The 72,089-nt window shown below is 35.4% G+C and overlaps 4 protein-coding genes and 1 pseudogene across 10 annotated transcripts; 3 read left to right on the plus strand and 2 right to left on the minus strand.

The window, feature by feature from the left end:
* Positions 1–222: 222 nt before the first annotated feature.
* LOC125673347 (alpha-N-acetylgalactosaminidase-like) lies at positions 223–6,211 on the minus strand. 3 transcript variants are annotated; one of them, XM_048909893.2, is made up of 8 exons: positions 6,071–6,211; positions 5,486–5,652; positions 3,431–3,605; positions 2,994–3,168; positions 2,786–2,880; positions 1,528–1,689; positions 791–988; positions 223–560 (listed from the first exon to the last, which is right to left on the minus strand). In XM_048909893.2, exons 2-8 carry the CDS (start codon positions 5,650–5,652, stop codon positions 306–308), a joined length of 1,227 nt encoding a protein of 408 aa, XP_048765850.1. In that variant the 5' UTR covers positions 6,071–6,211; the 3' UTR covers positions 223–305. The 3 variants fall into 3 exon arrangements, with proteins under 3 accessions (XP_048765850.1, XP_048765851.1, XP_048765852.1); XM_048909894.2 differs by having other exon boundaries at positions 5,986–6,115; XM_048909895.2 differs by lacking the exon at positions 6,071–6,211 and adding an exon at positions 5,838–5,908.
* Positions 6,212–12,359: 6,148 nt separating this feature from the next.
* Positions 12,360–16,297, plus strand: LOC125673349 (hemagglutinin/amebocyte aggregation factor-like). Of its 5 annotated transcripts, none has more exons than XM_048909898.2 (6): positions 12,360–12,420; positions 13,684–13,917; positions 14,112–14,246; positions 14,393–14,516; positions 14,828–14,955; positions 16,194–16,297. In XM_048909898.2, the coding sequence occupies exons 2-5, from the start codon at positions 13,695–13,697 to the stop codon at positions 14,949–14,951; spliced, it is 606 nt and encodes a 201-aa protein (XP_048765855.2). In that variant the 5' UTR covers positions 12,360–12,420; positions 13,684–13,694; the 3' UTR covers positions 14,952–14,955; positions 16,194–16,297. The 5 variants fall into 5 exon arrangements, with proteins under 5 accessions (XP_048765855.2, XP_056015801.1, XP_056015799.1 ...); XM_056159824.1 differs by lacking the exon at positions 12,360–12,420 and adding an exon at positions 12,898–13,017 and having other exon boundaries at positions 14,843–14,955; XM_056159823.1 differs by lacking the exon at positions 12,360–12,420 and adding an exon at positions 12,903–13,017.
* A 7,686-nt stretch (positions 16,298–23,983) lies between these two features.
* Positions 23,984–27,360, plus strand: LOC130046274 (hemagglutinin/amebocyte aggregation factor-like). Its single transcript, XM_048909900.2, has 5 exons — positions 23,984–24,124; positions 24,505–24,737; positions 24,932–25,066; positions 25,221–25,344; positions 27,233–27,360. Exons 2-5 carry the CDS (start codon positions 24,515–24,517, stop codon positions 27,276–27,278), a joined length of 528 nt encoding a protein of 175 aa, XP_048765857.1. The 5' UTR covers positions 23,984–24,124; positions 24,505–24,514; the 3' UTR covers positions 27,279–27,360.
* Positions 27,361–35,376: 8,016 nt separating this feature from the next.
* Positions 35,377–58,888, minus strand: LOC125673348 (uncharacterized). The gene is made up of 6 exons (XM_056158995.1): positions 58,848–58,888; positions 51,481–51,520; positions 40,880–41,264; positions 38,747–38,913; positions 35,706–36,020; positions 35,377–35,534 (listed from the first exon to the last, which is right to left on the minus strand). The coding sequence occupies exons 2-6, from the start codon at positions 51,503–51,505 to the stop codon at positions 35,377–35,379; spliced, it is 1,050 nt and encodes a 349-aa protein (XP_056014970.1). The 5' UTR covers positions 51,506–51,520; positions 58,848–58,888.
* Positions 47,008–49,510, plus strand: LOC125673346 (uncharacterized; annotated as a pseudogene).
* Positions 58,889–72,089: the final 13,201 nt, after the last annotated feature.

Here is a 72,089-nt window from a genome sequence, read left to right on the forward strand (position 1 = left end):
ATTAAATTGCGTGCAAAATTACGTCAAGCTGGTTGAATCATTGTACAATCCTCAAAAGAGAATTTCAACATTGCATCTTCGTTATCCAAAGGTGACGCTCCACAGCTGATGAGAATCAGTGTGGAGCGCCAACCTTGGCAAACGAAAATATCTATATGGAATTGATTATTTCAATAACATAACAAAAAGCATAAACATCTGATAGATTTGATATAAAAGAAATGCGTATCTATAATAATCTTTAATAATATAACAAAAGTTAAAACATCTACGTTGTTTGATGCACATTGATAAACCTTTTGAATCTACAGCTGTTTTACAACATACAGTTGGACACCGTGTGGATTAACAGAAACTTTGAACTGTTTGTTCTTTGTGATAACAAAAGTTGTTTTCATTTCGAAAGCTTCTGTAAAATTGTAAGTCATCGTTGGTGATAATTTTAAATCAGCTAATGAAATATCTAACCATCTTGGCATTCCATCGGAATTTTCGTTGAGAAAAGCTAACGCCATTCTGTTGTTTGAAAGCCTACGATTCCAAATTTGAATTCCATTTAACTGAAATAGATAGAAATACGAAATATTCAAGTAGTCGTCCTTGGACTAAGTGCAAGTGTTGGAAGAATAAGTTGCTGCTATTGCTTCTTTCGTTATTTCTGAATATGTGCAGATTGTTAAGCCAACATCAGAAATCAGTGATGAAATGGTATATCATAATACGAATATCGTGTTTTTTTCATAAATCAATGTTAATGACTGTAAATAAGTACAGTGGATGACACTATTACCTTCCGTAATAAAAATCCTTGGACTCCTAATATATCTTGGTTAATTGAAATGATATTCCTGTTTTGAAGGAGTGCTTTCGAACTACTGCGCATATGTCTCAAATCATTTGACATGATGAGAGGCGATGCCATCAAGGCCCACATAGCTATCTGCACACGCTCCTCTTCGTGACTTAATCCGAAATTTCCCAGAATAACCTACAGGTGAAACACTTAACAAGCTGAATACATTATATAATTTCATGCATTGCTTGTCCAAGTATCACTTGTATATGTAGTTTAAACGCCTACAATGTAATAGAGTAGCCCTGCGAATGGTATGATATGATTAAGTTGCTTTGTTAAGAACATATTCTGTTGTTTAAATTGTACATGTAAGACAGTTAAATTGTTGATGTGAGTTTTAGTATCACACATGTACAAATGTATGCTATAAAATAAATTGCAAAAGCAAATATGTAGCATCTATATGCAGATACCCACCGACATAAATGTTTGTTCGGCCAAATTCATGGACTTTGTTTCAAACACTTACAACTGACACATCAGTAAAGGGGTTCTGATGGCATCTATATCTTATTTACAGATACTGTTCAGGACAGACCAAGGGTTACAACATAAATAATTACTGCTGTCTATACGGAGTATATCAAAATCAAATTCAATTTTGAAAAGGGGGATGGTTTAGATATATTGTAGAAAATATTCTTCTAGGCTTTAGCCAAATAACATAATACCATATCTGGATCATTCCATCCTCCAGGTCCAGCGTACTTAGTGAAATTCAAGGAATTGTTTCCCCAAAAGTTAATGATGTCAGTTACACTGGACCATGAATCCTGAACATCGTAATAATTCCTCCATAAGTTACAGGTCTTCCGAACTGCAGCAAGGTCAACCTTATAAATGGATGTAATAAGAATGAATATCGCACTATGGAACAATCAAAGGCGTTTAATCTCGACATTTAGGATTCTCATGCATGTGGAAGTATACTACATGTATATCGATTGTCTGGTAATTATTTACGTCTAGTACTGCACTATTTTAACTATATTTCTTATTGTACTTCTTAAAGTTGCGGTAACTCAGTGGTAGAACGTTTGCTTCATAATCGGGAGGTTGTGAGTTCGAGCCCCCTTCGTACCATGACCGTGTCAAACCTAAGACGTAAAAGTAGGTAGTGATTGCTCCTTCGTCAAACATTCCGCATGTAGAAGTAAGAAACACGGAATTTCGGATTTGACCTTAAAAACACATGGTAGGCGTTGGTACGATAAAGAACCCTCACTGCTACGGCCCAGAGCGCTAGGTATAAATATACATTTGTGGTACTTCATCTACAGCTGGTGTCGTCTCAATATGAGTGAAAAGGTATCGACGTGAAGTGAAACAATCATTCAAACAATGCTCATAACCATTTTACGTGTACCTAGTCTAGTAACTACATGCACTTACAAAAAGTCCATTCACTATTTCACACTGTGCTTACTGCGTGCAAGAGCACCAGTATTACTTTGTCTTATACTTTCAAAGAGTTTGGTAAATATTTTCAATCTCATTTTTTTTCATCTTACCCTTTTTCGTTAGCACAATAAAACATGGAGGGCTAGTCTGGTTTGAAAACCACCATGACTGCACGAAGTTACCTAGTTCGTAGCTGTATAGATACGCGATCGGTTGTGTATTTCTGAGTCGTAATAAAATATAGATTAAGTTAGTTTTTTCGTAGATGATGCAAGATAACCTCCTCAGTTTAGAAATATCGTTTGAAATGTATAAGCCTCTGTATACATCTCAGCGTTTATGTTTCAAAACACTAATTCTCGACCTCGGATGCTATTTTGCAACATTCACGAAAACTCGAACTTTATTTCTTAATCATACTCATGCCGATAGTTCAGTTTTTAAACTGCAATATCTGGACGTTTGGTGACTATTCAATACTATACTTGTAAATCGCTCAGCAACAATTAAGTCATGTGCTATACTTGCCGAAAGTCCGGTAACTATTTTGTAAAAAGGCCACTCGCAGGAATAAACCATTTGTCTCCCCGTATTGTTCAGGAAAAATCCCATCGCCTCATAACCTTAAAAATACTACTTCATCATCATCATCATCATCATCATAGTCATGTATATCGGCACACACCCCCCCCCCCCCCAAGTCTACACGTGTTGAATGTAATGTTTCAACTCATACCAGCAGGGAAATCATTGAGATTCGAGTAGCAGCCGTCAAATTTCACGTAGTCTACTCCCCAATCAGCGAACGTCTTAGCATCTGTCTGCATGTAGAATTCACTTCCTGGATAACCGCCACACGTTTTCTTACCAAAGTCCTCGTATATACCAAATTTCAATCCTTTACTGTGTACCTTTACCATGATTAAGCCTTTGTTACAATAATGTTAGACAACTACTACAGAATATAATTCATTAAGTGCAAATATAAATATTGAATTATTCTTCTTGCGGTTTGGAGGATTGCAAAGTTGTGGACAAAAACTACAATAATGATGAGATATTCATTGAGTCTATGGTTTCCATTCAATTAAGAATTTCTAGGTGATTATCTTTTTAGTGCATATTTTAAAACGACATATATACAAACTTGTGTTTGATCTCATTTATACTTACATAATCAGCTAGGTGTTTTATTCCTGATGGGAATCTTTTTGGATCAGGAAGTAGTCGTCCATCTTGATCTCGCTCTGAGGCCAACCAGCAGTCATCGATTATCACATACTCGTAACCGACGGATCTATAGCCATCTGACACCAAGGTGTCCGCCATGACTTTTATCAAGCGCTCACTGCAATAGTGGGGTTTTGACTGCTTGAAACTCATCTTAAGGAATTTTGTGTTAGTTATCGAAGTTGGCATAGACATGTACCTGTATATATATTTAATTATATATAGATATAAAGCACAAAAATTTTCACTTAATTTGGATACCCACTTCCGCCCCTACCCGGGGTTGAACTCACGCCTAGATTCTAGAAGTGACTTGCCTAGATGGTCTAGCGGTCTAGTGCGCTGGTTACATGCTGCTAGGAGATTTGAATCCGCGGGTCGTGAGTTCAACCCCGGGTAGGCGCGGAAGTGGGTATCCAAATAAAGTAAAAATTTCTGTGCTTTATATTAAATATTTCTTCACTTGGGGCAGTTATGTTCATTTAAGAGTTCATTGCTATTTTTGTGCTATTCTCTCTCTCTCTCTCTCTCTCTCTCTCTCTCTCTCTCTCTCATCTGTGTGCATCTATGTGTATGTATATCATAGTAATCACATTACACAGTGTAGATGGGATAGGGAAGTGACGAAAGGAGGGTTGAAATGAAGTAAAGAACAGAACGAGAGACGTAAACAAAGAGGAAGGAGTTTGAGAAAGAATGGTATGAAAGTCATACATGTACAAGATCGAGTGTAATGTCGATATCGACGACATCGACAATGTTGTGTCGATATCGTTTCGATATCAACCATATGGAGTTTTTGTAATTGACTGAGATTTGTGAAATAATTAATATTGAAAATTTACCAGATTAACTATCATGTCGATATCGGCAATATCAATTCGATATCTTATCGATATCGATAGCTGTATGGATTTTGTTGTTGAAGTCAATCATGATAAATGACGCTGGGTGCTTTGTCGATATCGTCGACAAACTTCGTCGATATCGACAAACTGTTCCAATATTGTATCGATATCCATCGTGTTTCGTGAATTTATTAAGAATTCCGCCCGAGGTTCATGCAGATTTTCAGATTAAACTCCAAACAATGTATTCATTGTCCGATATCGATATCGAGGATATCGACAGTAATAGAAACTTAATCAATTTAGAATGCTTAAAAACATGCACATCTATATAAAAAACAGTGGCAAGGATGGTCACAAAAAACTTATAAATATCATGGTTCGATATCGACATGATATCGTCGATATCGACGATATCCACAGCAAGGGATACTTTGTTAATGCAAAATACCTAAACATCTGCACAATTACCAGAATGATGCAGGCAAGGACATGCGCAATCATTTGTTTTACAATCATGATTCAGTATCGACACGATATCGTCGACATCGTCGATATCGACAACAAGGGGATCTCAGTCAGTGTTAAATTTATAAACAGACAAATAACAATAAAGAAATATTGTTGGTAGAATGTCACAACAAAATCTTGAAACGGTAGCGATTCGATATCGATACGATATCGTCGATATCGACAGTAAGGGAAACTCATTTAGTGCAACATAACGAAATTCATACACAAGTGCAAGGTGAAGATAACGAACAGTGTAAAGAAATATAGTAGCTAGGACAGTCATAACGAATTGTTTAACAATATTGATTCGATATCGATATGATATCATGTATGTCGTCGATATCGACAGCAAGGTAAAATAAGTACACAAATGATAATTTAATCGACCATATGCGCGACCCTATGATAAACTGAGATGTCATCAAAGGTCATATAGGCTTGAATTACGGGAAAATGTTTGCAACGGATACTTTGTTAACAATCATGATTCGACATCGATTTGATATCATCGATATCGACGATATCAACATAACACCATGTCTTGGACATAACTCATGAAAGTGGGGAACATATATGTACATATTCCGGTTCCTACAATGCTGTCGGGATTTGATATTTTTAAATGAAGCTTTAATACCTGATGCAATTATTTGGATCATTTTCACAATCTGTGTTGCAACGGAATCGTTCCCATGTTAGCCAGCCCATGGGCGGAGTTAGGGCTAATCCGTTATCCAATGCTTTCACCTCATCCGGTGGTCCATGCAGTACCATAAATAAGCCAATTGTCCAGAACGTCTCCATCTAGTCATAAAACATGGGTATGATCATATCTTATTATATATCAGTATCTTATTATAACTACTATCACTGTGATATTTATTTCTACTATTTTCAACATTTACAAAAATAAATTCAGGAACATGTATACTGTGTATATGCATTTGTAGAAATATTCCCGACAATCAATTGGATGTTATATGCGATACCTTTCATAACGACACGGAAATATTCTTAAGAAGAGAAAAAATATCAAAGTCAATATCGAACAATCCTACTCTACATCACATGTGGATGGTCAGCCTGGAAATGTATTTACCTAGTGGTCTTACCTGTGTATTTACATAGTGGTCTTACCTGTGCACGAAATATATTGTTAAAATCGCATCTACTGAGTGAATATGATTCCTGTTATAAAAGTATGACGATTATTGCATTTTACCTGACTGGCTCCCCTTTTCAGGTGAGGATGAATTAAAACGAAATCAATAGAGAGATAGAACGCCAGCTGATTCAAAGCAAACAAATAATGGGTCGTCTTAGGATAAACTGCGCGGTGTATTGATTAATTTATATCAGGTCTAACAGACGACAACACATACTCAGAAAAACGTATGTGAGGATTTTATAAAAATGCTAATATATTTTTTTTCATTTATTTATTAGCAGCATCTTCTGTTAAAAGTGGATTTTTACATTTTATCGAAAACAAGGAAAACAAAACAATAGCAGTTGTATTCATGTTTCATGACGTTTTGGAACTATGGATTGAATGCAGAAATCCACGAATATATACCCATCTTAAGTAGCACTAAAATCTTTTAGGTATGCTGATATTTTGTCATAAATATGATCGCTCTTCTGTTATCAATTTCGTTCTTTCAAAGCAGAACGTTTGCAAAAATTAGAAAATGACCCGTTTTGCTTCATATATATTTGTTTGATGAAGGACAATGTGGCATGCTTTTATTGGTGGTGTCCTAAATTGTGCAATACGGTTTCATGATTTTCACCTTGGGGCCAATTGTGGGTTGATGAACGTCGCTTTTCTTTAACAAAACCTGATTACCAGAATCCCTCTTATATTTTATGAGGTAGCCAAATTGTCTTTTCGGAGTTGATTAGAGTTTTCCTTTAGATGCACAAAATGTTTTGAAATTTTTAATTTCACCTGGGGGCCAAAATGGGGGTCGACAAACAGCGTCCCCCCAATTTGCAGAACCTCTACAATTTATGGAGCAGTTACATGGTGTTTTGGAAGAGGGTTGGTGGGGTTCTGAAGCTTTACAAAACGCTTTCAGAATTTTCATTGTCATCCTAGCGGCATAGGGGAGCTGAAAAACGATGTTAAACGAAATAAACGAAAACTCTGATTACCCTCGTCATGTAGATGTGCAAGAAGTTCCAATTTCACCCTGGTGCCAAAATGAGTGCCAAAAATTGTTGTTGTTTTTTCTTCTGAAAACGAAAACCCCATAATTTCCGGAACTCTTCCTACAATAGATGCAGTACCAACTTATCTTTTGTAGAATGATTGCTAGTCTCCTGTCGATGTGCAGTGCGTTTTGAGAATTTTCATTTTCATACTGGTGGCTGTATGAGGTGTGGTCAAAAACGATGGTTTAAAAAACCCAAACAAAACAACAAAAATCCCTGGTTCCAGAACTCCTCATGCATATTACGCTATAGCCAGATCATTTTTTGGAAAGTTAATAACCGGTTTCATAATTTTTATAATTACTTAGGAGCCAATTGGGGGTTAAAACGATGTTATTCTATAGGAAAACCTGGTTCCAAGAACTCCTCTTACATTTTATACAGTAGCAAAATCATCTTTTGGGGATAATTTATGGTTTCCTTTATATGTGAAATAAGTTTTCGGTATTTTTCATTTTCACCGTGAGGGGCAAATCGGTGTAAAAAAAAAAAAAAAAAAACCAACAAAAGCGATGAACAAAACACTGGTGCTCCGTGCACTGTGTCATATGTAACAAGAACATATTTTCTTTGAAGATTGGAATCTTAGCTGTTTCAAACATATCTGAACAACCAAAAATGATAGGGGTTGAGATGACCTTGGGACATTTGCCCTTCAGAATACTCCATGTATCTTGATAACTGATTCAATATACAAGGGCTTCGTCTGCGTATAATAAGTTTTTAAATCAAGGCAGGCTACTGACAAACAAGATGATGTTACAGGGATAATTCAGCAGTCTCGTTTAAAGTAAGTATTTCCCAAATCATATGATATCTTTAATGTTCTAGTTTGTCCATACAACTTATCGTTAGGTCAAATGCTGTCTGACGTGTTTCTTGCTGATTGTGGGGCCATTCTTGGCATATTGATTTTGACTATGGAATATTCCGTTTACCTGATCGAGATATATGGCCCATGACGAGCGTGTCCGGTCGATATGGTATGCTTACTCCTCCTAAGCACCTGATCCAATCTTTGATATAGCAGTTCGTGTTTGCCCAACGCTCGAGCTCTATTTTGCATTCTTTATTTGATATTGATCATTGTTCTTTTTTGTCGCTTTCCATACAAATATTCATAAGTAGTGTTCAAATCATGCTTCCTGATGGTAGGATGGGGCCACAAAAGGGGATTGAAGTTTTTTAAGGGAATGTGTAAATAACCATGTTTAGCAAATTTCTTCTTTAAACAATAAGACCATGGTTACTCATATTACAATGTAGCATGCAGGCAATGCAAATTAAAGTTTGTTTAATTTAGGACCCCCAGATGTAATAATAATAATAATTGGTTTTATATAGCGCCTATTCCAGCGTATGCTGCTCAAAGTGCTTTACAATAATCAATGTACATTATTACCCCGACAGACCTTATATCAATCTAGAACTTTCTCAGCCTCCTAGGAAGCATACAGTGCAAGCTGCCATTACAAGCGCTAAAGCACTACCGTAACATTCTAACAATATCTTTCACTGTCATAGCCAGGTACCCCTTTTACACTTGGGTGGAGTGAGGAAATTCATGTAAAGTGCCTTTCCCAATGACACAACGTCAGCCCTGCCGCGGCCAGGACTCGAAACCACGGCCTTTCGGTCGAGAGTCTAACGGCCTAACCACTAGGCCACTGACGACTAGGGCGGGGCCAGAATTGGAGATGAAAGTCTGATATGGAAATATACAGGAAATGAACTAAATTAAGAAACAAACATTACCATACTTCTCATTACCAGTTCGTTAGAGTTATCGCGCATTGATGACTCTTGTGCGTCATAGGTAAGAAAATACACAAGTATCCCGAACAAGTGCGAGAATACTGGGACATAATGAAACGTTCATAGCACCCCCTCCCCTTTATTTAAGAGTTAAAATACATGGTGTATTCTTAAATAAGATAACCATTGATCAAACTGCATTTTTCAAATATCCTACCACTATTTTATTAAAGATGTTACATGTTTTTTTACTCCACCACACCTAATTTTAAACATTCCAAATAACGATGTTCTCTCTCCTAAATCCATCAATATTTTGTAATTTTCAAAATAGCTTAGATGCAGTTTGGAAACGCATTAGTTGTGTTAATCAGTGTTATAAACATCTAAAAATGCAGTTTGTCATATATATGCCTGATACCCTCCGCCGTTGCCAAAATTTGAACACTTTTAAAAAACATGTAAAAACACATCTTTTTAGACTCGCATATTATTAGAATTATAGGTGGTTAAATCTTTATGGATTTTTTTACCATCATTTTAACATGACCTTTTCAAGTGTATAATTGTGTATATTTATTTCAACAATTGTTTTTATATCATTTGATTGTACGGCGTGGAACCATTTTCATGCACATCATGTTTTAGATTTTAGTAATTTTACTTCACATTATTGATGTTTTTCTAGCATTGTTTTGATATTATCTGTCTTAATGTTATTATAATTTCCTTTTACTACTTTTATAACATGCTGTATCATTTTTATTGTGTACAGCTCTTTGGAGTGGTTATTTCTAGTCCTATAGGACGTTATGTAAATAAATATTATAATTATTATTATTATTATATAACTTGTTCTGAAATATGGAAATTGAGGGTGGGGGTTTACGATTACGATTACAAAGGCCATGCCATATGAAGCTGTCCTAATTGTATGATAAAATAAAATGTCTTCATAGTCTGACAGAATAACTTTTAAAACATATTAATCCCATTAATTGCAAGAACAGTTCTTGTGTTGGATGTTCATATAGGTTTTTCCCTTTACAGTTCTTCTTGCGATTGATGCTTTATATCGGTCAGATCTGGCAAATTTAGTACTTTCGCTCCCTCACATAGTTTAATAATTTCATCTGTTTTCTTGTAAGAATAATCAAACTTTAATTATTCCTAAATCGGATAAAGTAAAGCATCTTATTTTACCCTGTCTGTTTGCCTGCTAGCCTGAATCATGGACCATGCTCAAAACTTTTGAATGACGAGTAATAGGACTCTTATATTTCACATTTGTATTCCTTGTGACAAAACCAAGGGTTTTAACCTTGTGAACTTGATGTATGTCATACTTGTAAGAAATCATAAAGCATTAAATGTCTCCTGAACTATTTACATTAGTGAATTTATATAATTTCATATTTGTATTATGTATACAGATTCTTTATGGCACGACCTTTCATTTGATACTATATGGTTTGAACTTGTGTCCTTGACCTTGGCGTTCGACCTGTGGTTAAGAAAACTTAACCTATCAAACACTCTCGAACTATTTGGGATAGGCTTTTCACATAGTGTATATAAATGTCTTTTAGATTTGTTATAGCAAGACCTTTTATTTCATTTCATCATCTATGAACTTGTGCCTTGACCTTGACATCAAGATCACTTTAGTTATATCGATGTTACGGCTTCTCCATTTTGTGTAAGTTCAAATTTATTCATGCTATGGTCCTTTGAAGCAAGGTTGGCGTCACAATATTGGGTAAAACTTTTCATGGGAATAAAGATGACAAAACACTTTTTTTGAATATCACATTACCTGATTAACAGCAGAGTAAAGGTGATTCAGGTAAGCGATGTCGCCCATGGTTCTGTTGTTTATGTCAAGGTAGTTAGAAATTAAACAGGATGAACATATTGCATATTAGAATCAGAGTGAGAGGTGACTTTCACCGTAAGTCAGTAATTGGAACGTTTAATCTGTGGTCATTAGGCCGTGAGTTCAAACCATGTCGGGACTGCGCCAAACCTACGTTGAAGCAGAAAGGTAGTGACTGCTCTTTCGCCAAGTTCTTAGAATTAAAACTCTTTAGATTTGATTTAAAAAACGGAGGTCATTATCATGTTAGCGAATACACTGCACTACGGTGTTGGGTGTCAAACACGCATGTACATGCGAGTCTTGATTTGTGGCACTTCATCTGTAGTCAGGTAATGCTTCAATACATGTAAATATTCTTGAAGGAATGTAAAACAGAAAAAGAAACAACGTTTCGATTCCTAAAATGCACGAGGGGGAATGTCTTCATTTGATGTCATTCTGTCTAAGCATCGCTATTTACTATTTACACTTACAAATGTTGTGCTTGTGGATCACTGGTTGAAAAACATTAGATGAATGCTGAAAATCATCTTCACTTAATAACCTAAATATTTTCTGAAGTGTTGTGTTTTACAAAAATGGCTATTTAGATATCATTATTCTTTGAATGCATACATCACAAATCTCAAATGTTTTCATTGAACATTGCATGAATAAAAAAATGGATACCGTCAATAGAGTCTTGAAACATCTAAATTTCGGCGGAGCGTTTAATTCACATCGTTCAAGCTTTACAAAAGGTGTCCGATGTATGCTAGAGCTCGACCCAGTCTCTGTCATTTATCGGCAAACTTCATATAAAAGCGTTTTCTCGGTATAGCTTATGAAACAATTCGTCATGATCAGATGTAGATGTTTGAAATAGCATTTGTATACTAAGTCAGAATCTACTCGTGTTCCTATAAAGCATGTGGTACATGTGTAACATTGTATGGTGTGTTACTTGTCCCTTCCCACAATACAAACATGACGTGTGAATTAACGAGTGAAAAAATACGATCATTAATTGTGAAACACATTGATAATAGGTAAATAACATCTTGTTAATGACATACCGATCCGTGGTTTTACTAAAGTTGAATTTTTAAAACTCACACCAGCGTACCTAACCCAAGAACACACATCAACTTTTATTATTACAAGATTACCATGACCAAGTATTTAGAACAAGTTATTTTCATTGCAGTTAATTTCATATCGCATTGTAGATCTCCTATTTCATTTGCATTTTCAAATCATAAAAGCCGAAAGAGCACAACATGATAAAAATAATGATATTATATTGAATTTGAATAAATATTAGCTAGTAATTTTAGTTCATCCTCCCTCAAATGAATTACAAGACATTGTATGTTTTGTTATCCTTCATACTGAAGAATTGGACAAATTTCATGATACGAAGTACCTAGCTTTTCTATCGATACCAAAGTAAACAACGGCTTGACGTAGGTGAAAGTAAACATTGACCGGATTCTAATACGTTTTCCCAAATGATTTTTTGAAACTGTTTTATGCAACATCCTACTTTGTGGGTGAATTTGTGACGTTTATACTTTTAAAAAAAGTTTCAAAGACTGCTTTTACAAGCGTTATTATGTTAATTACACACACCCCTGTTTTTCTTAATGTATTTAAGCCGATGTTTAAAGAGTTTATATTTAACGTTCGTTACTTGAGAGAAAAACGAACTCGAGCATTTGTTTGCAGAAAAGATTGAAAAAGTAAGTAATGTAATTGAAATTATATGAACAAAAACAGTGTTAATTGTCTGATGTTAAACAGCACAGAGTGTGTTTCTTAATTAATTACTGTCATTCAACTAAAGTTTGAAATGGCTGTATCCAAACTAAGTATGATCTAAAGAAAGAAATATAGTTTACATTATATCTTTAGCAATACGCAATATCATATTTTAAAATATATATATTTCTAAACATTATCAACTCTACATTTGATAAAATAAATTGTATGAAAGGTGAAGATATCGAACAGTGATCAACGTAAAAGTCGTACAGTACCAATTGTGATGCACCAGATGCGAATTTCGACAAATAATGTCTCTTCAGTGATGCTCAAGCCGAAATTTTGTAAATTTGAAATGACAAAAAACTTGTAAAAGCTAAAAGGAAAACTAGAGTGACAGAAAACAAATGTAACCAAATTCGTCCAAAAATCTCATGAATCCCATAGGCAATACAAATTAGATAGTTGGGCAAACACGGACCCCTGGACACATCAGAGGTGGGATCAAGTGCCTAGGAGGAGTAAGCACCACTGTCGACATGTCACACCCGCCGTGAACCTCATATCATGATCAGGTAAACGGATTTATCCGTAGTCAAAATCAGTGTGTCAAGAACGGTCTAAGAATCAGTATAAAACACGGCAGACAACAGTAAGCCCAATGATAGGTTCTATTGGCACACTAGATAATTATAACGACAATAGAATTTGTGAAATGCTGGTATTAAACTGTTGAAACTCCTGTACCATCAACTTGTTTGTCAGTAGCTTTCTTCGATTTAAAACTGACCATAAGCAGAACAAGTTCTTGCGTATCGAATCAGTTGGGAGATATAACACCATAATTATGCAGGATATAATATATACATATGAATATTCCCGTTTTCAATTTTTGTTGAAGAAGCAACCTATTTACACAATCTCTGGAATATGTAGTCGCACAGTAAGTTTCTTCTTCGTAATTATTAATAGTTTTGTGAGGAGCAACGATAGGGACTTGGTAGAGCACTTACAGGATAAAGCGATTTATCTTTGTTTGTAAGGTTTGTTATGTAGTTTAGGAATCAAGTATAGGTACGATAACTCCTATTCATTCGACCAACCGACTGGGATACCAAATGTGCTTAAAACTGAAGCATGGCGTTGAAGAATTATGTGTATCATGTCATTTTAAATGGATGAAAAAATAACTGTTTTCTTTCAAATTAACAATTGTGGACAGTATTATATTTTTTTTTCAGATTTTAAAACAATGAGGGCCTTGACACTTGCACTTTTTACACTGATGTGTGTGTACGTATCAGCTCAGTGGAAAAACAATTGGGACAGGCCGCTAAACTTTCAGTGCCCGTCCACAAATAGTGCTATCTCTCACGTCGTATCCATGCATAATAACAAAAAGGAGGACAGGCGATTTAATTTCAACTGTAGACCTGTTCAGGCAGTCTCTGGACCCATTTCTTGCAAATTATCAGGTATTTTACTTCAAATTTGCAACACGGTTACATTGATACATTATATATTACTTTCCATAAAACACTGAAGTAAGTAAGTGACAATAACGCCTTTTTATTCATGAATAAATGTACACTTTGTATGAAAAAAGAACTATTCATTTCAAAATATCTTCCTTGATGTATAGAATGAATTGTTTTAATCACATCTACAGGTTATGTGAATAGCTACGATCAGCCAGTCCTTTATACGTGTCCAAATGGGGGTTATCTGAATGGTGTCTCTAGTGTACACAACAACAAGAAGGAAGACAGAATGTTTAGATTTAGATGCTGTACTCCAAAACCAGGTAACCGTTAACGCACAAATCCAATACTACATAAATCATAATTGTGTAAAAAGAGATAAAGAGGGAATCTACATAGAAAACTGTAGAAATACATGCAGATGATAATAATAATGATGATGATGATAATAATGAACAACTATTTCAAGGCTATCACCACAAGAACTGCAAATGGACTGGTTGGGTTAACAACTGGGATGAAACTTTTTCATACTTTGTTCCTCGTAATTACGTCATCAGAGGAATCAACAGTATTCACAACAATAAGAAAGAGTGAGTATATACTGTTCACATTCTGTGATTGATATTTCATCTAACACATACATGTATTATCATCAGTGGGCATTGAGTGCCATTCAACTGATTCAATGCGCGACATTTTCTGCATATGATTTTTTTTTTAATCGAGACAGGCTACTGTCAACTAATTTGATCTCAAATACTTTCCGGAGTTTTAACAATATCGTATCTCTAAAGTTAGCATATCACGAGTCATAAGGTTATAATAACATAATGATTGATTATATTATAACGATCGAACGGTGAAAATAATGAATGGTAATCAATCGCATAACTTCTACAAGGATTTCAAAATTAAGAGTTGGGGAAATACGGACCTCTGAATATACCAGAGATGGGATTTGGTGCCCAGGAGAAGTTAGCATACCTTGTGGACCGCTCATAATTGTCATGAACCCTATATCTTGATCAGGTATGCGGGGTAATCCGTAGAACTGCATGACAATTGGTATGAAATACGTCAGACATTGTTTAACTTCAAAAAGTCAGAATATAAAACATCATGAAACCAAGCACACCTGGTGGACTCGTGGAAAAAACGACACGAGGAATATTTTTTTAAAAGTCAAAAGTTTTGACTACTAGTAATTCCTACTGAAGATACTGATGTGCAAAATCTGTTTTTGGTGACGGCATGACAAAACCCGCCAACATTACCTAAAAGGGGCGTTAGCTGTCTTTTTGTTACCAAACATTCAATTCATTGAAAATTGATCTACATTATATATTTCAGTAATAAAACCAGTGTTTAAATATTTCAAACACTTTATAACATCAAAGCAGGCACTTGAATGTGTAATTTTGGTGATTAAATGATTATTGTCTTATATTGATATATTTCATGACATTAAACGCGGTTATCTAACCTAGGTTTATTAAGTTTATCTTGTTTTGTTCAAATTAAATCTTTTTATTAGTCATTAAAATATATTCCTATATCATTGAGATATTTTGAGGAAAAAAGTAGTTGTCATGACTTACAAAGCTAATAACCCTTTAAGGTATTCAATGTATAATGACCATATTTCATATCTAATAAATGGATGGTGGAATATTTGTAATCATGGTATCATTTTGAAGGGTTCATTAAATAAAAATAATCCACCACAGGAATTTTAAAAAATGTGTTTACTGCTTGATTTTTTTCACCTAGAATTTAACATTGAAGTATGTGGGAAAAGCATGTTTTATTACAATATTTTAAAAACAAATTATATTTTCATACTAATTTAGTGGTAGAAAGTTACATACACTTTCTTTTTATGAAAATTTGAAACAAAATTAATCATTGACAAAACACATTTTTAGAAAATTAGATCGTTCTTATTTTTACAAAGAGCACACAACTCTTCCAAAAAGTCTTAAGTGCAAAAAGGTCAGCTTCTAACCATTTACCAGTCATGTGAATTTCATCTGCTTCACTTTCATCATTATTTAACAATAAACTTTTATGTTGATATAAATCCTTCAAACTTGTTCATTATCCTTTCATTATACATGGAATACCTGAAGATATATTATTGATATAGCAACGTTGATAAAATACCATTCTAAATCGCAACATTTACAAATTATCATTGATATCGCAATAGTATTAGTATAATTACCCTAACCTGTGTTTAGTGTACATGTTTGATTTTATTTTTTCAGGGACCGAAGATTTAAATTTGAAATCTGCCAGATCACCAACCATTGAATTGGATGCCAGTTACTCAAATAATGTAGATTAATGCAATAAATGCTTTAAAAACATATATCCTTGGTATTTTTTTTCAATTTTTGTATATTTCGTGTTTATCGTATGAAATACGGTAAATGATGTGCTGGTCTTGTTAAACAAAATGTATACGTACTTCAAACCTAAATTATTGACTGAAATCAGTAAAATAGAGTTCTGTAGCAATTTGTCTGCACGTTATCGATGCTAGTTGCGAGCTTCTAAAAATATATTGTACAATTGTAGGTTCTTTGTAACGACTTTACCAACATAGACCAGAGAATATGTGAATATGTTTTGTTGAATCTATACAGTATTTCGTAATAGAGTTCACTACATGTATATTCACTATGAAATTACAATGCATTATGTACTATTTACATAGTTAACACAATCTCCATCCTCGATAATGAATTTGCGGTGATAAACAACCGAATGGACATAAATGTAGGCAGGCAATATCAAAATACATGTGTTATATGTTCTAGAGGTGTTGGAGCGTAACCTTTGGGATCTCTTCTGTTTACTTTCATTTCCACGATTACTTGGATGTGATGACAAATTAATGCAGTTCTGACAGGTCATAATTTCTTATTTCAATACGTTGTAAAACATCTTAATCTCTGAAATAATTTCTGGTTTCATTTATGATTTTCTGAAACACAGATGGGTGTGACCGGTCAACAGGGGATGCTTGCTCCTCCTGGGCGCCTGGTTCCACCTCTGGTGTGTCCGGGGGTCCGTGTTTGCTCAGCTATCTATTTTGTATTGCTTGTGGGGGTTGTGGGATTGGTCGCTGTTCGTTGTCTTCGCCTTGCATGTATGCATATCAAACTAAGATGACAAGTTTGTTAAAAGCAATACAGTGAAATGACGATTGCATATCAATTTCTTGAATCGTCTAATTCATTAGGTTGAACTGTGCGTACCTGAATTCATCATACTGATTAAAGTGTCGTTCATGAGTATTTACGTAAACCTGTAAAAGTAACAAAACTTAGCAGCTGTTTAAAAGAATGGTGTTATATTGAAACAATGCTGAAAGCGAACTTGTGGTTTAAATGGGAAAATATGGAATCTGTTAATAGAAATAGATAATTCTAGGACCGTTCTTTATCAATATAAAATCACGTACATGTAGTTATTTACTTTATTTTACTTTAATATGAATTATATGATTTTACGTTTATTTGATAATATGGACAGGCATCCTTCTTTCAAAATGAAATTAATTTTACAAACATTCATAATTAAAGCATTTGAAACGTACTGTCCAGTCCGTAAAATCTAAAATATTTTAAAATATTTCTAAATTTTATCAGAGTGTAAAACTTATACGGTACCAATGTTGATGCACCAGATGCATATTTCGACAAATAATATGTCTCTTCAGTGATGCACAACCGAAATGTTTGAAATCCGAAATAACTATGCAGTTTTAGAGCTAAATGTAGCCAAAAACAGCGTGCCAAAAAAGTGGAGCCAAATTCGTCCAAGGATAAGAGCTATGCACGAGGGAGATAATCCTTAATTTTGAAATGAATTTCTAAATTTTATAACACCAATTAAATATACATCCGTATTTTCATGCTAGTAACGAAGTACTAAGCTACTGGGCTGTAGAGACCCTCGGGGACTAACAGTCCACCAGCAGAGGCCTCGACCCAGGGGTCATAATGTAAAACTTATACGGTACCAATTTTGATGCACCAGATGCGCATTTCGACAAATAATGTCTCTTCAGTGATGCTCAACTGAAATCTTTGAAATCCGAAATAACTATGAAGTTTTAGAGCTAAATGTAGCCAAAAACAGCGTGCCAAAAAAAGTGGAGCCAAATTCGTCCAAGGATAAGAGCTATGCACGAGGGAGATATTCCTTAATTTTGAACAATTAAACATACATCCGTATATAAACATGTAATACCACAATCGAACCGCATTTTCTATAAATGTTGCTTTTATTATTACACTTATTAATGACACATTCACGTTGAAAAGCAATATGTTTGATGTGTCCTCGAAAACTATTTTCATGTACCGGAACTCTAACAAGTAATGCTAACGTTTCTGATGTCATGTCCAAAAGAACAATGCATTTCTCTTCTAATGCCAGACGCATTAGCAAAAGAATGAAGAGGTGTCAGGTAAGCATTCGAAGCCGATTTCTGACTGAAGAAGCGATTCAACTATTGCTATATAGTACTAATAGTGGTACATTGCAGTAAGTGTGAAGAGGAAAAAGGGGCGTTGTAAACGTACAGTGAGTCAATTGTAAGTCAGAAATCCGAACAATGGAAACACAATTGCTATTTCCTTCATTGCCAACCATGGTAAATATATGATGTGAATCCGAATATTGGACTCGTTGAAATGCAATTATATAACCTATCATTCATTACATTTCTCCTTGATAGAGAATAGCTAAATTTCTTTCATTCTAAAAGTCATATATTTTATTTTAATTAATATTTCGTATAGCTTTTTCAACGAAAACAATTGAGAGAATTTCTGTATTTTTGGTATCCATGAATCCGTGATTAAAAATCTATCCATGACCCTTCCGTGGTTTACATACAATTTCTGTGTTCCGGTGATTGTCCGTATTTTGTCAGTCTCCAGCGCATATGCCATGCATCAAACTGTCATGGATATATTCAATGAAAAAGAAACTACATTCTTTTGTAATCAAACGTTCGTTTCTAAATATAGTGTATATCATGGAAGTTCTTATCTACGATTTAAGACATTCCCCAGAAATATATATCCCAAAACCCGATGATAATGCCTACTTACAAGCAATAAAAATGTATCATTATGTTTAAAAACCTTTCGACCATTCAGTAATACGATACGAAAATATTACTAAATCCGTATCAATCACCAACAACCGAAAAACATTGATTTTGAGCACATTTATTGTAAATGAAGTATGATTTGTTTTCACTATTGTAACCACCCTATTGCATTTTCACTTTTGTAGCTCTTCAAAACAGATAATAATGCGTAATCCAGCTCAATCTAAGATGTTTTGACCTTCACATATGGGCCCACGCACTCATCTTTCATATTGATAACTTAGTTTCGGTTTACCTTATTCATAATCATCACCATCTCATCAGGTAATGTCCCTCATTAGGCCATTTACGCTTGTAACGTTAACAAACAATTTACAATTTAAGGCACAGCACATTCCGGATAAACATAATTCTATACACGATGCAATAGCTCGTCAACAGCGGTGCAGAGGTAGGGATTTAATCCCTACAGCCAACCAACACCCCAGACAATCCAGGCATCCTTCCACAATGCTTTACTGTAGATAGACTAAACAGCCTCTTTAGGTCCCCACTAGCATTTAACACAACCCGAGCATATTCAGTAGGTCTACAAGCCTTCGATCAGTTCAGAGTACGGCAACTATTTAGTCTCCAATGACCACCACCATTTGAGCTCACACCCATTTAAATCTAGCTCAATTGTCCATCCTGGGTACATACAATCCACGGCGAGAACATCTACTTCTGCTATTGCATTTCAGTGCAAAGTGTTGGGATGTAGTGACATGAAACATTTCCTGATAGATTTAACATTTAGAGGTTGTGTAAAGAGCAATCATGACGGAGTCCTGGGCCTTCCTATTACTGTAGTAATGTTAAATCAAATGGTTCCTTAGTTGCATTCGGTATGTCCAACTCATACGAGACAATTTGTTCAGAACTGCTTCATCCTGGCTTATCACGCCTTATTGTGGCATATTGGCCCATTTGAACTTAACATTGATTGATTGGTGGAATATTGACACATTTATCAATTATATTGCGTTGATGTGGCATTTTTGATGGAATATTGGCCCATTGTATGTGTACATTTCTCTGATTATGGGATGTTGGATCATTGTACAGTGTACATTTCTGCTGTGCATGGTGTTTTGCATTTGAGAAATTGTTTTACCCAGTGCACAATTATCCCACTTATAGTGTACATTGTTGGGGGCGACCTGGCGGCCGTCCCCAGATTTATTTATTGTCCATTATTATGTACCACGACCAAATACACCAAACACAAAAAAAGTTCTCAAGTAGTTATGTTGTGTTCTCTCTTATCTCATCTGAGATAATACATCTGCAGGGAAGTTGTAACATTATTCTAAAGTTTGAAAACAATTTATTTATGATTATCCGTATATATACATATTATATGGGGTAACTATACCTCGGTCTCCACTCAACCAACCTTCCCTTTTGAAAATTGTGTGACCAATTTAGCATACATATACATATGCCATGGCTAGGAGGGATCTATCGAGTTTATTGTGACCAGAGAGAGAAACTAACACCCAAGGCAGGGGCAGACCCGGGGGATAGTTTATCTCGGGTGACAATAAACACACTATCGCCTTCCTAACCATTAGATACACGTAGGTATATTACTATACCAAATCAGAATAAAAACTCAAACGACAACGAATCGAATCGCTCCATCATATATTGCGAACTTATGTTATAGTTGTTACGGTAAATATGCCTCTGAACTTTGTATTTGACGTCATAATGCCGAATTGCACGGGAAATATATGCTGCCGTTGAATAGGATGAAGACTATCATCCCTAGGCCAGATATCAGAGAACCAATCATGCGGAAGAGTTTCATGTATTTTGGCGAAAATGTTCGGCTTATTGTCATCTTTTGATATAGAGAAAAATACCATGAGGTATAACAATGTCGTTTTTTTCTTGAAGTCTGAGATTGCAATTGCCCATACACATGTACCACGCATACCCTACACATATTTTAACATTCACTTTCAATATAAGTACGAGGAATGTCGGAACTCCTATATTAGAATAAATTTAACTTATAGAAATGTTTAAGGAATAAGATTACATTTAATTTCCAACATTTTTCATTAGAAAATGTTTTAAATAAAAAATGACAAAGTAGAGGTTAAATTCTATCTTGAAACCGTCCAATGAGTACATGCACAGTGTACTTGGTCTTTTATCAATACAGAATTGGCATGCTTTTATTCAGGTTTTTTGGATTTTTAATTTATTTCGAAAGGTTAAAAAAGATGAAAAATGAAACAAAATGTGCATATTACCGACTGCTCCGTCGTCGCAAGCCACATTACTTAACTCTATGTTGGGATCATTAAATTTGTAATACTTCCTATATTTCACATTTTGCCATCAGCCCTATAACATTATACAAAGACTCAATGTATATATATAAATCTATATATGCAAGGCGAAGATAACGAACAGTTATCAATCTCATAACTCCTACAAGCAATACAAAATAGATAGTTGGACAAACACGGACACCTGGACACACCAGAGGTGGGATCAGGTGCCTAGAGGAGTAATCATCCCCTGTTGACCGGTCACACCCGCCGTGAGCCCTATATCCTGATCAGGTAAACGGAGATATCCGCAGTCAAAATCAGTGTGCCAAGAACGGCTTAACAGTCGGTATGAAACACGTCAGATAGCATTTGACCCAATGATAGGTTGTATTGATTGCAGAAACTTTTCCTGATCCATATATTTAATTTGTATGAAGGAAAACTATGAAACCATTATTAGAAATATCAACCATTTCTTCTTTAATGGCATTTTCCTTGACAACTGGCCAAAAATCGTCCTTTGACAATATGAAGTCAAAAGTCTTATTGGATTTAAGAATGCAAAACTTGCTTAAACAGCACGTTAGCTGAATAATAGCATGCCCTATGCGATTCAGGTGAGCGATGTCGCCCGTGGGCCTGTTGTTTATGTCAAGGTAGTAAAGGAATAACCAGAATGAAGACACATATTTCATGTTAGTGGGAAATGACCTTGACCGTACTTCAGTGGTTAGAACGTTTAATTTTTGGACATTACGTCATGAATTCAAGCCATGAAGTCGTGACTACACCAAACCTATGTTGAAGCTTAAAGTTAATCTTTTTTCATTTGATTTGAAAATCGGAGCTCACGACTCACGACCAGCGTCCTTATGTTATGTTAACGAATCCCCAGTCCTATGACCTTGGGTGTCAACATCCATGTCCATGTAGATCTAAATATGTATCACTTCATCGACAGTTGAGTGATGCATCAAAATTGGTACCGTATAAGTTTTACATTATGACCCCTGGGTCGAGGCCTCTGCTGGTGGACTGTTAGTCCCCGATGGTCTCTACAGCCCAGTAGCTAAGTACTTCGTTACTAGCTTGAAAATACGGATGTATATTTAATTGCTGTTATAAAATTTAGAAATTCATTTCAAAATTAAGGATTATCTCCCTCATGCGTAGCTCTTATCCTTGGACGAATTTGGCTCCACTTGTTTGGCACGCTGATTTTGGCTATATTTAGATCTAAAACTTCATAGTTATTTCGGATTTCAAACATTTCGGTTGAGCATCACTGAAGAGACATTATTTGTCGAAATGCGCATCTGGTGCATCAAAATTGGTACCGTATAAGTTTTACATGTAAACATCTTGGAAGAAGGTAAACGGGGTAGAAATCCGTTTTTTTAAAATTCATGTGGAAGAATGATGTATTTATTTGCGTTCATCATACTTCGAAGAGGGAGTGATGTTTTAGCATCCGTAATGACTATTTACACTTACATATGTTGTGCTTGTGGACAGCTGGTTAAACATTAGACGAATGCTGCAAGTAATCTTAACTGATTAACCTAATTCTATTCTAAAGAATGGTACAAACATGGGTCTATAGATATGAGATTGATCACCGTTCGTTATCTTTCATAGCATTGTTCTTTGAATGCATAGATCTCAAATCGTATTACTAAACATTGCATTTATTTCAAAAATGGGGATAATCAATAAAAAAAAAATGTTCTGAAAATTCCAAATGTCGGCGTAACCTTTAATTTAGACAATTCATTTTTACAGAACATTACCATTCTATACAAGAACTTGATCCAGTCTATGTTTGGGTTCACCGTAGTGCATTTCAAGCTATTTTATCGGGATTTATTTTATGTGACCATTTACCAGAACAGAAGTTTAAAATATCTTTGGTATATTATGTCAGTATCTACTCGTTCCCCTATAAAGCATAGAAAAACATCGCATGGTGTGTTTACCTGTCCCTTCCCACAATACAAACATGACAGGTGAATTAACAGGTGAAAAAATACGGTGATTAATTGTGACACACATTAATAATAGGCAAATAACATCTTGTTGATAGCATACCGATTCGTGGTTTTACTGAAGTTGAATTATGAAAACTAACGCCAGAGTACCTAAGGCCACGCATCAACTTTTATTATTACAAGATTACCATGACCAATTATTTAGAGAAAGTTTTATTTTATTGCTGTTATATTCATATCATATTGTATATCTCCTATTTCAATTAGATCAAATTATAAAAAAAAACCGAAATATCACAAAATTATGAAAATAATGATATCATACATGTATTGAATTTGAATAAATATAAGCACGTAATTCTAACCCCCTCCCAAATCAATCACAAGACATTGTCTGTTTTGTTATCTTTCAAAGTTAATTATATGAAGTACTTAGCTTTTCTATCGATACCTAAGTAAACCACGGCTTAGTGCAGGTGAAAGTAAACACTGACCGGATTCTAATATTGTTTTCCAGATCATTTTTTGAAACTGTTTTATGCATCATCCTACTTTGTGGGTGAATACGTGACCTTTATACTTAAAAACAAATATTCAAAAGACTGATTTTACACGGGTTATTATGTTAATTACACACACCCATGTTTTCCTTAATGTATTTAAGCCGATGTTTAAAGAATAGATATTAATCGTTCGTTACTTGAAGGAAAAGGAACACAAGCATTTCTCTTGTGGAAAATATTGAAAAAGTAAGTAACAACTAAAAATATTTGAACAAAAAAGTTTTATTCCTCTCTCATATAGTGCAAATTGTCTGATGTTAAACAGCATTTAGTGTCTTTCTGGATTAAAATAACTGTCATTCAATGAAAGTTTTAAATTTAGAAATTTCTATATACAAAATTACTATGTTCTTAAGAAAGAAAATTCTATAGAATGATAACAATGATATCGATAACAACATGCAATTCTAAATTTTAAAATACACAAATATTTCTGAATGATATCATTTTGTTTTGAAATTTGACGAATGAATATCTATCTATTATGGTTGTTATACCATTTTGAATAGAATAATTATTTTCTATCAAATTAACAATTGTGCACGTAATTATATATTTCTGCTCAGAATTAAAACAATGAGGGCCTTGACGCTTGCACTTTTTACACTGATGTATGTGTACGTATCAGGTCAGTGGAAAAACAATTGGGACGGGCCGCTAAACTTCCAGTGCCCGTCCACTAATAGTGCTATCTCTCACGTCGTATCCATGCATAATAACAAAAAGGAGGACAGACGATTTAATTTCAACTGTAGACCTGTTCAGGCAGTCTCTGGGCCCATTTCTTGCAAATTATCAGGTATTTTACTTCAAATTTGCAACACAGCTACATTGATACATTATATATCATTTCCCATAAAACATTGAAGTAAGTAAGTGACAATAACACCTTTTTATTCATGAGTGAATGTACACTTTATATGAAAAAAGAACTATTCATTTCAAAATATCTTCATTGGTGTATAGAATGAATTGTTTTATTCACATCTACAGGTTACGTGAATAGCTACGATCAGCCAGCCCTTTATACTTGTCCAAATGGGGGTTATCTGAATGGTGTCTCTAGTGTACACAACAATAAGAAGGAAGACAGGGTGTTTAGATTTAGATGCTGTACTCCAAAACCAGGTAACCGTTAACGCACAAATCCAGGACTACATAAGTCATAATTGTATAAAAAGAGATAAAGAGGGAATCTACATTGAAAACTGTGTAAAAGAAATACATGCAGATGATAATAATAACAATGATGATGATAATAATAATGAACAACTATTTCAAGGCTATCACCACAAGAACTGCAAATGGACTGGTTGGGTTAACAACTGGGATGAAACTTTTTCATACTTCGTCCCTCGCAATTACGTCATCAGAGGAATCAACAGTATTCACAACAATAAGAAAGAGTGAGTATATACTGTTCACATTCTGTGATTGGTATTTCATCCAACACATACATGTATTATCATCAGTGGGTATTCATTTTGCTATCACCCATGCAAGGTACACACAATATACGATACACTGGTATGATATATGATATGAAAAGGTGAAGATAATGAACAGTCATTACTTTCATATGGAGCTACTCTTTCGTCAACTTTCCATATTCACGTAGCAATATGCAATTATCACCTGCAGTCATTCCGTTTTTTCGATACGAGGGAATATTTTCTGCGTATGACATTTTTTTAAACGGAGGCAGGTTACTGTCAAATGATATTGTAGGAGTTTCAGGAGTTTCAACAACCTCGTTTATTTCAAGTCAATATTTCATGAATTCTATAATTATCATAATGATGAAAATGTATTCTGAATTTTGCATTCTTTATGTTTTATGAGATTGGTAACTCTTCTAACTAATTTTGTTTGATTTTATACATGTACAGTGATCCCCCGTTACAACGCCAAAATTTGTACCTCGGCAATATTGGCATTGTAAAGGGGTGGCATTATATCGGGGGAGGGAGTATGTGTACAGCTGTCATAAGAAATCAAACAAATTTTATCTACTACATCATGCTTTGAATGCGTGGATAACCCCGACGTCCAGTGGTAGTAAATTACTCGTAATGGTAGGGGTATTTAATGGTTTCTAGTTTTTGTTTTGTCGAACACTCTTAGACGTAGGTGTGTCCGCCATACTTACATTTCAAAAACAATACTGCATTTTTGAACTCAGTTGATCATAATTTACGTAACTTATTATCTGCTCCAAACTTTGATACTCACTGAAATTTTCCTACCGCTGATTGGTGATAATTAGCTGGGGTGATTTTAACGGAAACTGACCTAATCGTACCTGTAAATAGGTTGGTGGATGGCGGTATGCGGGGGATGGCGTTATAACGGGGTTTTACATAGTGAGGAAAACGGGACTTTGAACTTTTTTGGCGATATGTGGGGGTGGCATTATAACGGGGGGGGGGTATAGCGGGGGATCACTGTATATGATTAAAATATGTTAAAAGTGAAATGTTTCTGAAGTCATAGGGCTCACGGCGGGTGTTACCTGTCGACAAGGGATCCCTATTCCTCCTAGGCACTCGATCCCACCTCTTGTGTGTCCAGGTGTCGGTGTTTGCCCAACTATCTATTTTGTATTTTGCCTATCGGAGATATTTTCACCTTTCATATTGTAAAATCGTTCGATATGCAACCATTTTCTTGTTGAATTTGAGATAAAAGAGTGTTATTTTGTGTTTTGAATGAACACTTCTTTACCAAATAGTATGATGTGATAGATGAAAAAGTCTACTACCATTTTACTCGATGATTTGGCCTTGAGTGGTTTTATTTACAGTGTACCACTAGAGCCCCCTTTGGTACAAAAATCCAAATAATGTAAAACAACACGAACATTAGCCCATGTGATCTCGTGAAAAATGACACGGGCAATATATTTCAAAAAGTCACATAAAATTTTAGTCTACAGTACATTGTAAATCAGCATTCATTTTTGGCTATTTTATTTCGCTATTCATATGTGATTAACTGGAAAGCCGCGAGTAATTTTCGCGATCGGGTCTTTTTCGAACCGATGGCAGGTAAAATCCCACATACCTTACATCAAGACATACTGATATCGCAACATTTGCAAAATACTATTGATATCGCAACAATTAAAAATCACCATTGATATCGCAACATTTACAAAATACATTTACCATCGATATCGCAATATTTAGAAAATACTATTAAAATAGCAATATTTACAATATACAATTGCAACAATATTAGTGTGATTACCCTAGCCTGTCTTTAGTGTAAATGTTTGATTTATTATTTTTTCAGGGACCGAAGATTTAAATTTGAAATCTGTCAGATCGCCAAACATTGAGTTGGATTCCCATTACCCAAATAATGTAGATTAATACAATAAATATATAGAAAAAAATATAGACCCTTGTTGTTTCTCAATTTTCGTATATTTTGCGTTTTTGTAACGACCACCTTAATACGGTGAATCTTGTGCTGGTCTTGTTAAGCAAGCTTTGATTTCTCTTTGAATGTATATGTACCTTAATCCTATTTTTTTATTGAAATCAGTAGAATGGATTTATGAAGCATTTTGTCATCACGTTATCGATGCTAGTTGCGAGTTTCTTTAAAATAATGTACATTGTATATTCATTCTACATGTAACTATGCGACGACTTTACCAATATAGAACAACTAATATGAACATATGTTCTGTTGAATCCATACACGAATTTCGTAATGGATAGGGTTCGCTATATTCACGATGAAATTACAATGCATTATGTGTTATTCACACAGTTTACATAATTTTCATACTCGATAATGAATTGCAATAATTAAAACCGCATGGACATAGATGTAAGCAGGCGATATCAAAATACATGTGTTATATATTCTAGAGGTGTTGAAGCGTAAAATTTGGGATCTCTTCTGTTTACTTTCATTTCCACGATTACTTGGATGTGATGACAAATTAATGTAGTTCTGACAGGTCATAATTTCTGATTTCAATACGTTGTAAAACATCTTAATCTCTGAAACAGACCAAACAAGTGTATTAAACTAAGATTATATAGATGTTAAAAGCCACAAAGTGAAATGTCAAGAGGTATTAATTTCTTAAATCATGAAATTCATTACACTGAAATGTGCGTACTTGAATTCATCATACTCCTTACACGTTCGTGCTGTTGTTTGTGACGTTAATGACCATTTACACCTGCGAAAGCTAACGCTTCTGAACAGCTATATGAATACATGATGTTATATTGAAACAATGTTGAAAGTGAGCTCGAAGTTTCGATTGGGGTAGTATAGTCACATGTCAACGCCGGATATCCTACGTACTGATACAATATTGAAAATGAGATAGTAAGTAAAACAGTTTTGAAATAAATCAGCACTCCGTATCTCCCCCTCTGTGTTTTAGTTCCAAGACTTTTATCTCATGTACTTGTCACCGTCTTGTTTATCACAGTTAAAACCTTAATCACATATATACCGTGGCCTACAATGAAGCCTTTAAAGCATTATTACGAATACATGTAACCCAAAACACGTAAGACCACAATTTTCCTATCAAGTTTGATTGAACAATTACCCGTGATCTTGACCACGTACATATGTGTTGATTGTATATGTTTGTGGAATACATTGCAAATATCGAGAATGGAGGAGTCACACAATATATTGTCTACACTTAACTCATTTACAATGCAAAATATGCAGTGTTTGGTTTTAAATGTAATCATGACTACATGTATAATTTATACATCATAAAGATTCAGATAATGTTGCTGTTCTTAAATTTCTGTTAGATTGATTGTAATATAAAAGTAATCTAAACGTTGTCGTGCTGTATGTAAAAATTTTAATAATCAAGATATGGGGCTCATAGAGAGTGTGACCGATCGACAAGAGGTGCTTACTCCTCCTAGACACCCGATCCCACTTCTGTTGTGTCCAGGAGTTCGTGTTTGCCCAACTATCCGGTTTGTATTGTTTATAGGAGTTATGAGATTAACCACTGTCCGTTAACATCACCTCTCATAATTAAGTAACCAGCATCATACAAATGCTATGTGATAAAACATGAAAATACTTGATTTCATTTCTATTTACCAAAAAAGTAAATTTGTTTCCCAATTGCAAATGCTTACAATGATCAAAGAATTAATAACATGAGATGCATTTTAAGGGAAAGGAAGAATGGATAATCAATGTTACTAGATGAAACCCCACGCAAGCGTCGAGAATTACTTTGAATAATGTTTATGTAGAAATGTTCCTTTATCACCTGCATATGATGTTATATTAAATAATATTTATGTAGCACTATTTCATCATCACCTGTATATGGTGTTTATATCTCAGCTGATTCGATGCACAAGCTCTTGTTCTGTGTATGGTCAATTTTTTAAATCGAGGCTTCAACAGTCTTGTTTAAAGTCAGCACTTCAAAAAAATTATGGTCGTTATAGCTATCTAGTTTGCCAATACAGCCTTTCATCGGGTCAAATGCTGTCTGACGTGTTTCATACCGATTGCCGTTCTTGGTACACTGATTTTGACAACAGATAACTCCATTTACTTATCAGTATATAGGGTTCACGGTGGATGTGACCGATTGACAGAGATGTTTATTCCTCCTATGCACCTGATCTCACCTCTGATATATCCAGGGGTCCGTGTTTGCCCAATTACCTATTTTGTATTGTTTGTAGGGATTGTGAGATTGATCGCTGTTCATTATCTACACCTTTAATTATTCTATATGAATAAAATAAAAGCCGGTATAAGACCCAAAGCATAACCCAGAAACCATCAATATATTTGAACATCTGAGTTACCTACAGAATATCTTTTAACAATAATGGTTAAAAAATAACTGATAAGATAATGCAAGAAAAGAAGAACAAAAATTATAAACAGAAACAAAACTATAAAATCAGAATTATGAATGGTAAAAATATCTATGATTGAAATTTTGAAAATATGAAATTGTTAAATAAACATTTATCATAAAAATCGAAAACAGAAACAAAAGTATTAAAATAAAATTCTTAAAACAAAAAGGTATTATTGTGGCACTTTCCATAAATATATCTTTATTGTTAGCATTTTGTTTCCGCAGGGTACCAGAACGGCAGTCAGTGTGAGCATTAGGTTATGGTTATCGAGGGTGTCAACAATGATACAATCCCTCTTAGCACCTCTAGTGTTTACAAGAAGACAAGTTTATTGAAAATTTGGAAATTTATTACAAAGTAATTATTACTTATTATACTCGTATAAATCAGATTTCACACAATATTAGGAATTTAGAATTATTTTCATCAAGAATACAGAAGGTAAACATAATCTAATATTTCGTACTTTGAAAAAAGACAAGTGTGTCAATTTAAATTTAGATGTTAGGATGCACATAAATGCTTCACACCCCATGGTAAAAATGACACTTGTCTCCCTTTTCGGCACTCATTAGACATAAGACTGTGTGGTCAGTGTTTCTAACTATTTCAATTCTCCCAAGAGCAACTGATTGAATTACTGTGAGTCTCAAAATCTATTATCCTGTTTTTCATCGATAGCATATAAAAACCCTGGGGATTTATTGAAAGTCAATATAAATTTCAAATGTTCTTCAAAGGACTAATATTTGTCTATCAATTTAGAATCCTATATAGCCCGATTTTCATTGATAATGAGAAATGGATTTTATTTTCTGAAACCACTGACCACCATTCTTGTCATTCTTTAACAAATTGTAATAGTCAGTTACCAACACAAAATAGTCCATGGTCAATTGACAAATAAAGATCACTGGTTGACAATACAGATCTTGCGTATGAAAAGCACTCTCACAAAGCTACATGTAGTTAAACAAACGCATTTTCTTGAATATCAAAACATTATCATATTGATTATGAATATGTGATTCGACATTGATGCAATTACAATGAATGGGGAGACATGTACATCAGTATTACAATATTAGAAAACAGAATCAATTGTTTTATATCAACACAGTGGAAGTTATGTAATGCAAAACCATCAGCAACAAGATGTGTTTGTGAAACACAAATGCCCCCGATAATGGCCAATTCCGAAGATGGCCAGGGTCACCAGGGCAAATATCTTGGTACCAGTAGAAAGATCTTGTCAAAAGAAATGCTCATGTACAATATGAAAGCTCTAATATTTACCATTTAGAAGTTATGAGCAATGTAAAAAAAAAAAAAAAGTAGGTCAAATGTCAAGGTCAAAAGGTTCAATACCAACGGAAAGGTCTTGTAACAAGGAATACTCATGTGAAATACCAAAGCTCTATTTTTTACTGTTCAAAAGTTATTAGCAAGGTTAAAGTTTTCAAAAAGTAGGTCAAATTCCAAGGTCAAGGAATACTCATGTGAAATATCAAAGCTCTATCTCTTACTGTTCAAAATTTATTAGCAAGGTTAAAGTTTTCAAAAAGAAGGTTAAATTCCAAGATCAATGTCACAGGGTCAAAAATGTTGGTATCCACGGAAAGGTCTTGTCACAAGAAATACTCATGTAAAATATCAAAGCTCTATCAATTATTGTTCCAAAGATATTAGCAAGGTTAAAGTTTTCAAAAACTAGGTCAAACTCCAGGGTCAACGTCACAGGGTCAAAAATGTTGGTACCCACGAAAAGGTTTTGTCACAAGGAATACTCATGTGAAATATGAAAGCTCTGTCACTTACTGTTCCAAAGTTATTGGCAAGGTTAAAGTTTCAGACAGAATTACAGAATTACAGAATGACAGACAGGACAAAAACAATATGCCCCCCCCCCCCCCCCGATCTTCAATCTCGGGGCATAAACATATGGTATTTTAAGTCGAATTTCCATATGCCTGGGGAAGGTATGTGTTATCAGGCATTAATTGTTGAAGCTATGATTAAACTGATAATGTCACTAAATATCATCGAGTGAACCAAACTCTAACATTACTTTATACTACTATGCTGAGGTACCGTTATTCTGAAATATTTTGGGCCGAATTGGGTCAAATTGCTAGAGATTTTGTTTTGCGTATTAAATTTTGTGAATTAGTTTTTAGGAATAAAGAACGACACAGGAGATTTTATTTTTGCGAATTTCATAGAGCTACAAAATAATCAGATCTACAGTATGTTGTTAAAAAGTTGAATGAATAGTTTGCGATGAAATAATTTCTTATGTTGAATTTATCGGTAACATCTCCATTTATTGTATAGACGCCGATAATACATGCAAATAGTACTGAAATCTAATTGATGTTCTTCTAATGTTCTTCTACAAAAACCATTATTTTAAAAGTTTGAAATCCAGGCAATATCTTGGATTTTTGGCATTCTGATGAGGAAAAACAAAGAAAGGAATATTTTGAAAAGAGACATTTCAAACAGGAAATAATTTCTATTTGAGCGTCGATTATTTCTTATGTTGGTAACTTCTCACAGTAAAGTATTGTATCACTGCTCGCTTAACATACCACATGTAGTGTTTTAATGTGCATATGATCGTAATATGTTTGGTCATTTTTCATTCCCCTCACTTCCGAATTATTGATATACACCGAACATGTAACAATCTATGTATAGTTCTTGGGGCAAAAATACTAGTTCATTCAGAGAGGAAAGAATAGATGACACAAACATTCAGCAAAAGTACTTAATCCAGTTACGACTTCTGAATATGATACAAGTGTGGCTCTGAAAATCGGCATAGTCATTGTGGACAGCTCTCGTATAAAGCGACACTGGAACCGTTCTTGTGATAATTATCTTTAATTGTATTTGGGTCATTATCCCTATTTAGACTATGTCTAGATGAATAAGTTTGTGAAATGACATGACGTGCTTAAGGAAAAAACATACACAAGTATCTTTAGAATAGTCCAAAGATTTTACTCAATAAATGTCTTACAAAATGCTTACGATGTTGAGATGTGTAGAGAAGCTGTCTTAGGACTATTCTAAGTTAGGAGATTCTTGAATTGAAACTTTACATACTGTAATCATACAACAAGCAATTGATTATAATTAGTGTTTTGAGTGTTTACTGCATTTCAAATAGATATGCATATTTTTGTTTAATGATGCAAAAACATTTCATTTCAAATAATTCAATGATAATATCATGCATACTGGAAAAGATAAGCGTGCTTGATATTACATCTCCATATTAGATAAATACATATCCAGCCATGCATAGCTCTTATCCTTAGACGAATTTGAATCGAGTTTTTTGACACTGTGTTTCCCTAAAATAGCTCTTACAAGTTTATGATTTCGTATTTCAAACATTTCGGTTGAGCATCACTGAAGAGACATTATTTGTCGAAATGTGCATCAGGTGCGTCAAAATTGGTACCGGATAAGTTTTACATGTAGATGATTAAATTTTAGATACACAATTAATATTTAGCAAACGCTTACTTCTTGTACCTAGAGAGTATAACGCTAAAAACCCCGTGCTGTTTAGCTCACTTATTGTAGTTGAATATGGATGTTTATAAAACATAAACGTCAACTTTGATATGAGCTGAAGAAGAACTTCTTCGAAATGTTTCTTAGTCGTAAGACGGTTTCGACAACAAGCTTGCTGGTGCCTAAGAAGAAAATGAATGTAAACAAAAATGTATTTTTTTGTTAATCATCTCATGTGCTCAGCAACCTAGACAGTGATGCATTATATTTTTATTTGATATAAAATCGACATAGAAATTGAAATACACCGACATTTAAAATGTTGAGTGTTTTTTTTGTTGAAAAAATTATTGAAACATTTTTCAAAAACGTTTGTGTTTGAGTTGAAACCACTGTTTTCGGACTCTGTAACATTTTTCAGCATTGGGACACCGACGCGGAAAATTAAGAATTAATAAAATTCAATCATGCACTTCTAGTATTCATTTTATAAATTGAAATGTCAGTTTTGCTGTCCTTGACGCTTGTCCTGACGTCATGGGGCATCAAACAGGGATACCGACACGTTTGTGAGTAGTGGACATGCATTGATTTCCCGAAGGGGATCCGGTATACAATATCATCTGGCCAACTTTGTAAGTACCAGGGAGAATAATATATTTCATTTTATTTTCAGTCATGGTTGAAAACATTGTGGTGTCGAAAATGTCAAGGTCTTTGAAATTAATTTTCAGTTGATGAGTCGCCATTGAATATATGCGGTATAATAGTTTTTCATAACTTGAAGATCACCTGACATCAAGCTCATGAATAAAATGACAAGAAGTACGTATGCTGACGTGAAGAAATTATTTCCATACTCTAATGTACTTTTTAACTTTTTATGTACTTTTCTAAAGGGAAGTTCATATTTACATTTACTTTCATTTATGTCGGAATTCTCGGTCATTGCAATAGTCGTACATGTTAATCAAGATTCATACCCACATTGCTAACATTCATGAGGAAATTGCTATCATATCAATTTGTAAAAAATATTGAAAGAAAAACCTTGGAAATGTAAATGGTTTAAATGGTCATCAGAATGCACCATAATATTCCGTAAGAAAAACGATAATTGTAAAAAATACAGACACAAGTGATGCATGTTTTTTTCAATGTACAAGAATCTATTGAGACATTCCCAACTTTCGAAAAGAAAGAGACAATTTCATGAAAATTAACTAAAATTTAATCAAGATCATACATCAAACAAATTTGCTAAATTTCTAGTTATGCTGCAAATGCAAACTAATATATATGTCAACTGACCCAGAGCAGGTAACATACAATTTTTCGACGTCATTCTTACGTGGTTTTGACATAATTCGTTTATTTTTACATTTCCAAATCGTTTTCCATGTGACAATTCTTTGAAAATCCAATGTATTAGTTTCCCCACAACTTACAACTAAAAGCAAAATTTCTCGGTCAGTGGGCGGGAACTGTTGGAATGAACATGGATTTCAATTTCTAATAGGCAATGTCGATTCTATACTTTTATAAATATAATAAGAAATAAGGAATCACTGTGTAGTTTGTTGAGTGAGTTTGGGGTGATTAACTACAATGGAAAACGTGATAATTTGTGCAAACCGGCTGGGCGGTATGTAAATCCTCACACGTTCACCTCGTATACCCAACAAACTAGACAGTGATTTCTTGAATCGTTTTACCATGAATACTCAGTTTTAACAGTCGGATTTCTCGTGCTACCAACTTTACGTGTACTTTGATGCATCAGTTGCTATCCAGGGATCAAACAGCATTTGTAGTGGCTTGTTTTGAAATCCCTGAGTCACATAATTTAATGATACGTATATGCAAGTCCGATTAGATCCTCGGAACGACAGTCAGTCGAGCACCCTCCATAAATGACTTTAATATTGTGGACGTTAGTGGACGTTAGTTCTGTGATAATTGATGATGACCTAGATGGTTTGCTTTTTACACTGGTTTAATAGATTTTCAATAAAGCATTTATGACGAAGGTAAAGGCTTTAACTCTTCCCCATATCCAAGTTGGTTAGAAGAATCATGTTGGTCGCATTTTGTCTGGAATAAATCTATGAGATGTACAGCGAACCCCACAATACCCACCGAAATGGTTCCTCCAAAATACCAAACTTTTCGTTCATCTGTAAGTATTACGTAAATCACAAGCAAAACTGCATTTTCTATATAAAATAATACGAATACGGCTCTATTCAATTTAGTAATTTGCAACTCTTTTTTGTTATTTTTGGTAGGTAAGCTGTACTCACAAATGTAAAACATATTTGCAAAGCTAAGCAGGTATAATTTTGTACTTCTGAATGCTATTTTGAAGCTATCCTTTTCGTTTTCTGATTTCTTATGTTTGTAGCCTACATAAAAAGCAATGCCAAGAGTTACAACGGTATGCACAATAAAAACAATAGCACAATATGTTCCAACTGCATAAACAAAGACTGCAAGGATCATAACTCTAGGTATAATTACAGCAAGACTTGAAATATATGAAAGGCTCTCTCCTGGAAACTTTATTTCGGAGTCCTTCAACTGTTTCTCTTCATTCTTTACGTTATATAATGACGTGAGAACTCCCAACACTGATGTAGCTATTGTGAAATACCGGAAGAACTCTACAAAGAGGGAAATGAATGAGTGCACAGGATTCAATGAGAATTTAATTTTGCAGAAAAATATACATTTATATTACAATTGATAGTATCACAATAATATTCATTATACATAATTATACATATATACATAATTATACATATATAAATAATTATAATCAGACCTGAGGACTATAAAACTTTTATCGTACTCATACTCAAACTCGTACCCTATGCTCCAAGTATGCATCCCGTTGAATACTGTTCTAAGACCGATTTTATTAAACTCTTTGAGTATGCTCTCCACTAGCTGAGTCGGAAATTGATTCTGTACTCAACCACCAGTATTGGAAATATTCAGACTTGTAAGATAAGAAATTACAATTATTTTCTGCAGTAATCTATTGATATTGTTTTTTGCTTGATTGGTTGTTTTTGCTGTTTTCTGCCACACTCAACAATTGGTGGAAGAGAGAATCCAGATACAATTTACCTGGGAAGAGACCAACAACCTTCCGAAAGTAAACTGGGAATCTATCTCACTTACCACACTTTTCGAACCCGCGATGGCCAGAGTTTAGAGACTGTGTGATTTTCAACGCGATGCTCCAACCACTCGGCCACGGAGGCCTAAATCTATCTCATAAATATACATGTTGTCTATAGAAATAATGAAAATGTTAAGCCTGGTCTCTATTGTAACATACAGAAAATTCCTAGAATGTTGAAAATAATGACAGGATATTTTGTTTTGTTTGATAAGTCTCCTTTCCTCTGTAAAGCACTTTTGATGAGGGTTGTTGCCTTGTTTTTCATCCATTTTTGCTTTTTAACAACTTGTTCTCTCCCATGTTTAACGATCATGAATTATGACAAGCAGACAAACACATTATGGCATAATGCTAATTACGATATACAGATTAACATGCATGTGCTTTACATTTAAGAGACCCCGATATAGTACATGTACTCGATGTTTACATGCAAAACAATTCAAAATCACGAGGAAATAATGACTGAGTATTTCTTTCCACAGTAAGATTAATTTTAAATATATCTCCACAGAAAGAATGCTTAAGAGTTTTAAAGGGTTAGACGTAAATCGCAATCATAAGTGGCATGACTACAACAGGTTTCGTTAAACACTCGTATACGTGCACGTCAATGTGGTCGCCAACATAATCGTACGAACTGTTAGTGAAACGATCGTTTGACTTCTTAAGCGATGAATGGATTTACACGCATGGAAGTATGATTACGTGACCGACTTCATGTCAAAAATTGAACGTCAATTTGTTATCATTGGCATATGAGCGAACACATAGGCAAATGAACATGTAAATATGATGAGCATTTAACTGATGCTGGCCGTTTTGAACTTTTTAAAGCCAATAAGCTAGCTTTAGATGACGATAGAATTCTTGCCATATGCTGCAGTATCATTAGGAATGGAAATGATATACAGTCATTTGGCATATATTTGAAATATAAATGTGTTATATAAAGCATAGAGATTGTCATGGATTAAACATATCTGCCTCCAAATGAAGAAATATTTATTCACAACAGCAACGCATTCATTAGGGAATAACTATCAGTACAATTTGTAGGGATATCAAAACATAGATGTTAAGGGTAAACTGAAAACACAACTTTATGACAAAAGGGAAAACTCCAGCTTCTCCATTGTCAACTCCCAAAATTCATCAAACAATATTCCATTTTCATTTGCATGCGTTATTTAAATCTGTCAATTGATTGGATACGAGAAAACATGTTCTCCGTAGGATCAATTGTAAATATGCTACTGACAAATAAGTTTCTGTTAGAAAGGTTTCAACAGAGTCTTTTGAATTCAGTATTTGTCAAATTCATGGTCGTCATGGTGATCTCCATTACATCGAATGGTGTCTGACGTGTTTCATATTATAGTTAGACCGTTCTTCGCATTCTGATTTTTGCTGCGGATTATGGCAGTTGTCTGATCAAGTTATAGGGCTCACGTGGAGTGTGACCGGTGAACAGGGAATTCTTACTCCTCTTTGGCACCTGATCCCACGTTTGGTGTTTCCAGAGGTTCCAATTTGCCCTACTATTAATTTTGTAATATTTATAGGTATTATTAAATATGCTGTCTGACGTGTTTCATACCGATTGTTAAGCCGTTCTTGGCACACTGATTTTGACTGCGGATAACTCCGTTTACCTGATCAGGATATGGGGCTCACGGCGGGTGTTACCGGTCAACAGGGGATGCTTACTCCTCCTAGGCACCTGATCCCACCTCTGGTGTGTCCAGGGGTCCGTGTTTGCCCAACTATCTATTTTGTATTTCTTGTAGGAGTTATGAGATTGATCACTGTTAGTTATCTTCACCTAACATTGATCACTGTTCGTTAGCTTTACTGTTGCGTGATATTAGTAACTGTTCGTTATCTTCACTTCTTATCAAACACAAACGGACTGGAATAGAAAATGCACAACCAACAATTAGTTTACATATACTCTTGATGAAAACGTATGTCTTAGATGTTAAGAAATATCACATTAAAAATCATAAATTTGAATTTGTCTTACACGATTGTGCATTAGGTACCAGTGCAAATCAGACGTCATGAGTGTTTAGTTATTATTTTTCTGCATTTACCTTGATTTATTTCCTTTAACCGACCTCATCACCAGACTATGATTGTTCAATACTGCTACATCAAGTGTCAACAGCATTACATTTCACCTTATTTCGCACTTACTTGTGCTTACTTCCTCATCAATCGTACTTTTTAAGTCGATATAGATCTGAACAATAATTTGTGGCACGGATTCAAACGTTGTTTCAATAATATTTAACACCAATGCCAACAACTTCCAATCTTCAAGAGTGACATGCTTTGGTCGGAAGGCTAATGTCCTCGTTAATCTGTGAATAAAAGAAAAAAATCATAATGCAATGCCTTAACTCCTGCTAAGCGGACTCCTGATTAACTTTTGCTACCCTCTCTCTCTCTCTCTCTCTCTCTCTCTCTCTCTCTCTCTCTCTCTCTCTCTCATAACAAATTACATCATGACATCTTGTAAGTTTCGACGACATTCAAAGGTTGATGCATTGCGTAACACGACCATTCCAACCCATTGGATTGACATTTGACTTCAATTTCGAAATTACATTTAACACTTCTCCATTAACATCAAACATTTCTACATTTGCCTTTAGCATTCTACATTTACGATGAATTGTGAATTGCGTAGTGAAAGGTGAAGATAGCGAACAGTGATGACTCTCATAACTCCTATAAGCAATACAAAAAACAGTTGGGCAAACACGGGCCCCTGGATATACCAGAGGTGGGACCAGGTGCCTAGGAGGAGTAAGCATCCATTGTCGACCGGTCACATCCATCATCAGGCCTATATCTTGATCAGGTTAACAGAATTATCCGTGATCAAAATCAGTAAGCCCAGAACAACCTAACAATCGGTATGAAACACGTCAGAGAACATTTCACCCATTGTGACAAATACAAAGTCACATGCCAGGGATGGAATTTTGACCCTGCTGGGTTTCCCTAAATTGTATGCTATACCGTAATAATTTTGATTCATTCATTTACAATACAAATTTTATATATAGATAAACATAATAAGATAAATGAATCACCTATCATATTGAAACATGTACTCTATGGAAATAAATAATTCAGACACCACATAGCCATCCATGTCTGCTTCATACTTTTGATATTTTATTGAAAGTAGATACTAACGGCAAACTAGCAACTAAAAATTATGACAAACGGGATGATTTCAGCTTTTCTTTCGCCAACTTCCCATTTTTGTGTAGCAATATTCCATTATCACATGCATATGGTGTTAATATCTCTCTTAAGGGATGTTCTGCGTATGGTCAGTTGTTAAATCAAGGCAGGCTACTGACAAACAAGTTGATGGTGCATCGGTTTCAACAGTCTCGTTTAAAGTCGGCATTTCGTAAATTCTATGTCGTTCTAATGATGCAAGGTGAAGATAACAAACAGTGATCAATCTCATAACTCCTACAGGCAATACGAAATAGATAGTTGGGCAAACACGGACCCCTGGACACACCAGAGGTTTATCAATATAACCTATCATTGGGTTAAATACTGTCTGACGTGTTTCATTCTGATTGTTAGACCGTTCGTGGCACACTGATGACTATGGATTACTCCGTTTGCTTGATCAAGATATAGGGCTCACGGCGGGTGTGACCGGTCAACAGGGGATGCTTACTCCTCCTAGGCACCTGATCCCACATCTGGTATATCCAGGGGTCCGTGTTTGCCCAACCCTTTGTTTTGTATTGCTTATAGGAGTTATGAGATTGTTCACTGTTCGTTATCGTCACCTTTCAATTTAGTGTTGAAAACATGACCAAAAAAAAAATAAAAAATCAGAGAGTCGAAATTGTAATACAGCAAGTAATCTGATTACCAGAAGGATATTATTTATTACAAGCAATTCATATCTCTGCCGATAATCATATAAAAATGTATCAGTAATTCCAAATTAGGTCGCACAATTGTTTTGATACTGATTCGAATTTTATGAATGAATGGCGAAGATAACGAACAGCAATCAATCTCATAACTCCTATAAGCAATACAAAATAGATAATTGGGCAAAAACGGATCCCTGGACACACCAGAGGTGGGATCAGGTGCCTTGGTGGAGTAAGCACCCCCTGTCGACCGGTCACACCCATTCCTGAATATGTATAACTTGGCAAAAATGGCGTTACAAAGACCTAAGTACATAGAGGGGGATAATCTGATTGGCTAAAGGTCCTTAACAAAAATTCTCTTAAATGCTTATATGTGTAAGATTTTATGTTACACCTATATACTCACACGAAGAACTGAACTAACGGCGAGCATACCACAGAAGCAATGATGGGTATGTACTTGTTGATTCCATAATCCTTATTTAAGACAAGAAATATCATTGTAACGATATTTGCTAGAGTAGGAACAACTATGCATAAAAGGGAGAGCCTAAAGTTCACAATATTGTCATCCATCCAATAGATCCACGTCATGACAGCATCAGTTGTAATATTCAGTATGAATATCAATATTAATAGCACTGTGTTTAGAGTGGTATCTGGAATCCTCTTTTCGCCTTCCTCAACATTTTTGCTTAATTCATTTGCTACACCACAGGAGATGAACCAAGCAATCATGAGGAAAAGCGTTACACCAACGTCGACAGTAAGACGATTGTCTGTTGATAAAACTGCAGAAGAAAATGTGGAAATTATTGGAATTATTTTAAAATAAAAGCAACGAGCTAGGTACGTTAGGATGCAAAATCGGTCCTGTCTACAGATTTGATCAAATTAAACACATAAGATGTCCACAATATGCCATTGTCAGAACACATTAATTTTTCCCTATGTCTCTTGTCGTTTTCTTGTAAGCGTTAGTTAACCACACATATCGTCATGACGTCGATGTTTTGGAAGGCAAAAAAAAACTACTTCAAACTACCCGACCCTAAACGGAATAGAAAGAAATCTACAAAATAAAAGATAAGTGTGTTTAGTTTTAACCGTGGAATTAAGAACTAGGCTAGATCAGGGTTTTGTAACCTATCATTACCAATTATTGCTGAAAATGTGCGAATTTTGGCACAAAGAGAATCAATGTGAGCTATTACCAATGCAGTTGTTGGGTTTTTGTTTTTTGTTGTTTTGTTTTTTTCATGAATTCTTTTTAAAATATATTTTGCGCTTGGTGTACGTTACACGGGTCTTCCATATTTGATCGATATTTACAAATGTTGCCATGTGAAAAATATATTATAAGGTAAGTGACTGGATTTAAAATGATGTCTGTTTCCCTTAAAATGTCGTTTATATATTTAACAAGTTAAATTCTTTTTAATAGACAATTGAAATAATGTGTAATTCCCCCTTGTCATACTGCAGAAATTAAGGAATCATACTGGTACATGTAATTGTCCAATCAAAATCAAGAGGATCTTAGTGTATTTTAGTTTCACATATTTAAAAGAATTTTTCTTACATGCGCGATTTTCTCATTTGCTTTTCAATCTAATTAGAATTAGATCCTCCATCCGCTCCCCGGTTTTAGATGGACGCGACGTATCCAAAACCGGGGAGCGGATGAAAGATCTAATTTTAATTAGACTGATTTCCTTTTATTCTTTTCTCTCAATGTTTGCACCCCAATTAGGGAATTCCAGGTAATTGTAGTTTACTAATACTCCCATCACACTAGGCCACGTTCGCACTACGACCATGTAAAAATTGATGATCGTAGTGCGATCGGGTACGTCGTAGTAAGGTCGTAGTAAGAACGTAGTAAGGTCTTTATGGTCGTGATGGTCGTGGAGCAACTTTGAACATGCTCAAAACAAACGTAGTGCGGTCGTGGTCAAATTTGATCGTAGTGGAAGCGTAGTAAGGACGTACTAAGGTCGTATTTAGATCGGCATGGTAGTAGTAGCATCGTAATGGGATCGTGATGCAGAAGAAAACGACTGCACTGCGATTCCACTACGCTCTCTATACGACCATCCCGTTTTCACTACGTTCTCATTACGATCATCCCGTTTGCACTAAGTTTTCTTCACGCTTCCGCTACGATCACGACACGTCCATACTATGTTATTGAAGACTGTAGTAAGTTTCTACCACTCTCACCCCGTCCTTAATACGTCCTCACTACGATTTCACTGCGCGCAAGCCACGACCGAATCACGTTCTATTCTCCCCCACACACTGGTATAAAAACTGAACAAAGGTTGCATATGACCATTGCTTCTTTGGAATCATAGAAAGGCCAGACCAAGAAATATTGATGGAGATGTTGATGCATATTCAATATATGGCACTTAACGACCAAGCTGCTATATTGTTACTTAGGCGAAGGAGGAGGAAAATTGTAAGGCAGGGTAGATCTTGCTGGGTACGACCTAGGCTTTCTGTTGAAAGAAGACTTCAGTTTGGCCATTATGATCAACTGATGAATGAATTGAGGATGGAGGATCAACAGTCCTTCTTCAACTTTTTGAGGATGCCTCAAGAGATGTTTGATGAATTATTGAATAGAGTTGGACCCCGAATTCAGAAGAAGAATACCGCATTCAGAAAAGCTCTAGAACCCGGTCTATAACTGGCTATAACCATAAGACATTTGACATCGGGTGATCGATATTCAACCTTCCAGTATGATTTTAGAGTCGCACGCAATACCATATGCACATTTATACCTCTTTCAGTTTTTGGCGGCATGCTTTTACAATGGAAATATTGGTATAAATGGATGACGAGAAGGTTCTGAGCTGTGTTTATACTGAATCTGGATCTGATTCAGCTGCTGCAAAGTGTGGTGACAGCGGCGCGGAAACGTGGTAGAACCGTAGTAAGATCGTGGTCGAATCGTAGTAAGATCGTGGCAGAAGCGTAGGAAACTCGTGTTGCAGTCGTGGGAGTCGTGGTGAGAGCGTAGTTAGAACGTGATGGACGTAGTGGGAGCGTAGTAAGAACTTGATGAACGTAGTGAGAACGTGGTGAAATCGTAACAAGGCCGTAGTTTAATCGTAGTGGAGTCGTGATAAGAGCGTAGTGAGGACGCAGTAACATCGTGAAGACAGACAAAATTACAAATTCATGCCGTTCGCACTACGATCTCACCACGATCTAAAAAAATGATAGAACGTAGTGAGGTTGTGATGGTCGTGATGTAGTGTGACAGGGCCATAAGGAATTATGTGATGTTGGTTACTGATGTTACTTCTTGGAGTGCACTCAGGCTGTTTACACACATGTGAAAAACACGCAGATTTGGTTACGTTTGCGGATGGACATTTGTTTTGGAAAATTCCGTGCAGGGTGTTGGGACAGGTAGCATAGAACATTTCTGACTGACGTATTTGGCATCAAATTAGCAAACTGATTTTTTATGATTATTTTCCTATATAGGAGGCCGAATTAATATACAGTGATTTTTTCTTGATTTTTTTAAATTTACCAACAACGGGTCAATTTTTAATCAACATTAGGGTTCAATTTTAAAATATGAAATGATAAACAGTGTAATTATAAGATGTATAACATATTTAAGTCGGGATGTTCTTTTCTTTTTCTTCCTCTACCGCTCTCGGTTTTTTTTTTCTTTTTCTCTTTAGATTTGCCTATTTCTTTAGCTTAGTATGCCCAACAAGACCGAGAGTTAGATGAATGAATATGAATATGAAAATGATATTGTTTCACTGAAGATAATCATCAAATCACAAAGCAAACTAAACTTTTTAATGTCATAGCTTTGAAGAAAACTGTTCACTCATCTAACATTATTTTACGATGATAGAAAGATGCTCAAATTTTCATTTGATTATAATGAAAGCATTTGCGCAGACCTACCCATCTTATGGACCTACTTCTATGATTTATGGTAATCATATTTCCATATCATTTAGTAAATATCATGGATAATTCACTAGCATTACGACAATAATTTTGAATAGGAACAAAATCACACACTATTTATGAAATGTTGGACGTTTTATAAATACCGGTAATGATGAAATATTTGGGTTCTCAACAATAATGGGTATCGGTACATCAACAATACTTCTCATTACCAGCTCGTTAGAGTTATCGCGCTTTGATGACTCTTGTGCGTCATTGGTAAGAAAAAGCACAAGTTTCGCGAGCAAGTGCGAGATTACTGGGACATAAACGAAACGGTCATACCACCCCACCCCCTTTTTAAGAGTTAAAATACATGGTGTATTTTTAAATAAAATAACCATTGGTCAAACTGCATTTTTCAAATATTCTAACATAATCGTATTAAAAATGTTACATGTTTTTAAACTCCACCACACCTATTTTAAAAATTCCAAACAATGATGTTCTCTGTCCTAAATTCATCAATATTTTGTAATTTTCAAAATAGCTTATATGCAGTTTGGAAACGCATTAGCTGTGTTAATTAGTGTTATAAACGTCTTTAAAAATGCAGTTTGGCATATATAACTTGTTCTAAAATATGGAAATTGGGGGGGGGGGGGGTGTTCGTGTACGATTACCAAGTCCATGCCATATGAACCTGCCCTAATTGTATGATAAAATAGAGTGCCTTCATAGTCTGACAGATTAACTTTAAAAACCTATTAATCACATTAATTACAAGAAAAGTTCTTGTGTTGGATGTGCATATTGGTTTTTCCCTTCACAGTTCTTCTTGCGATTGATGCTTTATATCGGTCAGATTTGGCAGATTTAGTACCTGCACTCCCTCACATATTAGTTTAATAAGTTCGTCTGTTTTCTTGTAAGAATAATCAATTCCTAAATTTGACTTTAGAATATTAATCAGTGTTGTGGTTTGCAGTCGGTTATATATAATATGTATTTAATACCATAATTTATATTATGTATGCCTAAGTAATGTTTACGTATGTTGTCCCGGTAGCACGACTTTACACGCCTTTAATTTGAAGAGTTCCACTAATGGAAATGATAAGTATTGAAGAAAAAAAACATTAAGGGGAAGATCAAACGTTTAATGTTTGATAAAAAAAAAAAAACACATTTAATTCACATAGTTTTCTTCAAGACCCCCTCCCCCTTAAAACTTAATATGATTAATGTTCACCCAAATCGATTATCATGCAATAAAACAATAAAGCTGAATAACAATATATACATTTTCTAATATTTATTAACAAATGTAGTTTTTAAATGTCACTTTAAATGTTCATTAAAATGTAATAAAGCTATTTCTAAACATATGGATCACTTCAGTCTTGTTCGTTGTGCTGCAATATTTTTCATACATTATAATAAAATTGATATTGGATGAATGAAACTCGCATGAGTTTTCTTTAAACCCCACCCCTTCCCCCAAAATATTTGAATTAAGATTTTTATCAGACATTGAGCTTTTTGATCTTGTCCCAAATATCTAAGACCAAACCTGGTATCGTAAAATGAAATTATCACTTTCCATTTCGATAACAACAAAACAAAAAACAAAAAAACAAAAACGACCCCCCCCCCCCCAAAAAAAACCCAACAAAAACCGGATTCCCATCAGTACCCTCTATTCAATAGGGGATTTTCAAGTTCTTCCATGTCCGTGTTTATTCTGCATTTAGTCACTATTACGTCATACTTTTTTAGGCATGGTCATATCCGGTTTATCGCAGTTAACGTAAATATACAAAGTCTTGTGTAAGTGTATATACATGTAAGGGCCTACAACTTATTGAAATGGACAATGATTCTATGCAAGTATAATCGAACTAAAGATTTTTTTTGGTGATAGATAAGTGTTTCTTGTTACTTTTAGATACCGTAAAAGTAATATACAAAGGCTATGTGTAAGCTTGCGATTGGCCCTATAAACAAATTTGGAAACCCTTTCCAAAAATGTTGGTGTAGATACGTAAAAAGAATTGATCTCAAGCTCTTGAAAGTCAATCGCCGATTGGTAAAGAAAACTGACTGAATGACTGAGTTATTGGAAATCATCAATAAAATGGGGGGGGGGGGGGGGGGGGGGATTAAATGAGGACATATACCAGCTATTGAAAGTTATTATGTCATGATTTATCTTTATAAAGATTGGGCACCATTGGAATGAACGGCGACTTCAGCATTGCAAATCCGATAATGGATATATCGGTACTTCTGAGGCATGCACGTAGAATGTGGGAAGGGGAGGGAATGGTTCCCATTTTAACAACCATAACTTTCTATTATTTATATATACAAATAAAGATATATTTCGTGACACAACCACCAAGCCCAGATCCCCCCCCCCTCCTCCGACTTTTTATGGCAGCAGAAGTGAATGGTACGAATGCAATTTATGAAGTGAATCCATAATGTGTTCTCCCTACGAATCAAGTAATCATAATTTGGGGGGGGGGGATTCTTATGCAATATACATGATACGCTATCCCCCCCCCCCTCCCCCGGCCGACGTTGGCACGATAAGGAACCCTTACTGCTACGGCCCTGAGTGCTAAGTGTGGGTCTAAATCTGCGGTACTTAATCTAAAGCTGTTGGTGTCTTAAAATGAGAAATGAGTAAAAACTCCTCGACGAGTCGTAAAAATAATCAATCATTCATCCCCCCTCCCTCCTGAATTTTAAAAGGTGTGAAAATATACATCTAGAGGTATAATAAGTCGTATGTCACTACTTAACCTTCAGCCATGCATTTCAAATTTGAAAGATTTTAAATATTAGTCAAAAGAATATGTTAGAATTTGTTTGTTTTAATATGTTATATTTAGAGTACGAGTTTTCTACTGTATCGGAGATACAGGGCGGGGCTTAAGGCGAGAGCGACAGCTCGAGACGATCCCCGCCCTGTATCTTAGATACAGTAGAAAACGAGTATTCTAAATGACTTGTGACACGAACCCTAAACGAGTCAATGTTTGAATTTTAACACGATCCCTTGATTGATCAACCAATCAGATAACTTTAGTCAATTGATCACGCGTGTGAAAGTATCAGAGAGCGCGGAAATTTCAGCCAGGATGGAAGGTAACCCTAGGCGTGGTGGCGAGTTCGATCTTGGATTTGATTTTGACTTGGGTCTGCCACCAATTGACGAGTATTTGATCAATAAAATTGATGATATTACGCTATCGCAAGTATGTGAGGCTTTGGAATCGGAAAATGTTGTGTTTGAAGGATTGCTGGATCTCTCATTATCCCCCCAGACCCTTGATACTGGCGCCATGGAGATCGATAGGTCTAGTGCGGAACGGGACGAAAGTCGTTTTGGTCCACCGGTGAGTGATGTTGAGATAAAGAATTTGATTAAAGACCAAGAAAACGTGAACACAAAAAATAACACTAAATGGGCAATGACTTTGTTCGAGAAATGGCGTGCCAGCAGAAGGGGAAAATATTCCCGAGCTATATCAAATGATGTCACAGCAAATGAGTTTCTGGTTAGGACGATTCGTTATGGAGGCGCGGAAGAGGGATGGCACTGAATATCCGCCAAGATCTATTTACCTGATACTGTGCGGACTTTTACGATTTTTAAAGGATAATGGCGTTTACAACAAGAATTTCCTAGATGAGACTAATGGAGAGTTCGCCGAATTCCGGAAATTAGTTGACGCAAGGATGAAATCCTTAATAGACAAAGGCTTGGGATGTGATGTTAAGCAGGCAGACCCTGTTCTACCACAAGATGAGGAAACACTGTGGCTAAAACATGTGTTTGGAAGAGAAACGGCTGAACAGCTGCAACATACCGTATTCTTTTATGCGTGTAAAATATTTGGACTTCGGGGACATGATGAACACCATGATTTACATTGCGAGCAATTCAAGATCAGCGAGGATAGCCATGGGAGATACATCCAGTTCACGGGGAGGGCCACGAAAACTTATAAAGGTGGCTTAAGACACCTTAATTAGCAGTCTAAAAACCTTAAACACCATTCTCCGCCTGGTAAGTGCTGTGTTAAATTGAATGTTGCAATTTCTATTTTTATTCATACAATGAAACTTCTTATTATTCATATCTTTGGTCAAGATTACAATTGTCTGTTAGAATCTTCGATTATGAAAACAAAAGCATTAGTTTTGGTTGCAACCCCACCCCCACCCCAAACCATACACACACAAATGTTCGGACAGTTAAGTTGAATTTATTTTATTTATATTGTAGGAGATCGTTGCATTGTTGACTACTTAGAGCTGTATTTGGGGTCACTGGGGGATACCGGTGCATTTTACCGACTACCACTACCTCCCACAGATGAAGCTCAGATACGTTTCGGTCAACAGTTGGTTGGGTAAACAAGCTAAAGACATTTATGAAGACAATTGCTGAAAAGGGTGGATTGAAAGGAAATTTCACAAACCATAGTGGTAAACGTAAATGTGCTACACAATTGTACATGAGCGGCGTTTCTGAGCGGGAAATCATGCGACACACGGGTCATAGATCCGAGAAAAGTGTAAGAAAATACAAGCGGAGTAGTGAACAAATAGGAAGTGGAAGTGTCAAAAATTTTGGATCCACCCCAGAGCAAATCAGTGTCTGTGAAATCAGATGTTGAGCCCCCGCTGAAGAAAGTGAAATGTGAACATGGAGAAGTTCGTATTTTGCAGGACCTTGCTAACTCAAACAAGGCAGTTTTTGCCAATTGTAATTTTAATTTCAGTATAAAAAAAAAGGATTGTTTAGACATTTTGTTTTCGTTCAGACTCTGTTGTCATTTATGTCAAATAGCTGCATTAAAATTCATGCAAGTTTTTCTTCTATTAAAAGTTGGCAGTAATCCAAGTATTTCTGTGCTGTATTAAAGATATTCTTGCAATACAGAACACTTGCGTCCTCATTTGCATGAGACCCGCCCCTCACAAGTGTTCAGTATCACAGTTATAACATAGTTTATTTCTGTACTAAATGCTACCAAATCGTGTCACAAATTCATTTATTCTTGTCAAGAATTTTAGATAAAGTAGTGTGAAGGCATCTTTTCTGACTACCCCCCCCCCCCCCCTCCTTCCCTGAAAAACTATGCTACGTGCCTGTTTTCCCCTCTTGCGTAAATCCGTATTACATCCCTCTGCCACACACCAATGGCACTGGTACTTAAATTCGGTATCAAAACCACTGAGTGAAATAAATGAACGAACTCGTCTGATTGTTAGCTAAACCGGAAGAAAGCATGCCTAAAAAATTGCCAAATCACGTGACTTAGGTAGATTCTAAAACACAAAATACGCAGGGAACGGAAGAACTCGAAAAAACCCTATTATTATATCACCCCTCACATGTAAAACGCAATATACCTTTTAACATGGTGAGACGTGTCTGTACAATCGTCATTGATGAAACCAGAAGGAAATAAAAACATTTCTATGAAAACAGAAATATGTGATATATTTAATAGATGCCGATGTTGAAAAGGCCGAATCCATACCTAACGCAGAACTTCGGAATTCTAGAAGATCAGGAACCCAGGATGAAATAAACAAACAAATTCCCCTTGTAGTAACTCACAATCCCCGTAATATAAAAATGAACTCTCCTGTGAAACATTGCTTCCCGATTTACAATAATTCAAAAACCTAAAGGACCTCTTTGAACTAAAGCACACTGTCTACAGTCGACGTACACCTCCAAACCTAAGAAAGATACTAACGAAAGCCCGATTTTCATCTGGTGAAGAAAAACTTACAGACTCCAAATGAATGGATCCCTGTTGAGGTACCTGTCAATATTTAAAAACCAGGAGATTCATTTACTTAAATGTAACAAAACGTTAACTATGCATACTATTGTGTCGTGCATATCCAGAAATTTAATACATTGCATGATTTGTACTTCCTGCGGAGTAACTATATAGGACAGACCGGGACAAAACTAGCCGACCGTGTGAGAGTCCACAAACAACAAATACGGGAGACTCGTCCGTCAGGAATCAGGGCCGTAAGTAGGGTTCTAAATCAGGGGAGGCAGGGGATTGGGGGCCGCCGATTGACTTTACGACTGAAAATGACACTTTTTAAATCCCAATTTATCATGTTTGTGTTTCATTTGTACTATGTAAAGAATCGTAATATGGTGTCAAAGACAAAGGTGCTTGTCTTCATTTTAAACATATATCCTATAATATAACATTTATATAATTTTATTTTCTTTTTTGCCAAAAAATCAGACGAGGCAGTTGCCTCGTCTGCCTCATCGGCAGTTACGGCCCTGGGAATACACCATACAGTGAACATTTCGATTTATGCACCAATGGAAACTTTAATATTTCCGTTTTATCAAGTTTTAGAAAATAGAGAATACTTACGGAGAGGAAAAGATGACTATTTTGTGAAGTAATTGTAAAGTAATTCAAACCTAAATTGAATATAAATTAATTATTATAACTTGCATGTTATATTTCAAGTCATTGCTTTCTTTTTGGCGCCTTATTGACTTTAAATTGCGCTAATTTAGTATATTGCCCTTGTGACATCACAATAACGACGTCTTAACTACAATGTCATAACAAGTATATTGTACTCTTTTTGTAAAAGTTGTTACACTCTGAAGAGCTGAACTACACGGCGAAAGTGCTAAGTGAAAGGTGAAGTTAACGAACACTGATCAATCTCACAACTCCCAAAGCAATACAATATAGTACGCAAACACGGACCCCTAGACACACCAGATGTGGGATCAGGTGTCTAGGAGGAGTAAGCATCCCCTTTCGACCGGCCACACCCGCCGTGAGCCCTATATCCTGATCAGGTTAACGAAGTTATCTGTAGTCAAAAACAGTGTGCCAAGAACGGCATGAAACACGTCAGACAGCATTTGACCCAATGATATGTTGTATTGACGAACTAGTTCGTTATAACGACCATATAATTTACGAAATTGTGGCTTCAGTCGAGATTGTTGAAAAAACTGTGTGGATGTGGGTGTGCTTGTACCCTTACCTGTTCCGTTTTCGGACTCGTTCATCTTTCTCTGTTTGAACTAAAAAATTTAAAAGGTTACCATAAATGCATCGCACTTATATATCAATATATCACTGCATTTTAAAACATCGGAATTTGTAAGAAGACTTTTGTGATTTGCAAGATTAGTTATACCAACCCTAGTCGCCCGTGGGGATTCGTGTTAGAATAGGTTCTCAGTACCCCTTGTTAGCCGTAGGAGATTATTAATTGGGCGTTCTTTCGGATGAGATCGCAAAAAAGCGAGGCTCTGTGTCTTAGCAGTCCGGAATGTCTCACTGATATTGAGACTTCACCAGTTATAGGTGAAGTAGGACAAATTTAGACCTATAGGTGGCGCTTACGACCAAAACAGTGAGGGTTATTTAACGTGCCAACGCCTGTCGCGACAAGGAACCTCCGTTTTTAAGCTCATTTCCGAAACACCGGTGATTCTAACTTTTAAATGCTAAGTGTTTTGGCGTATGAGCAATTGTTACCTATTTCAAAGGCTTATTAGGTTTGATGCGACCATAGCACAAGCGGAGCTCAAATTCAATACACCCCGGTTACGATTGATTGATTGATTGATTGGCGTTTTCCGCCACACTCAACAATTTTTCAGTTATCTGGTAGCGCCCAATTTTTCTTGGTGGATGAGAGAACCCAGATACAATATACCTGAGAGGAGATCACCGGCCTTCCGAAAGTAAACTGGGAAACGTTCTCACTTACCGGATGAAATCTAATGATGACAGAATACAGTACTTATTCATCCTATTAAAAAAGGCTAACGACCCCCTCCTAGTATTTCTCATATATCAAACAATCCAGACTTTAACTGAACATGAGGCCATGTCAATCAATCGAAGAAATTATTATCAAAGTGAATGAAGTCATATATTAAGTAAGTATAGTTTCTGTGGAAACGAGGGGGTTGTTTATATTCAGTCTTTCTATCCCCCTCGTTTCTGTCCAAGCCTTCATAAAGTATGTGGGAAATCAGTCGCGCTTCGGTTTGAATTTATTTCAGCTTACATTAATGATGTGAATCGTTCGAAAACTTACATAAATCAATTCATGAATGATTTTGCCGCAAGGGAATACAATTGAAACCATTCAATTCCACACGAAAGCAACGATAATCGTCGTGATTTCAAACACAACAGCCTTTTGCTGTCAAATTCGCCTTCATGATAAACAATGACTTCAGCGCATGCGTCACTTCATTTTCTAAAACAGCTAGAGGCCCAAGAGGGGTGACATGAGTTACTATTAGTAAATCGCACACAAATCTAACCTTTTCCAGTTTATTTCTCATCACACGCATTGCATTTCATATCTGTGAATGGACTTATTCTTCTGAATATGAAAATAATGAATTACTGGAAACAAAATAAGTTAAAAAAAATGTAATTGGGAATTTAAAAAATATTTAAAAAAGACCACACAAAGGTGCAAAGTGGGCAGTGTGTACTGCATTCCTGAAATGGGATTAAATATTATTAGAGGAACCGCATCTCATGTGTCTATTTTCCCCCTCCCCTTTATATTCATTCATTTCTATTTTCGTATTTTGTTATTACTATATTTATTCATTATACCTTCTTTTTTTAAGGGCGGGGGTGGGGGGGTGGGGTGGATCTTCTTATAGGGAATTTCATACCATGAATTGCAAAACAACAAATCTATGACAGAACAACAAACCTGTGACAGAAGAACTCTATCTGTTTATACAGACTGTTAAACTGCAAATCAATGAAGGTGGTTAATTTCAGTCCACTTAACATTTGTTGGCGGATCTCGACAGGGGGGGGGGGGTGCACGGGCTGCAATCCTCCTTTTGATTTTGGAGAGAGAGAGAGAGAGAGAGAGAGAGAGAGAGAGAGAGAGAGAGAGTTTATTTATGCGGGGAAATGACTTTTAATCGCCCACGTCTCTCCGACACGAGGTCAGCGCTTGGAAACAGTATTGGTCAGTCGTAGATTTAGTTGATACCAAGTGGAATGCTTGTCGGAATTCAATAAAGATATTTTCCAACCTGCAGAAATTATAATTCTTCATCGGCTGCACCTTACCCGTTACCAACTGCAAACCAGAAAGATCCTTTTCAGTTCAACACTTACTTGTAAAGATGTACTTTACGTTCCACAATGGGCAAGGAGAGACTTTCTGGAGTGTCATTAATGAATGATTACCCCAATATCCAGCTGGACATTAATTATCTAACAAAGAGATTCATTCACATGCATTCGAAATAATCAATTGAACTCTTTTAGGGAAAATTACAAATCATCAATGCTGGATCAAAACTTAATTAATATTTATGGGGGGGGGGTCGAAACTCCTGCAAGTTTATGCGATCCGACATCGATATTCATGTACACTGATTATTATTTTCAACATAATCAAATTTTGTTTTAAGGGGGAGGGGGTGTTGATGAAGACTAAGTGAATTAAGTTTTTTGTCAGATATTAAACATTTATCAATGAATATTGTAAATATAAACGTTAGTCATATCTAATTCTGTTTCAAAGGATGTTTTAATCGGTAATTAACTTATAAAACTGCAAACATACGATAAAAAAAGTACACTGTACAAAACACATACCATGGTATTAACAACTGTCAACAGATCCTCTGGTTCATCCTCTTTGAAAATCTATATTCCCGCCTGATATTATGGTCGAGATCAATCAAAACAATATTTAATCCCATACATTTCAAGACTTCTGTTTATCTTTTTTCTTTCTTTTTTTTTAATTATTATTATTTCTTTTTTTCTTTCTCTTTTTTTTGTTTTTGTTTTTTGTTTTGTTACAACAACGACATTTTTGAAAACAAACAGCACAGCAAAAACAATATGCACATTTATTTAAGACAATAACGAAGTTGCGATTACATATACATTACGTACATTTTCTATTTTTCATTTCAACAAACACTTAGAATAATTTATGTAGCAACTTCCTTTTTATCTATATTGTTTTCTGTATTTTCAAATTCAGAAAAATATGTCCATTCACAAAAATACGATGAAAAAATAAACTAAAAAAGTTACCGATGGAATTACACACCCTGAAGCGTGATACACCTCCAATGTGTTTCGTTGCGTTCCGAGCAAACCGTCCACCGTTCCGGGTAAACCACGTCCATACAAACGTGCAGATAGTTCAAACCACGCCCTTAAAATCGTACAGACCGTGCGATTCATTTCGGTATGTGATGTAGGACAAGTGTACACAATTATTTCAAAATGTCTCTTAGACGGACTTTCAATACTGGAAATCTGCAAATCGATAGACAGTTTTTACAAAAACCACCAAGCAGTTACCATTTTAACACTCTTGATAGCTTTTAAGAAGTTCAAAGACATCACATATCTCTGCCCGCGGTAGTTTTATTTATTGGATATATGAATAATTTATTTGTCTTGTTACATTTGTATGATTAATTTTCTCTTTTTAAATAAAAATGCATTTAAGAAAATTGTTTATCAGAACTGTCTGTTTAATGCAAAGACCGACCTTTTCTACGCAAATTCCAGGATGCTTTTTTTTTACCACAATAGAGATCAGCTAATTCGGGTATTTGAAAGTAACATTCGTACAGAAGGTGTGAATGTCGGCGGGGGCGATTGAAATATGACAAAAGAGGTGTTTATATATTGTATCTGTAAAATAAATGCAGTTTTCTTTAGGTTTAAAACTGAGACAAATACAAAAATCTAATTAAAATTAGGTGAATATCCGATCGCATACACGCATACATAGCTGAGGAATATCTTGATCATTAAAGTATTTATTCTTATTTTGTTTTATTTATTAATTTATGTACTTGATATAAACACATTAGCTCTCCTCAAAGACAGATGTTGATTAATCCTATACATTTTATGTGCGTGTATAACAACACATAGAATGATTTTCAAAAACCTTCTCCTCAGTCAAGACTGAAACATATTCTCGGGCAGGAAAGGGGGGGGGGGGGGTGCAGCTACATGTAGACATCGTATGACCCAGTCGACTAGATCCCGTAACCTTAGATGAGAAGGAAAAATACATAAAAAAAGACAAAAATCAAAATATGATTGAAATAGATTGAGAAGTATGTGAAAGGTGAAGATAACGAACAGTGATCATTCTCTGATAAATCCTACAAGCAATACAAAATAGATAATTTGGCAAACACGGACCCCTGGACACACCAATGGTGGGATCAGGTGCCGAGGAGGAGTAAGCATCCCCTGTCGGCCGGGCATACCCGCCGTGAGCCCTATATCCTGTACTATTCCATATACGCTTATTCGTAGATGATACCTCTTTATTTGCAATTGTTGACAACGGTATTTTACATCCAATATAATCTCTCACTTGTTACCTTGGCAAAATCAAAGATAGGTCTAATGCCCGGTCTATTGATTATAATGCAGTAAACAATCTAAACTTATATTTCACAAGGGAAAAAAAACACGTCTATTTCCTGACCCGACATTGGCTCGGATGGTGATACACTAAAGCAACAAAATAGTAATGTGTACCTCCCATGACTCCAATTCCAGCATGATGACACCTAGTCTAATCATATTACATATATACAAAGCATATAAGATGTTACACGTATTAAAGCTGTATGGTCCGAATTACAATATTTTTTTTCCATCTCGTAAAAACGCTATTAAATCATTGCACGTATGTAGTTATGAGACTGTACGACATATCATGAATTATATCACCTGTTTTAACCCAAATAATTTGAATTTAAATCGATGTTTACAAATAACCGCGTCACTCTGCCATTTCGAGTGACAGTCACGTGACCAGTTCAAACTTTCAGATCACCGGTGATCTTATCTGTGTAAAGCTGTGTATTTTGTTATAACAGTACCGTACCATAAGTTTAATAGAAATAAAAATATCAAATACCTCTTAGTAATTCGTTGTTTTACGCTCTTTCAGCCTTAAAACTAGACAGTTGCGTATGAGTTAATACATCATGTTGGGATTACCCTGACGCGCGTGGGTCTATTTATAGAGTCTGTTATGGGATGATTTATATATGTAGCCACTATATTTACTTTCTAAATACTATTCGCACTGTTTTCTTTTACATGCAGACGTTTCCAAGCATGTACTTAAGTGAAAGTTAATAACTTTATAAAGTAATTAATCTGCTTTAAAGTAATTATGTACAAGAATAATACATGAACATCGGGTCATACAGCTTTAAGTTTGCTAAAACACACATATATTTTTTGCGAAGACAAAAATCATATATGTACAAAACGTGTTCACTAACCATGACAAGTCCGTGTAACTTAAACGAGTATTACAATGGCATTAGTTCCATAGGTTGTTTCCATGGGTTATCTAAACTTGACTAATATTATGTATACACATTACAACTGGAGTTTTACGAATAGGCTTACATTTACAATCGATGGCTGACATTTACAATCCAAAGGGATCGTCTCAAACTACAGAAAATAGACCGAAAGAAATACATGCAGTTGTATACATAGACTGCTTCAGTAAAAACGCAAAAACCGACGATTATATTTATTAATAGGGTATGGTAAACGCCTTAGCAAGTCTTATTCTCTCTACACTCGTTCGACATTTTCGCAATTCACTACTCGTTTTGACTTTTAATCAACTCAAATGTTAACTGCGAATGTGAAGCTGAGAAATGCATAAAGGGACCCAGAAAATTGCCATAAAAAGAAAACATTACTGTATATCATAAGCGTACCACAGCTCAATCAATTTAATCAGACGAACTCAAGTCATCCTGACATTTTCAAATGTGTCATCAATCCTGAAAACTTAAAAGTTCTCTATACATTATATTTTGGAGCAAAGCTACCCCATCCACCCATACATACATACACATACATTTACCTTTGGACAGCAGTTCTATATTAAACCTAAAATTTGAGGGAGTTGGCTTGTCAAAATGTAAAACTTATACGGTACCAATTTTGATGCACCAGATGCGCATTTCGACAAATAATGTCTCTTCAGTGATGCTCAACCGAAATGTTTGAAATCCGAAATAACTATGAAGTTTTAGAGCTAAATATAGCCAAAAACAGCGTGCCAAAAAAGTGGAGCCAAATTCGTCCAAGATATATTTTGTCATAATTCCCCCTAATTTTTTAAAAACAATGTTACGTCTTTGTACACCCCTCTTTCGTGTTGAAACTCTAAGTCTAAATATGAAGACAATCAACGATATTTATGGTAACTCAGCTTTCCTTCATTTAGGGTTTACCCTTTTTTCACAGATTCATGACACCCCACACATGAAAGGTGAAATCAACAAATAGTGATCAATTTCACAAATCCCAAAAGGAAAATAAAGAGTTGGGCATACACGGACCCATGGACATACCAGAGGTGGGATCGGGTGGCCAGGAAGAGTAAGCATCCCCTGTCGACGGGTCATACCCGCCGTGAGTCCTATGTCTTGATTCGGTAAACGCATGCATAAATACATATTTACATATACAGGGTTGATGCTCGAAACATGCAAATTAGCCCCAACAAAAATCGATTTCTCCCTGGTATAGTAATATATATTGTACGTTATCGATATAAGCATTTAACATGTGGTTGTCTTAAATACCAAATCCCTTAGGGGTCCGGAATAGAATAGGTGAGACCAGAAAAATCAACGTCCGTGTCACAACTGGTGTGGCACAATAACGACCCGTCCCTGAAAAAAAAAACTATATGAGCACCGACATAGGTTTAAATTTTGCAACCCTTCACCGGTAATGACGATGTCTCCATACGAGTGAGAAAGTCTCAAGTGGAACGTTAAATAATATACAACAACTGAATGCCGTAAAATCTTTGAATTTTGCAAATGCCTCTCCCAATATTTGGAGTTGGCCACTTTAAATTGTAAAAGTCAGTCATCGATTGTAAAAGCAAGTTTCTTTGTAAAACTCCACTAGTAGATAAGTAGATAGATAGATAAATAGATATATGTAGATATTTAGATCTAAAACTTCATAGTTATTTCGGATTTCAAACATTTCGGTTGAGCATCACTGAAGAGACATTATTTGTCGAAATGCGCATCTGGTGCATCAAAATTGGTACCGCATAAGTTTTACATATATAGACATACTAACAGACAGATAGAGAGTAGGGTAATAAAACTTAGACAATGTCGATTGAGTTTACTCGAATAATTCCTTTACTTTGTCATGAGTATAACATTATGGCAAAATATGTTATACTAGTGTATATAATGCCTACTGATTTTTAATAATATATGCCAGTTTACGTTTGAAGAAAGAAATATATAGATATTCAGTTTACCTTTATCAAATAGATACCTAAATACCAGTACTTACATATTCTTTGCAGCGTGATCTCCAACGGGTTTTAACACTTATGATCATCATTGACCAGATATATATATATATATATATATATATATATATATATATATATATATATATATATACTTTTCAGTGTCATAACTTAGGCGGAACTTCTACCATGGAGCACAATTAGAATGTCCTTACATGGGCATTAAACAGCATTTTCGTTGAAATGTATTTTGTAAGTCATACGTTTAACTTTTTATTTATGTAAGCTCAGATTTGTGATAATAAGAAAATAATGAAACGATGGGACATACCCAGAAAGATTGCTATCACAGCATATCATTTTCTTATGTCTTTATTTTACCAATAAATATATATAGCTATAGAGTTACACAAGATCCAACCAGTCTAAAAACCCTAGCAAATCAGATTTCAAATCGTAGTTCTGCCTATAATTTGCGTTGGAACATTGCTCAAGTGTTCTTCATGTTCGTTTTGGTAAATGGATTAACACAGTCTGCAGCCAAAGTATATTTCTCTAAATGTTAAGCATTTATAGAGAAAGAAATTGAGTAACTATAAAAATCACGAATGCTCTAGCATTATCTTTAATCATATGATCTTTGATCACATCTTGACTTAATCCAATAAAAATACCCTTGATCAAAATATCACTACTTCGATTGAGTAAACTTGACTAATTGCTTTACTTCTTCAGGACTAGTTTTTAAAAAAAAAGCAATGCACTTATTCAACATTTCATACAATGAAACGTCTGACAAAATTTTGATGATGTATAGAAATACACAATTACAATATTTTTTAAGTGATTGTGAAGTTTTGGTTACTTGAGAAGTACAGTGTTAACCGAGGCGACTCGAGGTAACCAAAACTGTAACGATTATTGATAATTAACAAACGACATGTATATACTACTGTATTACAGGGTGTTTTGTGCCTTTAAAAGGATGTCCAAGCTGTCAGTATAAAGCATTTAGACTGGTTTTATTTTTTTAATTTCTCGAAGGAAGGCACGAGAGAATTTTTGTCGGGGCAAGCACTTTGTCTTAAAACACAAAACAAAAACAAAACCCCACCAAAATCACGCCAGACAGCATTAGACCCAATGATAGGTTGTATTAGCAACTAGATCGTTATAACGACAATGAAAGGTGAAAATAACGAACAGTGATCAATCTTATAAGTGCTATAAGGAATACAAAATAGATAGTTGGACAAACGCGGACCCCTGGGCACACCAGGGGTGGGATCAGGTGCCTAGGAGGAGTAAACATACCCTGTCGATGGAATTTGCGAAATGCTGACTTTAATCGATACTCTTGAAACCCCTGTACCATCAACATGTTTGTCAGTAGTTTTCCTCAATTCAAAATATAAATATATGTAGTGACACTAAGTGGGAACGTTTCTTGACAATTAGTTCCGACGTTTCTTATTACCGGTGTTATTTGTTCTTCAAATTGTATGTATGTTTTTTTTCATATTTGAAAACGTATTGTAGGTGACGATATTTTTAATATATAATTTATTATCCACTGGTGGACCGTGGGGACTCCATCTGATAATTTGTTCTTGTCGATTTGTCAACACATAGGATTCAATGTTTATATATATATATATATATATATATATATATATATATAGATATATATATATATATAATTCAATAAAAAAAGCAGTAAAATATACAGTCGTTTGTTAAATATATTTTGGAACTGTATATTTTCCTGCTTTTTTTTATTGAATTATTTATTTTGACTGTGTGATATCAACTCTTTCCATTTGGATTATATATATATATATATATATATATATATATATAGTTGAAATGTAATAAAATATGAATATTCAGAATGATTTGTTTTATCAAGGGGCGGAGTAAGGCTATGGGTGTATATATTGGCAATAGGAAAAAGTGGGTTTACTGTATATACACGATGGTTGAAAACAACGCAATCGTAGTGTATAGAACTACAGCTATGGTACAAGGATTCATGCACAATACAGGGTAAATATTATATTCTGATACTTCCCCTGATTGAAGATAGCTGATCGGCACGGGCTAAGTGTGTCGCAATCTGTACAATGGACAATGGTATTTACTGTTGGAATGCAAATGGAGTTTATCGTTTTGTTTCATGGATTATGCAAATAAAGGGAGTTTTACTACTACTTAGTATTTTCGACAAGTGTACACGTACATCTGCGGTCCTTTACAGATATTACGAGTAGACCCAGGTAAATAGTCGTCCGCAAACGATGCGTTTTCATGGCGAGCATACATGTCATTTTTATAAGTACAGTAGTATTTATGTATTTGCCTTTTACTTGAAGCAATTGTGAATGGTATAGATTGTATACACTTTGCTTATTCCATTTTATCAATAGATAATAGATGAAATATCTTTCCGCGTTTTTGTGTAGTTTTGACATATTCACTGCAAATGTACGCACATTCACGTAAAGAAAAGGCATTCTATAGATATTTATCCAAAGCTTTTCGAATGATTTACTACTGTACGATATGTTTATTATAATTTTGAGCACTGCGTGGTGTTCCAAAACGTGATTTCATTTCTTCTTGATGTCCTATAAATTAGTATCGGAGATGTACGTGTTACCTGTCGAAGCTACCCGCACAGGTAAATCGAAGACACTGATGTGAAGTGAAGCGTAGCAAAACTCGTCCCCTTATATACCATGCGAACCCTGATACATATAACAATAGAATATCCAACTAATATGGCGGATTAGCAGAGAAATATGGCGGACAAATAGAATTACACTATATTTATTAATTCATGTCAGCTTTAAGAAAGATCTTACGCTTAAGAGAAAAAAGTATGCCAAGACGTACACACACAATTAGCGAATTTGAAAGTTTGTAATATCGCAGACATTATTTCCACCATTATCAAATTCCTTTTCTTGATCAAATGAATAATCGTCAACCGCAAAACGATATCCATTTACTTTCTCCCCTTCACTATCAGAATCCATATCTTGCAAAAATAAAACCAGATAAATGTATACACATATAGCCAAGTTGTATGTTGAAATCTAGTCATTTGTGTGGGATAGATAATTTTGCCACCTTTAATATATTATATCCGTACTGTATAAAGATAGTTCGAGTATATTATTGTCGTCCTGATCCGTCCGTCTTTCTTCTTCCTCAGATTCCTCTTTTATTTTAAGCAGTAACCAATCAATGTTTTGGAATATGATAGATGGTGTCCTGTAGATGTGCAATAAGAGTTTGGAATTTTCATTTTTATCCTAGGGGCCATAGGAAGTGGGAGTAAAAAGGACATGTTTCTAACCAAACACAACCCCATGCTTTCCGGTGATGTTTGAACGTACATGATGTAGTACATATTTTATCAAAAATAGGAAAGATTAATTAGAAAATCCTGGAAGTTTGTAAGTTATTATTATTAATTGATATAAAAATTCAAGGGATAACAACTTTACACATTGATGGAAATCAAAACGAACAAAAAATAACAGGCAATAGATCACAGATTGACTTCGTTGAACTAATGCATGGAAACATCACAAATGGCTAAATCAAGGTAGGGGTAAAGTCAATAAAAGGAATCTGTATAGAAAAAAAAATTGAATAGGAAAACTAGATATCTAAACTGAACATTTTTAGTTACTATCAAGCAATATCAAAATTGATAAGAACAATTTACACACTGATGCATAATGGAACATACAACAGAAAATAGCACAAACAATACACTACAAATTGGATATACAGCACAGATAGGCTAAACTAAGGTAAACTCAAAACATGGCGGGTGTGACCGGTCGACAGGGGATGCTTACTCCTCCTAGACAACTGATTCCACCTGTGGTGTGTCCAGGGGTCTGTGTTTGCCCAACTATCTATTTTGTATTGCTTAAAGGAGTTATGAGATTGATCACTTTTCTTCACCTTTCATGGAAACAGAGTTACGAAACATACAGCATAAACAAAAAGCAATAAGAACAGACATACACATACATGTATTACAGCACTTAACATCAATGACATACATCATATACAATCTCGGTTGAGCATCACTGAAGAGACATTATTTGTCGAAATGCGCATCTGGTGCATCAAAATTGGTACCGTAGAAGTTTTACAATATGACCCCTGGGTCGAGGCCTCTGCTGGTGGACTGTTAGTCCCCGAGGGTATCTACAGCCCACTAGCTAAGTACTTAGTTACTAGCTTGAAAATACGGATGTATACTTAATTGCTGGGATAAGATTTAGAAATTCATTCCAAAATTAAGGATGATATCTCCCTCGTGCATAGCTCTGATCCTTGGACGAATTTGGCTCCAGTTTTTTTTTTTGGCACTCTAATTTTCCTTTTAGCTCTTACAAGTTTTCTGTCATTTCGAATTTCCACAATTTCGGCTTGAGCATCACTGAAGAGACATTATTTGTCGAAATACGCATCTGGTGCATCAAAATTGGTACCGTAGAAGTTTTACATACAAGCACAATTAAGGAATAAAGCAAAAGGTGTAATAAATACATGTATGAATTTTCTGCAGTAGAAAGGATAAGAATTTTTTTTCTACAGGAACTGCAATTGCAGCCCTTGCCGTTCCAATGGAATAGTAAGGATTTAAATTGATCAAAATTACTTGTGCCAATAAACGTTTGTGGGAAGCTATTCCAACGGTACTGCTGCAGCATACCTGTGCGAACTGTGATGTTCTGACTAATGGAATCTGTAAAATATTGGTGTAACGAAAATCCACATTTCTACTCTTTGATCGTGACTAAATCTTAAAAGCATGGAGATGCATTGTCATTTATGATTCTAAAACTTTCTAAAGCTATAGTACAAATTGTTCTTACTTGTAGTGATGGTATTTTTGCTTTTTCTAAAAGTTCTTCATAACTACAAACATAATTTTCATATACAAATCTTAAAGCTCTTTCTTGTAAGTTTTATTATCTTACTAGTGTTAAACTCCGAACAATAAACGCAAAGACAGTGTACAAAAATTGAAATCTGATATATCAGTATTGATCTATTGTGTTACCTTTCTACATATATTTGAAATGTGTATATTTGGGTTAAATATGGAAAAGAAGAATTTGGTACATTGTCAGAATGGATGAAAAGTATAAAAGGAATTTAAAATCCCGCATTAGACGTATGAAATCAAAAGTACGTACCATGTATCCTACTGTGTTTTGTAAACCAGAAGTGGTAAAAGAATTATATAGGTTACATGAGGATTTTGTTTTGGTTCCAGCTAACAAAGCTTGTAACAATATTATCTTTGTTTGTAAGGCTCCATATTACAACTGTATTTTAAACGAACTTGGCATTAATTTTACCTTTGGTAATCGTACTTACAGTCCCTGAAACGTTCTACTTTCCCACTTGAACGGTGAACACACGGTGAGCGAACGGTGAACGCATGGTGAACGCATGCAGAGCGAACGCTGAACGTATTTGGTGAACGGTGAACGCAAAGTGAACGGTGAGCTCACAGTGAGTGCAAATAGTCTATTTATTCGGAATACTTCGGATTTTCCTCTTGATTGTACTTATTTTATAATCAGTAGGGAATACACATAGTTATATAAATAATAATAATTAAAAAAAACACGATTCGTGAACTGCATGTTCTACAGTTCTGAATACATCTGTATTTTCACTCTAAACAAAGCATAGTACATTTTTGTGCAAGTACTGGATGTATATTTCTTATGAAGTGATCTCATCAATGCACGCAGCAATAATACACAAACAAAAGAAAATGTCTCATGTACATTGTTTACAGTATTACATGCACAGATACATGTATACATGAAAAGTAGAATTTTTTTTATAGTATTTAGAATTCTTGACGTTTTCATAAATCATGAATATTGGTGTGTCATATCGGTATACCATATGCATTACATTTGACTAAAGATACATATATTTAAATTCTTAGTAGATGAGCATATACCATGTATGTGAAATAGTCTAGTAATTAGTACTGAAGCCACATTCAAAATTTACAGGTGTACATGCATGACTTCAGAATTTACGAGCGCGGTCGTTTGGATTACGAGGGCGAGTCAATAAGTAACTAGCGTAACGTATTTCCGGTTGGTATCCCCCTCTTCTTTTTCGATATAATTGCCATCTAGTGTGATGTACTTAGACCAACGGTGTAGTACCATTATCTCAGAACTGAAAATTTCAGGGTCCTTTCCATTGATACATTCCTCAACTGCCGTCACGACTTGTTTGTCAGACTGGGAATTACGTCCACGGATATCCCTTTTCAAGTTCGGGAATAGGAAGAAGTCTCTAGGAGCTAGGTCAGGGGAATATTCAGGATGTAATCTTAATTTATACCCGTTTCGCTTTACAGCATCCATTGCAACTTTGCAAATGTGGACTCTCGCGTTATCCTGTTGCATCAAAACACTTTGAGAAAGTTTACCTCGGCGTTTTTCCAGGATGGCGGTTCTCAGCTGGTCTAGCAAGTTTATAAGACTCTCTTATGAGTAGTCATGAAATATAAGGTGATTCCACCCGAGGGTTGCAAAAAAGCTGTGAAACCCGAGGTTTTAGCGCTTTTTTGCACCCGAGGGTGGAATCACCTTAATACCGAGCGAAGCTCGGCCCGTCCGCGAAGCAAGGTTCTAAAGGTAACACATATGTAAAAGAAAAAAGTCAAAATCAGCAAAAGAAAAAGAGATAATCTCTATATACGTTCACTGAAATTTTCGTGATCCATATGGGCGCCGCCATTAATTTTTTCATTACCTGCTTCAACAGTTATTCGTGTTTTATTTTGAATGCCAATAATAGAAGACTCTAACGTGCAATTCGTAATATAAACACTCAGTTTGTTCAAAGTGAATAGTATAATTATCATTGTAACAGGTTTTAGCAAATAAATACATAAAAAACCGTAATACGACTAAATAGATGAACGAGTTCATGAGTTTCTTATAATATACGATAAAATTACGGTTACTTTTTTACCATTTTGAATTTATTGGTTAATTTTGTTTAGTTTTAACGGCCTTTTTCATTGCATACGGAATGTATTATTGTTGTTTATAATTGTTTGCTTTGAAAAAGAGAAAAAAGTCGAGGCTAAATGTGACGTCACAATGCACAGTTTACGTCGCCTTGCGTTTTATTTCCCGCGTTCAATGAATAGGCGGATCATGTAAAACTGTTGTCCCCATATAAACTGCTTTAATATTGAGATGTTACTGGGTGTTTAGCACAAGGAAATTTCATTCAAAATATATATTTTTAAATGAATCATAATCTACCGTACTTAACGGAATTATGATTACCACACGGGACACGGAGTTATACGTATATGCTTCGCTCGGTCCAACGGTCACACCGTATACATATTATTTCATGGCAACTCATAAGAGAGTATTTTTCTCTCATATTTCTAGTGTTTTCCGTTTTCCTTGTGCCTAGCGACGTCATTTTGAGAATTTTCTAATTAATTAATTTTTCGCTGTACATTAAAAATAACACCAGAATCGAATTCTACGACCTTCATTTTGGCAACTACGTTGCCGACAAAAAATCGGCCGACGAGTGTATAAGTGAATTGTATTACAGTTATTCGTCTTTGAATAAATCAATAATCAGGGTGATGGGTGACGTAACTCGACAGTCCATCAGCGCGAAACATTTTGACAGACCTAATCAGAATATGAATCCACAACTGCACGTTTTTTTTCTTAGAGGAGCATTGATATTGATATTAATTGATCAGTTATATAATGACGAGTGTGTGAAGAGAGATTCCAAGTGGTTTTTTGTTGGTGAATATGGGCATGGCTAGACTTTCGTTTTCCACGCGTGTAAGGACTCGAGTCTCGTGGACATTGAAGGCACTTATTTCACCCGAGACACGGACAGTAGACGTTGACAGAGTGAATGTGGAGGTAGGCCTAGAACTAATAAACCGTGTGGGCTGGGTTTCTGTGAAATGGCATAATGCACCGGATGACATAGGTAGGCTATATGAGGAATTTGTGACTGTTGTTCAGTGTGCAGTAATTGTTCAAGGAATGTGTATTTTTGTGTCCGGTCACATACACCTGGAGATTATCAGGGACATTACAATCTGTCATTTTTTGTACAAGAGCTTTGCAGACGCTAATGTTCGTCAATCGAGGCGAGGTAAGTTGCAAGCTAGTTGTGTATTGATTATGACGTCACGGGATATGTAAGATAAACGTCACGTGATATGAAAGATAGAAATATCTTACATACCTTTCTTTCATAGAATATCTGCATCTTACATACGTAGATATGAGAGAATACATAGTACACTCCAGTATGATAACGCCTTTTGCGTCCCAAAATATTGTGGCCATCAGCTTACTAGCAGATGGTTGCGTCTTGAACTTCTTTGGCCTCTGAGACACAGGCCCCACCCACTGACGACTCTGAACTTTATTCTCTGGCTCATAATAATGAACCCAAGTCTCATCTTCTGTCACCAGACGCAAACGAAAATCATCTTTGATCTAAAACGCTTCAACAAGGCGCTGCATGCTGATGGTCTGGTTGCCATTTGTTCATCGCTAACGGATTTGGGAACTCAACGGGCTGTTAGCCTGCGCCTATCTAGACGATCATGTAGGATTGTTGAAACGCTACCACGTGAAATGCCTAATGCCTGCGCTATTTCTTATACTTGAATACACCTATCAGAGTATATCAGATCCCGAACTTTCTTACACGTGTCTTCGTTGGTGGCATCCAATGGGTGTCCAGACATGGCTTCATCTTCTAAGAACGTTCTACCGCGTTTGAATTTTCCTGCCTAGAATTTAATCTGTGCGTAAGATGGTGCAGAAGACCCATAAACCTATTATATGAAAAGCATGGCTTTGCATCGCTAGCCATGTTTGACATTCAATGTCGTATTAAAGAATGACTCGATACACGTGCAATTTTGTACCCAGGTATAAAACATGCATTAAAACAAGGCATGGAAATCGTTACCGTCTCGGTGAATTGGAAATTGGATAGGCTGGTTACATATTGACTCGCCCTCGTACATGCAATAAAAACATCCCTGAAATGATTGAAGATAGATGCATTAAACAAACAACACGGGTGGTATAGGTACCTCGTGTTGCTACCTGAATGCTTCTAAATAGTATAAAAGGTTTATTCTCACGTAGATTTTGGGTAATTTGCTTTATTACAAAATCATGTATAGTATATCGACCAGAGTAAATAATTCTAGAATTGATGTTCTTACAAAATAAATAGCGTGACCATGAATTTACATTTAGATTGTGCAATATTTGTGTATTTTTAATGCAGTTAAAACAGTTTATTGTACTGAACCACACGTATATTATATGTGGGACAGAAATGTACGAGAAAAATTAAATCTTTATATTTTCATTAGAGACAAAGGATACAAAAGTTTAAAATTTTGGGAAAGGAGTAAATTTAGTTATTGACAATGTCTTTCATAAATATAGGCGTAAAATAATGAGAAATAAATGTCAAATCAGTTTGACATTCGGGCACGAATGTGCATTGAAATGTAGCATCAAGATTTTTTTCGACGTAAGGAGGGGTGGTAAGGAAAAATTGGCTTGCTTTTACTCAAACTTGAAAATGATAAAATGTCATTCGTGGGTGGGGGTGGGAGAGGTATTTATTAACTTATCTGCCTCATGTTGTGCATGTGCCAGCGCTCGTTCTTCGCCAAGTGTGTATGTATAAGGGTTGGATTCATAACTGCAGGCTCTTACATTCTTCTCTGATTCAGAACTACCCCCACTTTTTAACCAAACCATTATTATGTTTTGCAATAATAGAAATGATTTATTCTATTCTTTGATGTTGATGAGTAATCTGCAATTTTCCTAGAATTTATACAGTTGATAATCCTGACATTTGTACTTTATAAATCAAATTTCTGATATAATAAGAAAAGTTTATTTTAACTTTTACGCACACGTTCCTTTTTCATTTTTGCCTTGCTATGAAGATCAATCCTTTGACTTTGATGTTCCTAATGACTTTAAACGGTGAACGCACGGTGAGCGATTTGTGAACGGTGATACATGTAGCACGGTGAGTGGCAAAACTGTAATCGGAGAGCGCACGGTGAAAGAGAAGCTTCAAATGTACTGCGACTACATATGCCAATAGTGGTGTAAATCAAATGTGGATTCTAAAACATTCTGAAAACTTGAAATAGCAAAACTTTTTTTTCAAATCAACAACATCAAAACCATTCCTCACCATAAATTAAAGACTAAATGTTTTGCTATCATAGGCAGTTGCTTCTTCATCAAAAATGGAAAACGGAAATATTCATATTTACATTTAGTGATCAGTTATCCAAAAATTACTCTGTTAAACACCACTGATTCCACGCACGAGTACTCTGAAGTTCAAATAAAAATGTGCTGGAGTTCCTCATTGATAATATGATGATAGTCTTTTATGATCAGGCTTTCAAACAGTCTGTCGAAATTGCCATGGGTACGAATTGTGCTCCTTTGTTAGCTGACCTGTTTTTATATTCCTATGAAGCAGAATTTATTCAAAGAGTTCTACGTAAGAAGGAACAGTTTTTTCTGTGACCTTCAATTTGATATTTACTTATATCGACGACGTTTTACCAATTAACAATAATAATTCCCATGCATATGTTTATTCGATATATCTCTGTGAACTCGAAATAAAAGACACCATAGAGTCGTGCACTTCTGCTTCATACTTAAATATTTCATTGAAAGTAGATATTAATGGCAAACTAGCAACTCAATTCAATGACAAACGGGATGATTTCAGCTTCTCCATCGTCAACTCTCCATATTTGTATAGCAATATTCCATTATCATTTATATATGATGTTTATATATCTCAACTGATTCGATACACAAGAACGTGTTCTGCGTATAGTCAGTTTTTAAATCGAGACAGGCTACTGACAAACAAGGTGATGGTGCAGGAGTGTTAACAGTCTCGTTTAAAGTCAGTATTTCGCAAAGTCTATGATCGTTATAACAGTCTAGTTTGCCAATACAGTCTATCATAGGATCAATTGCCGTATGACGTTTCATATTGATCGTTAGGTCGTTCTTGGCACACTGATTTGACTACAGATATCTCCGTTTTCCTGAACAAGATATAGGGCTCAAGGAGAGTGTGACCCTTTGACAGGGGATGACCATTCCTCCTAGGTACCCAATCCGAGCTCTGTGGTGTCCGAGGGTGCGTGTTTGTCCAACTTTTTTGTAAGTGCTTTTAGGAGTTATGAGATTGATCACTGTTTGTTTTCTTCAACTTTCATTGATAACTTGGATGGGTGGGAAAAACTGGTTGCTTGTCATGCTTTTTTCCTGCTAACAGCTATTGCTTGAAACTTGTCAGGATTTGCTTGCATACAGTTAAATTGAAACCAATCTATGTTGCTATCTTTAAACAGGCATTGTATCATAAAATGAAAATTAGGTCTTGACAGAAATAATACATTGCCAGCGGCATAAATGTATAATGTTCCATGTTCAATGAAATAGTATGTTCAATAAAATAGTAGATATCATTGATAAAAATGTTAAATAGAATAGGCCCGAGTACACTCCCCTGGGGTTACACCATTGCAACTACTAAAAACTTTACTTCTCTTTATTTGTTGTTTTCTGTTTGTATGGTAATTTGGAAAAAGATTAACAGATTTTTTGGATATTCCATATGCCGACATTTTTTGTGGAGAATGGTATGTGGCAAGCAATCGAAGGCCTTTGACAAGTCCATTAAAATAGCTGCAGCGTAATGATTTTTATGTAGAGCGTCTTTCCAATCTTCTAAAATTCCAGGTAAAATAGTTTGACGCCTGTCATTTTTTCTAAATGCACAAACAAGTTGTTAAAAATAATGTTTAACATGCACATAGTTTTTCACAAATTGCTTTTTAAATTGTTGTGACACATTTGTTAAAACACTGACAAGTCTGTAATATTTTTTCTTGCGCAGAGAATCATTTAAAACAAAAAACGAGGAATAACCTTGGCCTCCTTGAGTAGGTAAGGAAGACTTCCCATTGTTTGCATTTACTAGATAACTTGAAAGATGAACAAATGATTTGCGACCTGCATTTAAAACTTTTGCAGACAGCTTGTCAACACATGTAGTTCTCACCGATACCTCCACTGTGCTGGTTTCTATCTCTGCTCTCTAGGCGGTTGCCCTCAGCCTGTAGGGTACCATCTCGGAATATCGAGTCAAGTTTTGTTTCAGATATAAACAAAATATCAAGGAGTTTGTCTGTCATCAGATCTTTCATTTCTATCAATTTGTGAAGCGGACTGTTGATATTTAAGTGTGTGAGATGAAATTGTCTGGATGTTTTGCCTTACGTCTTGTAGTTCACAAAACAAATCTTCCGAGTTTCTCGATAGTAAACGCTTATGGGGATTCCGATCCCGTCAGAAATAGTCAATTTGTCGCCCGTTTCATTATGTACAGCAGTGAGATACATGTACCCGTTCAGTACACTATTTACAATACCAATTTGCGCCAGCGTTATATATTCCTTTATGGTAAGATTTGTACAAACGCTATGGGTCCAAAATTCACAACAGTAACAAAGGATAGCTTGTTGTTCATTTCGTGTATGGGTAACAACAGGGTCTGCTTGGTTTCTGAAAGTTGTTAATAAATTTTCATTATTTTCCTATTATCTCCCCTTGTAGAAAGACATGGCCCTTCATTTGAACAAACCTGAATCCTTTTGTCCCAAGGATGTTATATGCCAAGTTTGGTTGAAATTGGCCACACGTGCGACATACAACAAACACCTAGGATTAAAAGTACAGCGAATGCATGTGAAATAATCAGAAGCGTAGCATCGTTTTTGAAAGGGGTGAGGGCGGAGAAGAAATGAGTTGACTTCATAATATTGCCAGACAATTCTATAGAAGTAAATCTTAAATAAATTGGAAGCATCATGGGGATGACGGCAAGCGTTCATTTTTCAGTTCAATTATTTTTTTTACCTTAAATGTTCACTACCATTCACAACAATGCTGGGTTTTTTTTAATATGGGGAAGCAACCTATCTATAGCTTGACCTCTACACGTAAAAATAACCAACTTTGCTTGTAGTAATAAGAGGGGCAGACTCATTTTGCTACGTGCCTGATGATTATTTTGTTCTCATAATTAAAGTGCAAGAAGAGCTGTCCGTTGATTTACACAAAATTTAA

This window comes from Ostrea edulis, chromosome 3 (assembly GCF_947568905.1).
Source record: "Ostrea edulis chromosome 3, xbOstEdul1.1, whole genome shotgun sequence".
Classification (NCBI taxonomy): Eukaryota; Metazoa; Mollusca; class Bivalvia; order Ostreida; family Ostreidae; genus Ostrea; species Ostrea edulis.

Excerpts from the sequence above, each read along its gene's own strand:
- LOC125673347 (XM_048909893.2), bottom strand. The coding sequence starts at position 5,652 with ATGGAGACGTTCTGGACAATTGGCTTATTTATGGTACTGCATGGACCA. Across the intron at positions 3,606-5,485 it reads GATCCAAATAATTGCATCAG|TGAGCGCTTGATAAAAGTCA; the intron begins GTATTAAAGCTT and ends CCACTATTGCAG. Across the intron at positions 3,169-3,430 it reads TAAAACACCTAGCTGATTAT|GTACACAGTAAAGGATTGAA; the intron begins GTAAGTATAAAT and ends ATCATGGTAAAG.
- LOC125673349 (XM_048909898.2), top strand. The coding sequence starts at position 13,695 with ATGAGGGCCTTGACACTTGCACTTTTTACACTGATGTGTGTGTACGTA. Across the intron at positions 13,918-14,111 it reads CATTTCTTGCAAATTATCAG|GTTATGTGAATAGCTACGAT; the intron begins GTATTTTACTTC and ends TCACATCTACAG. Across the intron at positions 14,517-14,827 it reads ATTCACAACAATAAGAAAGA|GATTTCAAAATTAAGAGTTG; the intron begins GTGAGTATATAC and ends AACTTCTACAAG.
- LOC130046274 (XM_048909900.2), top strand. The coding sequence starts at position 24,515 with ATGAGGGCCTTGACGCTTGCACTTTTTACACTGATGTATGTGTACGTA. Across the intron at positions 25,067-25,220 it reads ATGCTGTACTCCAAAACCAG|GCTATCACCACAAGAACTGC; the intron begins GTAACCGTTAAC and ends AACTATTTCAAG. Across the intron at positions 25,345-27,232 it reads ATTCACAACAATAAGAAAGA|GGACCGAAGATTTAAATTTG; the intron begins GTGAGTATATAC and ends TTATTTTTTCAG.
- LOC125673348 (XM_056158995.1), bottom strand. The coding sequence starts at position 51,505 with ATGAACGAGTCCGAAAACGGAACAG. Across the intron at positions 38,914-40,879 it reads CCGTTAGTTCAGTTCTTCGT|ATTAACGAGGACATTAGCCT; the intron begins GTGAGTATATAG and ends TTTTATTCACAG. Across the intron at positions 35,535-35,705 it reads CTTCAAAATAGCATTCAGAA|ATGAACGAAAAGTTTGGTAT; the intron begins GTACAAAATTAT and ends TAATACTTACAG.